Source organism: Juglans regia, chromosome 10 (assembly GCF_001411555.2).
Source record: "Juglans regia cultivar Chandler chromosome 10, Walnut 2.0, whole genome shotgun sequence".
NCBI lineage: Eukaryota > Viridiplantae > Streptophyta > Magnoliopsida > Fagales > Juglandaceae > Juglans > Juglans regia.
The window spans coordinates 32281706-32353794 of record NC_049910.1 but is presented as its reverse complement, the minus strand read 5'-3'; the positions used below and the strand labels follow the sequence as shown (position 1 = coordinate 32353794).

The following is a 72089-nucleotide window of genomic DNA, read 5'->3' as shown; positions in this document are numbered from 1 at the left end:
TTGTCCTAAAGGGAGTATAAACCAAGAAGTAGTGGTGGAGGCTGTTAAACAGCTCTACCAACAACCATGAATTGCGTAAGTTGGAATTGTTGAGGACTTGTTAACCTTTGGACGGTTAGAGAACTTCACCTTTTGGTGAAAACTACGCTCCCAAATTTTATTTTTCTCATGGAGACTAAGTGTAACAGGATTAAAGTGGAAAGGGTGAAAAAACTGCTAGGTTTTGACCATAGCTTTGTAGTGGATAGCAAGGGCCTTAGTGAAGGTGTTAGTTTCTTATGGAAGAATATGTATAATGCAAGTTTAGACACATATTCTAATTATCACATCTCGCCGCAAGTTATTGATAATACTAGTGGAAGAACTTGCCTTGTTACTGGTTTTTATGGTAATCCTTTGATTGCAAAAAGAAAGGACAATTGGAGACTTCTTAAGCTTTGAAACTTGAAGGTGACATGGCATGGTTATGTGTGAGACCTGTTACTCAGATGGAAGTATTTAGAGAGGCAGTAGAAGAATGTGGCCGTAGTAATATGGGGTTTCAAGGTATTAAATATACTTAGAATAATAGTAAAGAAGGGAGATCTTTTACAAAAGAAAGGCTGGATAGGGCCTTCGTGAATTCAGCCTGGTATACTTTATTTGAAACCACCTCAATTCAAAGTCAAGCAATCCAAAGCTCAGACCATTGCCTTCTTTTGATCTCAGTGCAAAGTAAGAATGATTAGGGGTGAGCATAGACTTAGTCGGAGTCAGATTCCCCTAAATTCGACTCCAATTTCGACTTTGTCAGAGTTCAAATCTGAACTTTGACTTCGATCCGACTTCGACTCCAACTTGTTGGAGTAGAGTCGGATTTGGACTTTCAGCTTTGGGTTTTTTTTTTTTTTAGCTTCATATTTAGCCCATCTAAAAAAGAATTTTTTGTGGGCTTTCAAATATCAATTTTTTGATAAAAAATAAAAATTTAAAACTAAATAATTCACAACTAATTTACTTTTATACTAATATCTAACTTATTTTTATACTTGACATATACTATAGTGTCTAATTACATGTTAGCATACTATAGTATTATATATTATTTTTAGTGTCTAATTACATGTTATTATACTATAGTATTACATGCGATTATATTATATTAGTGTCTAACTTATTTATAACTTATTTCTATACTAGACTTATTTGTAGTGTCTAATTACATGTTATTATATTTTAGTAAATTTTTATTATGTGTTATTAACTTATTATACTAGACTTATTAGTTATTTCTATACTAGTATCTAATTTATTTATATACAAGACTTATATTATAGTGTCTAATCATATGTTATTATACTAATGTCTAACTTATTTCTAACTCAATTATATACTAGACTTTTTAGTTTCTAGTTGCATATTATTATACTTTAGTAAATTAGTATTATATATTATTAACTTATTATACTAGGCTTATTTAAATACTAGCATCTAACTTATTTCTATACTTGATTATGTATGGTAGTAATACTATAATGTTTATATATACTAAAGTATCATTAGTTTATTTATATTATAGTATAAGTATATTATTTTATAATAATTAACTCATACTAGTATATTATTTAATTTAACTATATAAGTTCTAGTTATATAACTATATAATTATACTAGCATAATGATAAATATATAGATAAATACATATTTTTATAACATATATACAATATCGGAGTCAGAGGGCAAAGTCGGAGCATAAAGTCAGAGTCGGATTGGATCGGAGTTTAAGTCGGAGTCAGTCCAGCAACACCTTCAAATCCGACTAAAAAATTAAAAAAGAAATCCGACTCTGGCTCTGTTTTTTCAAAGTTGGAGCGGATTTGGATTCAGAGTCATATTTTTAGATTTTTATTCAGCCTTAAGAATGATGAAGGAAGCAGCAGTATAAATGTGTTTAGATATGAAACAAGCTAGGCACAAAGGGAGGACTCACTCTTTAATTACTGAAGAGTGTAAGAAATGTACTAATTCTTCCAATAAGCTTCTGTCTGCTACCATTGGTCTATAAAGACGCAAAAAGAGATTGATCAAGTGGAGTAAAGAGGCTACTGGTAAACTGAAGGGTCTTATAAAAGAGAAGTACAACCAGCTGCAGAAACTCCAGAATGCTTATAATGGAGATTTGAACAATAAAATCACAGTCTTGCAATAGGAAGTGGATAAGTACCTAGAAGAAGAAAACCTCAAATGAAAGCAAAGAGCTAAGCAAAGGTGGTTGAGTGAATGGGATAGGAATACAAAGTTCTATCATACGTGTGCAAATTATAGGAGAAAAACTAACACCATCAAAAGAATAGTTAATAAGGAGGGATTGGAAGCAACAACACAAGAGGAGATCAACTTTCAGTCTCAAATATTTCACAAAGATCTTTTTTCTACCTCCCCACCAAAAAGGATTGAAGAATGCCTTAGATACATGGATTGTAAGGTGACTGAAGATATGAACTTTCACCTACTGAGAAAGTTGACTGCTCAGGAAGTAGAGGAGGTCATTTTTCAAATGAACCCTCTTGGTTTCCCAGGTTCAGATGGATTCCCATCTACTTTTTATCATAACCATTGGAGCACAATTGGGAAAGAGGCATGTGCAATTGCCTCACATTTTCTTAATTCTCATGGTTGGCTAGATAGCATCAATGAAACCTACATTGCCTTGATTCCCAAGATAAAATCCCCTTCAAAGGTTTCTGAATTCAGACCAATTAGCCTTTGTAATATCACGTATAAAATTACCTCAAAACCTTGGGTAACAGGTTGAAAGGCAATCTCTTCGAGCTTATTTCTCCCACACAGAGTTCCTTTGTGTTGGATAAGTTGATTTCTGACAATATAATTATGGCTTTTAAAGCTATGCATTCCATGAACAATAACATATAAGGAAAATTAGGATTTATGGCCATGAAACTCGACATGAGAAAGGCCTATGATCGAATAAAGAGGAAATTTTTGAAGGCAATAATGAATAAATTAGGTTTTGCTAGAAGATAGATCAACTTAGTGATGAGATGTATTGAATCGGTGTCATACCCTATTCTCATCAATGGTGCCCCATAAAATTCTTTTAAACCAACAAGAGGAATTAGACATGGCAACCCTTTATCATCCTATCATTTCATCTTGTGTTCTGAAGTTTTGATTAATTTTCTTGTTAGTGCTGAAACCTTAGGATCCATAACAGGTTTCCCTCTAGTGAGGACAACTCTATATAAACCACATTTTGTTTGCATATGATAGTCTACGTTTTTGGAAGGCAAACTTTTTGGAGTGGAGTAGAATGGTTGACCTGTTGGACACTTATGAGATTGCATCTGGTCAAAGGCTCAACAAGGAAAAAACATCCATCCATTTGAGTAGAAATAACATCAAAGAAGTACAAGAAATCATCTTGAGCATAGCTAGAATCAGATCTACAAATTCTTATGAGAAGTATCTTGGCCTCCTTGCCTTAGTTGGAAAATTCAGGAACAAGTCTTTCGAAAGCATTTTGGATAGAGTTAACCACATGCTCAATAATTACAAAATGAAATTCCTTTCCCAGGTAGGGAAGGAAGTCCTACTCAAATCAGTCATTCAAGCTTTGTCCACATACAACATGGGAGTTTTCAAACTTCCAAGTTCTCTTCTTAGGCAAATCAATAAACTAATGCAAAGCTTTTGGTGGGGCCAGAAAGAAAATGAAAGGAAAATTCACTGGGTCAAATGGAATCAAATGGGGAAGGCAAAGACAACAGGAGGTTTGAGACTTAGGGATTTGGAAGATTTTAATCTTGCAATGTTAGCCAAGCAAGGTTGGAGACTGATCCAAAACCTTGATTCCTTAGCTTCTCAAGTGCTCAACTTGAAGTATTTTCCTCAAACCTTATTCTTCCAAGCAAAACTGGGGAGCATACCTTCCTTCATTTGGAGGAGTATTCTAGTAGTAAGACCTTTAATAGACGAGGGCACTTTGTCGAGGATTGATAATGGTGAACAAGTTTAGATATGGACGGTTAAATGGATACCTCAGCCAACTTCATACAAAATTCAAAGTCTGTCAGTATGTTGGATGAATCTGCAAGAGTCCATGCTCTAATTGACTCATATACTAAGCAATGGAATCTAGTCCTCATTGATGAGATTTTTTCAAGGGAAGAAGATCCTCATCAGTTGCTGTAATAGCCATGACAGATTAATTTGAAGAGGAATACGAAAGAGAAATTCTCGATTAGAAGTGCCTACCATATGCCGAAAGAGAAGCAAATCGTTTGATTAGTAGTAGAAATGGGAAGCTCCCCACAAGGATATCATCAAGATTAGCTGGGATTGGGTTGTGGACAAAAATAATGCAAGGTTAGAGTAGGAATTATTGTGAGAGATTGGAAGGGAAGAGTTCTAGCAACTATGAGAAAGAATTGAGAATGCATCCCTGGCCCTTTCCTACCAGAAATAGTTGGTGCTTTATAAGCTTCTCTCTTTGGTACAGATTTGGGACTAAGAAAGATTATACTAGAAGAAGATGCTCTTCAAGTAATCAAAGGTATAACACATCTAGAGGAGGCTTGATCTAGCACATGAATGCTTATTAATGATATAAAACAAAAATTACTTTGCTTTGAATCTTAGTCTGTTAATCATGTAAAAAGGGAGGCAAATGTGGTTGCACATACATTAGCAAAAAATTCCTTGAGTATCTTGATGAGATTGTTGACATGGAGGTTAGTACCTCATGTATTCTTCCCTTGTTATAAGGAGATTATCAATAAATTAATATTGATTTCAAAAAAAGAAAAAAGAGGTATGCATATAATTATTTTTATAATCCTTTATACAACCCTATTTTATAAGAGATATTTTTATAAAATAGCTTATAAAAGTAATATCATTTTAAGAAATACTCTTAATTTAAAATATGATTATATAAAATATTATAAAAGGTATATCATTAATGATCTTGTATTGAATGAAAAAAATTATCATACCTAGAATGTGCCTATCTTAATTGTTAGGCATAAATCCAAAATAGCAAGTTCTGCACAGATCTTTTGTAAAAATGTAGGTCTCACTAAAAAAATAGACAAGTTTTTTTACACTTTTTTGAGGTGTGGTTCATTTTTTTTTATATAAAATACTATACAAAACTTATATATTTAAAACTTGTACAAATAATTTTTCTTCTTAATCCACAAAATTAGACGTCCGTTACTTTCCTATGGAAAAATAAGAAACAAAACATTTTGGGGAGTTAGAAAAAACAAAAAAGGGTTGGCAATGTTGCCTTTGAGAACGGGGTGCACTATGTTCGTTTGGATATAAACATTCTCATCTCATCTCATCTCATTATTATAATTTTGTTTTTGGAAGAACAGGGGGGGGCAGCGTCACGTCTTGTTCGGCTGTATTGCTTGCCTTAATGGAGGGGCCCTAGTCCTAGCTATTTGTAGTGCACCGTGTGCATTTGCATAATGCGTCAAAGTTCGTTGCGTAGTGTTCTGTTAGATATAATTATGTTCGTTTGGATACAAACATTCTTAACTCATCTCATCTTATCTCGTTATTGTAATTTTTTTAAAATTTTTATACAAAATATAATAAACAATTCAATTTTTTCAAATTTCAAAATAATAATAATATTTTAACAATATTTTATTCAACTTATCTAAAACCAATAATATTTTATTCAACTTATCTAAAACCATCTCATGTCATCTCATTATCCAAATGAATGTTGAACAATGTCTCTACAATACTTATCGAGTGTTATTTTACAAAAAAAATATAATTTCTTTCTTTTAGTTTCATCTGTTTTGAATTTTAAATTTTATATAAACAACTCTAATTATAATGTAGTTATAAAAATAGTTATGTATACATGATTACTTATTGATTCTTTATTGTTGTCCAAAAAAATTAAACGAAAAATAAGAAATATTATAGAACCCATATCGTATATTTTTATTAAAAGAGTTGTGCTACATGTAATCACTTTTACATATTTTTTGCGCATTCTACTACTGTAATTGACCAAAAAAATTATTTTATATTAAAAAAATGTGAGGCAACTAATCATAGTAGTGGAGTGTACAGAGAATACGCAAAAATGACTGTACATCGAATTTTTGCCAACACAATATTGGTGGTCCCGAAGTATTGATTTGGTTTCATAGTTACCTAAAAATATATGTATAAGAAGTTATGCCAAGTAATATTCATCGTCTCTAGTTAGACGCTTCAAGGGAGCGAGACAGTGAGGGCGTATTTACTAGTGCCTGTAACTTCGGCGAGGATGTGATCTAAAACTAAAAGCATTCTAGCTCTGCCTCCCTAGTCCTAAACTTGTTGGAAGTTGTTTGTGCATTTTTCAATTAAGGGTGAATCCTTGGTGCATGACAACAGTCCAAACTCTTCTTTCCTTTTAGGTGAAGATCATATCTCACCCTACTATCAACTATGTATAAAAATGATAGTGACTTTCATCTATGCTGGGAGCTGGTTTTTGCACAATCTCTCCTCTAAAGATTATAAGATGATGAGGGAACTAAAACCTCTACCAAATACTTGAAAGCAGCATATTTCACTGCATCCGTACCGATCCTTTGATTTACAACTACAACTTCACACTCCTTTATGTAGACTGCATAAGAACATCGTTTTCTTTTGCTTGGAACCATTAATTATTGGTGATATTGCTCCTTAATTTCTCTGTTTTTTTTTTTTAAACCTTATATTTACTGTAACGGACACTTCCCAGAAAAACCCAAACCAAGCAAGAGAAACAAAGAACGCTAATCACGGACCGAAACTCTGAGGAAATGAAGTACTGCCTGCAAGGCTTTCCCGTGCGATTTCGTCGGCAGGATTCTTCTACCCTTTTTTTCAAATTTTTTTGTGGGTGTCCTTTGATTGATGGCAGGGACCCAGAGGAAAGCAAAGGCTGGTGGACAACCATAAGAAATTAAACCATAAGACCTCCATCCCAAAAAGGGACCCACGCATGCTTAATTCCCATGATTGTGGGGCCATGCATGTCATCTCTTACACCATTGCCAAAGGCTGGTCCATTGTATTCATATCTACTCAGCTGTTCTTCTGATCTGTTGCTCACCAGCTGCCAGCCTGCCAGGGTTTTCCCACTGACATGAATTTCCTGCAATTTTATGTTCATCTCACTTTCTTTGCCTTTTACTTTGCCTTTCTTGCATTTTTCTTTACCTACGCGCGCTCATGCTCTCTCTCTCCCTAATTAATCTTCCTTTGCCTTTTACTTCGCCTTTCTTGCGTTTTTCTTTACCTATGCGCGCTCATGCTCTCTCTCTCCCTAATTAATCTTCTTTTGCTTTGCAAGGAGAGTAAAAGACTGAAGAGTCTAGCTAGGTCAAGACCTGGTATATAGTTGGTACTGTCGTTGTGGCTCAACACGGGAAAACAATTTTTGATACTAACTGCAAAATTAACTTGTTAAAGTGGTTTTTTTTTTTTTAAAAAAAACTACCAGCCTCGAATCGCTCCAAATGCTTATAAAAGAGAGAAGTGCGGTGGTCAAATGTGTCTGAAATATCTTCGATGTCAAAATCAGAAGATATTAAGTATTGAAGAGAAAAAAACAAGAGTAGAGAGTGAATTCAGAGTGATTAACATTTTCTTTTGCTAGCTTCCTTTTATTTATACTCCAGTTCCCTTAGAGAGTTTTGACTCCTCTGACGCTATAATGATCACCCCTTACTTCGGACGACATGACGTCATATTTAATGCGATCGTCCCTATTAGGGACAAGAACTCGACATAGGTGTCGGCCACTCAACGTCGCATTGAATTTGGTTGATCCTGTCAGGGATAAGATCCCAACCGATCTTTCCCTCATTAGTGCGTTGCATTAGGGAGGACTCCATGTATGCTTTCCTTCCTGGGCCAGTATGGGCTTTCCCTTTATATCCCTAACCCGTTGACTTGTGGCCACAGGCTTTGGCCAAAAGGATTGGGCCTGACCCGTGCAAAAAAAAATCCCATTCAAGTTACCCTACAAACTTCAGCCACGTGAGTGAGGCAAAAATTTTATTTTCCTGCATGTTTCAGTTTCCCCATCATAAATTTGTTTGCTCGCTACATATTCCCAAGTCTCGATAGCAGGTGTAATGGTTATGTCCACACGTCCCATCAATTTCCCGTCGTGACTTCTGAGCTGTTGCCTTCCTTCTATTTAGGTTTTCCTTTGGTTCTTGGAATGACTTCTATCTTGCCTCCGGCTACCTCTTCATTCGCTCGACACCCTCCTCCCCAACCTTAGTCTTCCCCCTTTTCTTGCTTCCTAAATCTTTCATCGATGGCTTCCAAGAATGTTTCTCTTCGTGAGCTCCCCTCCTATGAAAGGTGTGGGTGGTCCTAAGGCGTCGACCCCGTGGGCCTTAATGTGTTGCGCAACACGTTCGGAATCCCCAATTTCATTGTACAGGAGGTTTCAAAGCCTAGTTACGGGGTCGTCGATCTTGAGGGTGACGCTAAAAAAGTTGCTTTGTATGCCGACAAGTTTTCACACGGTTTGAGACTTTCCTTTTTTCGCCCAGTTTGTGATGTGCTGAAATTTTTGGGCATGGCCCCAGCCCAAGTGCACCCTAATGCCTAGAGGATCTTGACGTCGTGTTGTGCAGTATGGCACATGGTCTTGGAGGCCACTAGGGAGCAGTATTCGGATTTGACTACCTGGGAGTTCGTTTTCACCCAAATGGTTTGGGCATTGGTCAGGAACATTTGCAGCTTTTGTACCCATCCTAATTTTTGACTCGCAGTTTTGAGGGGCACCATTCCAATGCCAAAACAGTGGCAGCGTATGTTTTTCTTTGTGTTGGGTGAAGGACGGGAGTTCTCGGCCAACGAAGTCGCTGCCCAAGGATGGGTGTTTCTCTTTGTCATTCACTCTTTACACGGTGAGCCATTGAACAAAAGAGGGGGCCATCTCTCGTCTAGATACATCTTTACTCGTTGATGCTTTCGGGTGATTGAGCTTTGATAGTCTTTAGGTAGTGAATTTGGCTTCTTGCCTCTTAGCTACTCCAACTTGTGCTCGCTCCCCCTTTTTGCCCTTTAGCTCTTGCCGTAACATTCCCTCACCATCACTTGCTCACCGTTTATCACCCTTAAGCCCTCCCTCCTACATTGGAAATTTTATCCTCAAATGGTTATCATCTTCAAGCTATTTAACGCTGGCCTTCTGACAATGGTGTTGTACGAGGAGTGGTCGTTGACCACGACGAAGTCTGACATGGTGGCTGTTGTGTGTCTTCTCGTTCCGATGGTCACAGACACGTTTATGGAACTAACGGTTGTACTGTCTCGCTATAAAATCCCCTCAACAACATTGGGGATGGGGTCTTGACTGATCCCCATTTTGATGAGGGTCTCCTAGAAGAGGATGTCGGCCAAGCTCCCGTTGTCTATAAATATCCTCCTAGTAGTGTAGTTGGCCATTAGCATCGTCACCACCAGGGCGTCGTCGTGCGGGGTAGATAACCCATTCATAGTCAGAGTCATCAAAGGAAATTGCTGGGATCTTTTGAGTTTAGGCTTGCTTGGGAGACCTCTCAACGCTGAATATTTCTTCATACCTTGCCCTTCGGGCTATGCTTTCTGGCCGGAGGTGGACGCACCCCTTTTGGCTTTGGTATGGACCTCAACAACGGCACATTATTCTGGTTCCGTCACGTGGGAATTTCTCCCATTCTCCTCACGTCCCTCATTCTCCTCAGGTTCTCACTTTGACAACCTTCTTGTCTCGGTTCTTACCTTTCTCCAACCGCTCTTCTAGGGAGCCAAACGCGGCGGGCGCCTAAACATTCGAGCACTTCTTCTCGGATACCAACCATTATCATCCTCCTCATGTGGCAATCTTTAGTCCAGTGGCCCTGCGCACTGTGATAGGTGTAGTACCTTCGAGCCCTTTGGTCGCGATCATTGTCTCCCCTTGGACACTCCTCCTCCCACGATTGCACGTGCATATTTGTGTGTGCTTTCAGGGGGATAGTGCTGCCGTCATTTCTCATCATGTATTGCCCCTTTTTTGCCTTGGGGCTCTCTTTCTTGGGTTCTTGTGCTGGCGCCCCACTTAGATCCACTCCCTGGTTGTTTTGTGCTTGTGCGTTTTGGGGCAGTCAAAGCCTAAGGGTGTCTTCGGCATTGATGAAGTCCTCGATTCGGTCCATGAAGTCTCATAGGGTAGCCAATGTCTTGTGCATTATCTCCGCCATGATGGGGCTTTGGGGTTAGATACCACCCATTGAGTGCCGCCAGCGTGATCTTCTCATCTTGATCTTCATTGGCCATTCACTCTTTATTGGACAGGTACAAATATACTTTCAAACTTTCTTTCTCCCACTATTTCACTGTGAGGAGGTAGGCGACCAATCACTTTCTCTTTCAGCTGGCCATGAACTGTGTTAGGAATTGTCAGCCCAACTTCTCAAAGCTGTGGATGATATCCGATCGTAAGCCTTCGAAATATGCCCAGGCAGAGCCTTTCAGTGTTAGGAGGAATGCCCGGCACTCGATTTTCTCGGGGAAGCCATGTAGCATCATGTAAGTTTTGAATGTTTCCAGATGTTCGGCGGGGTCTTTGGACCCGTCGTTCATCTCCATTTGAGGAGCATTGAACTTGGGTGTAAGTGGGACAACCATCACTTTGGTGCTGTAGGGGAGGTTCGTTTTGCTGAACAGTTGGTCCACAGAGGATGACCCCCTATTCTCTTCGCCAATGTTTTGTGCCCCCTCCATCTGGTCAGTTCAACTTGGTTTTGCGCCTTCTCCAAGCTTGACGTTTCTCTGCTTCGACGCCTCGTTCTCCTGTCGGAGGGCATCCACATCCGAGGTCATTTTTTTTATGAGTTCCTTGATTCCCGCCATCCTCTGCTCCATGTTCATTGATGCGGCTTCCTGCTCAAGGGTCGCTCGAGAGTGTGTCGTAGCTAGTATACAAAAGGCATGTTGATGCTGTTAGATCAAAATAAAAATCAATCCAATAGATGACGCCAATTGTTAAAGCTTGTTATGTAACTACCAGCCTCAAATCACTCCAAATGCCTATAAAGGAGAGAAGTGCGATGGTCGGGTGTGTCTGTGATACCTCCGATGCCAAAGTTAGAAGATATTAAGTGATGAAGAGAAGAAAACAAGAGTAGAGAGTGAGTTCATAATGATTAACTTTTTCTTTTGCTTGCTCCCTTTTATTTATACTTCAGTTCCCTTAGGGAGTTATGACATCTCTAACGTTGAAATGATCACCTCTTGCTTCAGACGACATGGCATCGTATTTAATACGGCTGTCCCTATTAGTGACAGGAACTCGATCCAGGTGTCAGCCATTCAATGTCACATTGAATGTCGTTGATTTTTTCGGGGACAAGATTCCATCCGGTCTTTTCTTCATTAAAGTTCTGCATCCGGAGGACGCCATGTATGCTTTCCTTCCTGGGCCAGTATGGACTTTCCCCTTTTACTCTCTAATCCGTTGACTCGTGGGCTGTAGGCTTTGGTCGAAAGGATCGGGTGTGGCCTGTCGAGAAACAAAAATCCCCTTCTATATCTCATTAATGGATAATCCCTACATGCTCCCCGTGGAAAATGGAAAAACAATTCCAATATTAGAAAGAGAAAATTTGCACATTACCCCTGAACTATATATATGTCATCTCTTTCAAACTATCAATTTTAGTTTTTTCCTCTCTTTGTTTTTGGCACCAAAATGATAATAAATAAACATTTTAATTTACTACAAATTAAGGGGCGTGTTTCTAATGTTTTAGTTTTCAAAGAAAAATGTAAAAGTAAAAGGAAAATGCTAGGGAGCCCGATTTGGGCTCGCGTTTCTAATTTCCCGTCTAACGTGGGAAGGCAAGTTGGCCTTTCCCACTTTACAATTTTTTTTTTACTTCTTCTTCTCACATGATTCTCTTCTCTCCTGCCCCACGTATCCCTCCCTCCCATTTTCCCTCACCCCCAGATCTCTCTCACTCGCGTCTCCCCTCCCATTCTCCCTCACCCAGATCATAGACCGCGTCTCCGTCTTCATCTCTGGTCACTGCCCAGTTCTTCTCCAAGATAAGATGCCGATTACTCTTCGATTTTTTTTTTAATTTTATTTCAGATGCTTTAGTTTTGTTTTTTGTTTTCTGGCTTTGGTTGTACCAACTCAAATCGAGTCCAGCACGTACTTTGACTACCCGCCCAGATGAACCAGAAGAGCTCTAAACCTACACAAATAATGAAGAAAACAAATAGTCTTGTGAAATGGTTGCACTTGAAGCATTGCGAATCCTTTTCATTGACTTGTTTTCTCGGTAGATAAATACAATGTGACAAGAGTGAAACCAACCTTTGGGCCAATAAGAGCTGGAAGTTCCATGGAGATGAATCGAGTAGCATATAGATACATCTCTAAAGACAGAGAGTAAAGCGAGCTGGTTGTCTCTGGAGTTTGGATTTGCAAATGGAGGATTTAGGGTAAATCAATGGTTTAAGTGATAGTGAGGGTTTTAGACGGGTTTGTAAGTAGGCGTTGAAGACAATGAAGAGACAATAATCAATGATGTAAGAAGCAGCATAGATAATGATTCCGAATATGAATGAATTATTACAATAATGCGAGTAGTGATGATGGAATTGTTGTACCAATTTGAGACCCATTGTTGGGTTTTAGGCCTTGTTTGGATTCTTCATTCCAATAGTTTCGGCTTTGTTTCAATTACTTTTATGAGTTTTGGCGTTGTTGGTAGTCAAAGTATGTGAGGAGAGGAAGAAAAAGAAAAAGAAAAAAAGTAAAGTGGAAAAGGCCAACTGGCCTTCTCACGTCAGACCAGAAATTAGAAACGGGAGTCCAAATCAAGCTTCCTAACATTTTCCAAAGCAAAAAACAAGTACCATTTTCAGATAATATTTTTACAAGCTGGTGTGGCAATTATTATTATTTTTTTTTCAAAAGCTGGTGTGGCAGTTTATGTTGTCATGTCAATCACTGTATTGTGGTAAGAAATTCTTTACATGGTGCGTTTGGATCTAAACTCATCTTAATTTATCATTATAAGATTTTTAAATTTTAACATAAAATATAATAAACAATTCAACTTTTTTAAATTCTAAAATAATAATAATATTAAAAAATAATATTTTAACAATATTTTATCAACTCAATTCAACTTAATTCAACATCAAACGTAACCTCAATCTATATATAGGTTTGGCCAAAAAAATGGGCTCCTCATATAATATATATTTGTTAATTAATATTGTTCACCATGCTGATTGAACAGTGCACTGACCAGCTGTGTAAAATCTGTGAGAAGTCTATATATATATATACATATATATATATATATATATATATATATATATGTTTGTGTTCGTTTAGTTATCATTTTGGTGTAAATATTAAAAGAAAACAAAGAGCCCAAATCTCAACAAATTACAAGAGAAAAAAACCTTCAATGGTGCCAGCCACCAAGGAGCTAGCATGACCGAATCCTCATGTTGTGGTGGGCACTAACCATTCTCATGATCCACATGAGGAGGTGGTGCAACCCCTGATCCACTTGTGTTCGCATGACCAACATGCATTGGGTGGTCAACTACGTAAGAAAAACGCTTATGGTTCAGTATTTACAATGATAAAGACAATTTGCTACGAGAATATCACGAATAAGCATTTTTCTTATGGTCTCTATGAACCATATTAATGGATGTATTCTCACTATCTAGCATCCGCCACTTATCTTTCAAATCGGACCACTCGTAAGCTCCAATGGCCCTGGTTCAAAGCATATTCTTGTGTGTGTGGTGCCATGCGCTGGATTCATGTTCTTATCACGAGATTGGTACGATTAGAGGCATAAAGACGATGCCCTGCTTTTTATGTTTTAAAGGGCCATGGATTCCCTACACTACACCTTGCTTTTTTATGTTTAAAAGGACCAAGGCTGCTGCTTCCCTGTGACGGCTTTGGCGTTTCTCTGCCTAACACCTTATACAGTTCTGCACGTGAGCATCCCTTCTAGCTTTTACGAGATGCTGATTTCGACATTCCACATAACTCCTCTCTCGTGAACTTTGCCAATATAAAACTATATAATGTATAGTACTGATCTCGATCTATGTGTTATAATGGTTTGGCTAAGTTTTAGGAATTTTTAGGAATTTTGAATCAATAATTACAGCTTTAACAATTGACCATGTCATTAGAAAAATGAAAAGGACTTCCGTCGGGTCTCGGTACAGTCGGCTGCTATGGACTTTAGATTCAATATCACGGTGGAATGTTATAATGTGTTAAAAACCTAACTATTTATTCAAAAACTTTAGGACTTTTGAAAACTTGGGATTCATCATTTTTCAACCAAAGTCAAGGCTGGCTTCGTCTTCTCTCAAGTAAAAACATTAAGGCTGCGTTTTGATGTTGAACTGAATTGAATTGAGTTGAGATGATAAAATATTATTAGAATATTATTTTTTAATATTATTATTATTTTAGGATTTGAAAAAATTGAATTATTTATTATATTTTATATTAAAATTTGAAAAAATTATAATAATGAGTTGAGATAGATTGAATAACCAAACGAACCCTAATTGAGATGACCTCCATTCCAGGTGTATCCTCCGAAAATGCAATTGGGGCCAATATAATATTCATGCTCCCAATGAGATGATTGAGATGAATTGAGTTGTGAATAATAATATTTTATAAGTTACACTGATATGAGTTTAACTTTTTTTATGAAAAATTGAAAAATAGTGGATTCCATCAATGATTAGTTTGAGATAGTTGAATTTGATTCAACAACCAAACACAACATAAGAGGATGCTTGAGGAATGAGATGAAATAATAATTTTGTGAATAATAATAAGATGATATGTGGATAGTAATGAGATAATTTGAGTTAAATATTTATTATGTTTCAGAAAAAGAGAGAGAAAAAGTTGAATAAGAAATATTATAAAAATTAAATATTGTTAAAATATAATTTTTTTTTGTGATTTTAAAACGTTGAATTATTTTTTGTTTTTTTCTTTAAAAGTTTGGAAAAATTGTAATGATTAGTTTGAAAAAATTATAATGATTAGTTTGAAAATATTTGTGTTTGAATGATGTTAGAGAAGTAAATGTTATGAGATGAGATGAGATAAAATAGAAATTGGTAGTAGTAAAATATTTTGAATTAAGATGTTTTGTGAGATTTTGGAGAAAAAAAAAAGAAAAAATTGAATAAAATATTATAAAGTTAAAATAGTGTTAGAATATAATTTTTAATATTATTTTTGTTTTGAGATTTGAAAATTTTAAATTATTTTTGTGTTTTGTTTAAAAGTTTAATAAAATTGTAATGGTTAAATGAAAATGTTGAAGATTTAAAATTAAAAAATATTTGTGTTTGTGGAGTTTAGATGTTGAGATGAAATGGTATGAGATGAAGACCCTGTTTGGATAGTAAAAGTATTTCATTTTATCTCATATCATCGTTACAATTTTTTCAAATTCAAAATATAATAAACAATTCAATATTTTCAAATTTTAAAATAATAATAATATTAAAAAATATCGGCCGCTCTTAATAATAAAGAGAGTAATGTTACATATAGTTATAGAGTGTGTAAACGTTATGTAATTGTTTTATAAAAGAGTGGATTGAGTTCATTATTAAAAAATTAATTTTTTTATATAAATATTGTATTTATTTATTTTTTTTAAAATTACATAATATTTACGTAATCTATGACTACAAATATTATTTCTCCGTAACGAGATATTGAACTTGGATACTAGCTAGAAAACTTCCGGCGGAATGCATGTATGGTACTGGTGAACAGTGAACACTAGCTAGTTCTGCACAGATCTACAATCGTTACTGGTGGTTAATTGGTTTCAGCATCGTAAGTATCCTCCTTGGCGCTACTTTAAACTATAGGAAGATATTCTAGAATCAGGCCTGATTCTTCTCTTGAATCAGGCCCTCCACTTTGATATTACCGGCCATATTTACTGGACAGGCCAGCAACTGTCTCGCCGATGGATTGACCAACCTTCTTGGTGCATTGGGTATTGATGGCCGTTTCTAGTCAATTTCTCAACTTCCAGTACTGTTGTATATTTTTGGTTTGTACGTATGTGACAAAAATGGTACTAGCCTCAATTCTGATATTAAATAGTTACTCTTAATTAGGTATGCTTGTTTTGTTACTTTGACTAATATTGTATTTAATCCATATGGGATACTGTTTTACAAAGGCCTTAGTTTTAGGATTTCTTATATATAAACCCCAAAGACCTTTCCACCTCTTTGAGTATGGTACTCTTGCACCATAAAAGATGTCAATTAATAAAATTTGAGGTATCGTATATATTTTTAAAAAACTAGAATGTAAGAGTTTTATTAAAATTCAATATCTCACACATCCATTTTCTATGGGTTTATATTAGTTCAATTATATTATTTAATGAGTTATAGTGGGAAACAAATACCTTTTGATTTTATGATAGTTAGAAGTCTATTTAAGCAGTGAGATAGTTAAAGGTTCTCACCTACAACATAATTGTGTCTCTAGCTATTGAGAGATACTCGGAACTAAAGTTGTTAGGGCGATCCTTCTATCATAATTAGGTCAAATTCTCCATCAAACTATAATGGAGAAATGTATGTTTTCTAACTGTTATTATTTATTATTTTGGATTATAGAAAATTGAAAAACTAAATATTAACGTTTCATGTTAAAATATTTAACGTGGCATCAGAGCTTTAGGTTGCAGATATTCTATAGTCTCAATAAAATATAATATTTACATACTTCTCCCACTTTACGTTGATATGTTATTTCCTAAGGAGAGAAACTTATGTGATTTTTTTGGTTCTCATGTGTTCATGAAATTTTTGTATTGAGACTCATGCAAATGGAATAATATTTTGGTTTCATGAATTGTGCTTTTCTTTTCGTTTATGATGTATTTTTCAAAGATGGAGAGAATAGTGAGACTAGCCACCGGTGGGGCTTAGAGAGGAATGTGAGGAAGCCGGTGTACCCTTGTCGGTAACTTAGCATGTGTGGCAACGTAAGGCGGTGGGCTGTGAAGCCTCGAATGGATGTTGCTCGATAATGTTTGTTGCCATTTGATTTATTGATACAAATAAAATAGAAGGGATCGGTGTTTAGCGTTGGGAGGAGGCCAAAAATCTCCTCACCGGCGTCTCTATGGCGACGATGCAGAGGGCAATAAAGCCGAGTGGCAGCAACTGTGTGAGTTAAAGAACAACAAAAATAGGGGGAGAAGGGAGGTGGATGTTGGAAGCAGGAGGAGGCTGGAGATGCCTCACCGGCAACGCCCACGATTGCGCCGTAACAGAGTTAAGAAACTTAGCTAGTGCGATAGCTATTTGAGGGTGAAGGAGAAAAAAAATGAAACCAGTATTGTACCAAACCAGTTTCGAACTAGAATGAACTCACCAGTTCGGTCCGGTTCACCTATATTTTTTTTCATCTATAATCACTGCTTCATCTACAATGAAGGCTGAGTTTGTGGCATGTTTTGAGGTCATAGTGCATTGTTTATGGCTGAGGAACTTTATCTTAGAATTTTGAGTTGTCGACTCTATTGCCAAACGGCCAAGAATTTATTGTAATAGTTCTTTAGAAGTATTTTTCTCCAATAATGAATGTAGTCTAATGGTGCCAAATACATTAAACTCAAATACCTAAGAATTAAGGAGTAAGTTTAGAAACTAACAGTGTCCATATAACACATTAATGTTATGCTTATGATAGCAGGCCTAGTGACAAAGGGCCTGGTAGGGAAGCAATTCAAAGAACATGTTGAAAGAATGAGTCTTATGTCTTTATCCATGATCTGAACATGTTAAAGTGCTCGTTAATGTATTAAATATTTTTTTTGGACATTTAATGATATTTATTATGGCTGTTTTCGTTTTCTTGTCTTTTCACTTTTTATATATATTGAATGATGTGGATGAATTATGACAAGATGCTATCTAAAATAGACATGAACTGGAATCCAAGGCATTAGTACAATATTAGCCTTAAATGTCCCTATTAAAGATCATGTTAAATGAAGTTACAAATGTTGTAGTTTATGGAAGGAGTTTTTTTGGTAATATAACAGAGGACCACCATGATTCAAATTGGTAATTGATTTGATATTGATGTTACGAAACTCATATAATGTATTTTGAGTTAGGAAAGTTTACTGGAAATGAACGTGCACAATATGGTTAATTTCTTGTAATAAACCCATGAACGAAAAATGCTATTTTATGGGCGTATGAGCCAAGTGAGAGAATGTAAGAGTTTTATTAAAACTCAATATCCAGCACACTCATATCTCTATGGTTTATATTTCAATTATATCACTTTATTAATGAGTTATAGTGTGATATGAATACCTTTAGATTTCATGATGAACAGAAGTCTATTTAAACAGTTAGGGGGTTAAGAATTTTCATCTACAACATAATTGTGTCTTTAGTCATTGGGAGATGCTTAGAAGTAAAGTTGCTAGGGTGATTATTATCTCATAATCTGGTCAAATTCCCTATCAAGCTGTAATGGAAAGAAATACGTTTTTTAATTATTATTATTTATAATTGTAGATTATAGAAATCAGAGATCCAAATATTAATATTTCATGTTAAAATATTTAAGAAAATACTTTAATCATAAATGAATTACACAAAAGTAAACCCATAAATTAATATGGTTTGAAATAATACGTCAGATTGTAAAATTATTTTTATTATAAAATTGAGATAACAGATTTTATAAAATTATATCAATTTATAGATTTATTTTATATAATTTCTTTATATTTATAATAATTTTTAAATATTTAACACAGAAAAGTAGATAGGTAGAAGCATTGCAAGACAAAAGGAGGCTGAGATCTAAACTTAGTTGGCGGTGTGTGGGCTGCCACTTGCATGTTGGGCAGTGGGAAATATCAATTGTCATGGGGGATGGATTGGGGCGACGTGGTAAAATTGTTGACTTTTTTTTTTATCTCTATATATTAATGGCTTGACAAAAGAGAGAAGAAGAGACAAAAGGAGAGAAGTGTGCTGTTAGCTTAAGGGGAGCGAGGGTCGGCTTGGTTTGGGGCTGGGCGGTTGCTGGTAGAGTTTTGGAGATGGGCTCAGCCAGGAGAGAAAGAGGTGCTATGACTTGTTAGTGGTTCCTCTCTTGGGCTAGCTTTAGATGGCCACAAGCGAGAGATGATGATGATGATGATGATGATGGGGAGGATTTAACTATTGAGGCCTTTTCAGAGCCAGTTACAAAGCAAACAGATATAAGGGCCTTGGGGGAGTGTTTTGGGGCCCTGGGGAATGCCTCTCCTATGAGCTGCTTAGCTTTTAATATCGTTAACTCATGATGACATTGTTTCAAACTCTTCAAAAATCTTAGCTGTCCGGGTTTTGAGAGGTATATTTTTGTTCTGATGTTTAGCTATCCAGTTGACGAGACCTCCAATTCAATTAGGAGTGGGGCTACTATGCCGCCCCACTCTTACCGCTGATCGTACCGTTTAACATTGTTTGTTTTTTCTTTTTTATTTTTTCTTTTACATTTTTTTAATACATTTATGAGAGGAGATCATGATCTAACTAAGCATATATGAATAAAAAGTTAAATATTCCCATGATCTTGTTTTTATATATAGACTCTTTTAATTTTCACTAGGCATTAATAGATTAACAAAATGTTCTAAAAATTAGTACTTGTTCAGTGGAGTTTTCAATATTAATCCAGAGCCAAAATCATTTCAAGCTTCGTGCACAAATATGAAGAGAACTATGGACACATATTGCACATGATCTATAATTAACTAATTAAATAAGGTTCAGTTATTATAAGATAGTGAGTATATTTTGTTAATTAGTTAAATAAGGATAACGAGCATTTACGACGGATTATTTATAACGAGAATTATTATTTGTGATGAAAGTATATTCATTTTTACAAAAAATAATTATTTTCGAAAGAAATAACTGTTTACAAATAAACAGATTTCTTATAGAGTGTATTAATAGTTTTAATGGCGTGACATAATATGATAGGATAAGAATAGTACTATATCAACAAGTCCTCATCAACACTTTTTATTAATACGAGAGAAAGGAAAGAAACTCTTGGACATGACGTACAAACGCTATTTCCTTTACAAAAACCGGCCATATTATATGCATGGCTGGTTGACATTCTAACCTCAACCTATATATATATATCTCATCTTAGACAACAGTAGTACTGGAGTCTTCTAGTGAGCAGTTACCGTTTGGCTTTGGCCGTTGAAGCGAAAACCGACAAGCTTCGGTTGCATCATCTATAGACAAGAAAACATACTCCTTCCCAATGATGTCTATGAATTTCGAAGCTATCATCTTCTCCATAACCTTAATCCTTGGGTTTATGATTGCCATCTGGAAAATATATATATGAACAAATTCATAATTAAACATATATTTTGGAGGTTTTGATGATCTTTCACCCCTCTCTCTCTCTCTCTCTCTCCTAAATTATTTCAGAGTTATATATATATATATAGAGAGAGAGAGAGGTTCATGTAGTCTTATACGTACCTTTATGTCATTTGCTAGCAAGGTTCTACGTACTTCAATTAACGTTTCAATGCCCGTAATGTCGATCGATGTAACTCCTATATATAAAAAGAGGTTTAAAACATTTAAAAGTGTCCAACTCAATAATATTATATATACTTATAGTGAGCCATGTATGTATATATAACTTGGGCAAATGTAAATTATCCTTACCTGTCAAATCTAATAAAACATGCTCAAGAATACTTCCTTCAAAGTTTGAAACAGCCTGCTCCTCTCGAATCCACCTCAAAATCCTACTCAAAATTACAGCATCAGCTTACAAATTGATCAATTATGAGATTTAATTTGCTTTTGCCTTTTTACTCCTTTTTCAAGATTCTAGTTTTCAATCTAGAATACGAAAGAGATAAACACATAAAATAAATCCATAATCAATTGAATTTTTCAGATAGTATTAAAAATTTAATATATAAAGAGTAATTGTTCACGAGTGGTCTTGTATAAAGTAGTGCTATAGATATATAGAGATATCAATATTACATATATATATACAATTAATACCTTTCTCTGATGTAGGTGGAATTGGCAAAGTAAATTGGGGAACCAAGTTGTAGAACTAGGATCCCCTTGAGATCGGCTGAATCTGGATACTGCTCCGTGTCACGATATATAGTTGAGTTTGGCACTTTCCCAAGCTTGCAAGATGCAGGCCTTGCCACATAAAGGAGTGCTCTAATTAGACTAAATCCAACCTGAAGAAACAAATTACGCACAAAACTCAAAAACTAAGACATCTTTGTTTGATTCTCAATTAATCATAAAAGGAAACTATGTATGGGAATTTCACTACTTAATTAATTCAGACGGCCATCCTATATATATTTTGTTATTTTCAATCAGATATAAGACATTTTAAATGGCTATTCGTTTAAGTTGTGTCATATAAAACCAACTAAAATATGTAACATCAACATGTGTAACTTGGGATATTGATAAAAATCAAGAACAGAGATTAGCACTACTGCTATTTTTTGAAGAGAAAAGAGTCGCAGTACTTACCGAAATCATGAGGCCCACTTCCATGCTTATGAAAGCAACACCGAAGAAGGCAGCCATGCAAATGATAAAATCGAACTTGTCGACCTTGTAGAGGTGATAAGCCTCTTCATATTTGATGAGGCCAAGCATGGCGGACATGATAATGGCAGATAAAGCAACCAGAGGAGTGTGACTAAACAGAGAAGCCAAGAAGAGGAGCGTCAGCGCCATGCTCACTGCCATTACTATGTTTGACATAGCCGTCTTACATCCGGAATTGAAATTGACAGCAGTTTTGGAAAATGGTCCTACACAAATTATTAAAACACCCATTTGTTTTGTAAAATCTCATTAAAAAACAAAAATATTGAACAAAAAAGTTATATATATGGAATGATTTGTACCAGTTGTCAAGTAGCATGAAGTGAAAGACCCGACAATGTTCATGAAGCCAAACGCTATCATCTCCTTGTTCCCATCAACTTGTTCATTTTGCATAATGGCAAAGCTCCTTCCAATCGCTATCCCTTCCTGCATGAATTTATTTTTGCTTTATAAATTCAGTACTACACCTCTTTGACTACGTAATATTTCATAAAAAAAAAGAAGGAAATAAAATTAAGGCCAATGAGACCAGATCAGTACTACTTATACTTACAGCCAGAGCTATAAGGCCTGTTACTAGCCCAGCTTTTATTACTGTTGCTAGATATTTAGAGTCAAAGTTTAATAAACCAATTGAAGACGGATTTATTCCTTTCTTCAAATGTCCAACCTGACATGAGAAAGATGACAACAGTGCTAAAAGATTAAATCGTGGATAAAAGAGTAAAACAGGAGTTGATCAGAAACAAAGAAGATTAATAAAAAAAAAAGGTAATACTGCATGCGCACATACAATTTGGATACCATGGTCGTCTGCGTGAGTGAAATAAGCAAACAAACAGCCTACTACCACCGTCACCATTGGAGCTATAGCTGAAACCCAGAATAGTTTTGGCTTCTTTTTTCTCTGGAAATTTATGCTCCAACAATGTTATTAATACAGAAAAATCTGTCTATGTGTGTGTATCATCGTGTCATCGTGTGTGTGTGTGTGAGAGAGAGAGAGAGAGAGAGAGAGAGAGAGAGAGATCAAAGCTTACCACGTATGTAGTTACTTGAAGGAAACAAAGGAAAGTTACCCCAACAACTATGCTCTCCCACCTCCACTGGAAAAGGAAGAAATTAAGTGACCGATCGTCATTTTCAAATATTTGAAGATCATCACTAATTAGCTTTTTTAGTGTTCTTGTTTTTTGTTTCAATTATTCCAAAAGAACAACCTGCGATATTATTTATATATAGTAGTACTGCATGTGGTGATCGCTATTTAGCTAGAGAAGTCCTGCCAGCCACTATATATATTATATATATAAAAGAATCTCATTACGTATCTAGATCTACTAGCTTTTTTATTCCAAAGTCGTTTGTTTACAATTTTTTTTTCTAATGTGGCGGCAATATCATGCATATATGTACGCACAGCCACACGAGGCTTAATTAATAAGACATTTTCACGTGATATTAATGGAAATATTCTTTAAAGAAAATGTTTTCTTACTCTGGAATTAAATACAATATAATATATAATAATAAACAAGATTAATTACTTTTTTCAGTTTCATCCGTTATACTATGTAGTCTAACGATAACATAGAAATATTTAAAACATAAGTATTTATCATACTATGACAAAGTTTTGCATTAATAATATATTCGATATGATATATGATATATTAAGCGAACTTGTAAAAAATGATTTTTTATTGTTTACTTTTGTGTTTTTGTACGTACAAACCTCTTTTCTGTTTTTGAAGATTGCATGAATTACAGATATCACATCCGTTTTAGTCGTAAAATGAAGCAATCCGAAAATCCCCTTTAACTGTTGCAGGCAGATGATTATCGCCGTCCCACCCATAAAACCAGTTATCGTTGAATGCGATAAGAAATCCACTAGAATTCCCAACCTGCAGAAATCATTATATGCATCTAATTATTTGATTAATTAACAGCCAACATAGTAATAAATACATGCCAGATAATAATAATAATTGTAATAGTGGATTTTCTATAAAAAGATTAATATATATCCTTCTCTATATATGTGCATGTATATATATCTTCTATGTTTTTTATTTATTTTTTGTTGAGAAGGATATTAATTTGTTCCTATATATATATATAGTCACTCATCTTATCCACATGAATGTTTTTACCTTAGAAAACCTAGAGCCGTCTGAAAGATACCAGTGATGAACGTTGATGTGAATATCAAACGGAGATACAATGCTGGATCATCGTTTGGCGATACTACGTCTGAAATGGTTGACTGTAGGAACAACGAGCATGCTGCCACGGTTCCCACTGCAAGATGCTTCGAGTTCCCGAAAACAGCGTATATGAGCGGCGGAACAAAGCTAGAATCTACAACAAAATAGCGCAAAATCTTTCAGTTTCTCCGAGTAGAAATTGTACTATATATATATATATATATATATATATGGGTCTATCTTACAGAGGCCGATGATGGGAGGAAGGGATGCAAGTCTTGCATAGCTGATTCCCTGAGGGATTGCGAGGCTTGTAATGGTGATTCCGGCGAGAAGATCGTATCGGAATAAATGGAAGTTGTATTTTGGAAGCCATTCGAAGATTGGGATGAAGTATTGTAGGGCTTTTTTAAGACGGCGAGATGGTTTTTCATTTCTAAATTGCTGGAATGGATCGTCGGGGAAGAAAGTTTCTTTCAGATCTGATTTCAAAGTGGTGACAAAGTCTCTTGGGGGAGCAAAGCTCACGACCAGGCGTTGGGGCTCGATAGAAGCACTACCCATGATGGCCACACGGATCTCAGAGAGAGAGAGAGAGAGAACTAAGTGGGTGTAGGGAGGCTAAAGGATGGAGTTATAGCATGCATTTATAGGCAAAGATTAGAACAGAGGTTTGGATTCGATAAGATAATTTGTAAATAGTAAAATAAAAATTAAATTATTTATTATATTTAATGTAAAGATTTGAAATTTTTTTTTTAAATTTAAAAAAATTAAATTATTTATTATATTTTATATAAAAATTTAAAAAAATTATAATAATAAAATGAGATGGGTTGAGTTGAGTTTTAAATCTAAACTTCTACTAATAATGGAAAATGATATGATGGTGACGAAGAATGGATAAGGAGAATTTGACAAGCTAGTCTACGTACGTATATACTAGTGATCACCTACTACGCAGATAAAATTTGCCCTTTGTTCATTTGACTACTACCGTCTCGGAAGGGGAAAAGTTGTAATTAGAAAAGAAAAATGCTAATCTTTTACAAATTTAATAAGTACTCTTGTTTTGACTTTTGACTTTTTAATTTTTTTTTATAAAATTTAGTTTTTCATTAATTATATATGTAATATTAGATTGTGAGTTTATTTTTATGGAAAGTTTTAGTAATTGTAATTAATACTTCTTTTCTAATCTCAATTGTTACATTAAATTTGATAATCAAATTTTAAAAAGAGATAAACATCAATCATGTAGGCTCTACAACCTATTCATGTAGAAATTATGGATGATACGGACCCCACGCGAATACTTACGCGCCGTTTGGATAGTGAAAATAATGTTGCATCTCATCTCATCTCATCATTATAAATTTTTTAAATTTTTATACAAAAATATAATAAATAATGTAACTTTTTATAATATTAAAAAATAATATTTTAAAAATATATTATTCAACTTTCATCTTTTAGCTCAATTTATTATCCAAACGGCATTTTAATGTTGTGGCTATCATTCAGCTTTATATTGGATCATTGAACTTTATTATTGGGAATTGAAGAGGATCACAATTATGTATTAAGAAATAATGATCCCTTAACAATTATGAGCCTTTGAGTTTACTTGCTAATTATTGGACTCAATTAATGATGGCCACCTCGATTTACAAATGTAAATACCATAGAAACGAAAAATACAAACAAGAGTAAAATGTTGATTAATTGTTTCATTGAATAATGGGAGGAAAGAAAGGCTGCTCTTTGATTTGTTTTGATATTATTTTTGGGTTACCGTTTTAGGTAACGAGGGGAGAAAATAGCAAAGCAAGAAGACTATATAGTTGAGAAGAAAGCTATAAATGGTCGAGGTTTGATCTCTAGAAGGTTTAGTGTTGCTTATACGAGAGATATATGCTTAAAGAATAAATATAGATAGAAGTTACTATTAGGAGCATCCACTTTGTACACATGATGTGGTATCATCTAAATCACACATCTCTCCAAGTGAGTGTTGGGAACAATTAATTAGAAACAGCCACGCAGTGAGTGCAAAGTATGCACTGCTATAGTGGCTTCTCTCTAGCATTACAGCTTAAGTTTTATGATCCTCCATATAAATTTCTTTGAATTTATTGCTAGTAATTAGAAAACTAGGGTCTTTGGTTTTATCTATATATTCAACAAATATGATTAAATGGTATAATATTATATATATAGTAAAATTATAAACAAATTTTTAAATAAATTATTAATATCTAATTAGGGATTTACATATATAAGAAATATTATATATAGCTAGGCTATGAAATATATATATCTCTTTATATATATATATATATAAAAAGTGGCTATCAAACAAAAATTTTTATTTTAATAATTTTTATTATATTTTCGTTAAAAATTAACGCCGTTCATCCTACTAAAAATGCCTGCAGCCAATAATATTATATTAATGATGACAATAAGCTTGTTTTGTTTTGATACCCGGGCCCCATGCATTAATTGAGATTTTAGAGATCATAGGTAGTCATGTAAATATTACTACCGATCTATTATTATTATTATTATTATTATTATTATTATTATTATTATAATATGCCCAACAAGCCCTTAAGATTAATTTTTAATACGGATCTGCATAAACATTTCTATATACTTAATTAATAATTACCAAATTATGAAGAAAAACAAATAAGAAAAGAACTATATATCATGTATATATTATCAATATTTATACATTGTATGTACAATATTTGATTTGTTTATTATTTTGTTAAAATTTAGATTTTTTTAATCTTTATTTTTTTATTTTTCTTTAACTTTGTATTTTCTTTTTCTAGACAAAGAAGCTATTGACTTTTTTTATTTATTTTTATTTAAATCATTATGTCAAATATACCCCGGGACTAATGCACCGGAGCCGTTCCCTAGTGTATATATATATATTGCATAATCAATGGGAAATGAAATTAAGGTTAGAAACATATATGAATTTGGGTAGGTACGTACGCAACTTCCAAGTTCCAAACTGAAGAAATATTTCGCCGGCCCCACAAAAATATATAAATTACCTCCATCAGTTGGGCATATTGCATGAAGATCAGGGTGCGTGAGAGCTAGCATTACGCATTGTTGATGAGACATAATTATAATATTAGACCTAATGAACAACGAGTTAAACAACAAATCTGAAGTCTAAACTTTTCTTCCACAAACCAAACAAAAGGAGTGTTCAAATCAAAGTAGTTTAGTGTCTACATACACTACCATATGAACCTCCCTGGGTTAGCATTCAGGAGGGAGAGGCATTACCTATTTCGAATGTGATATACATACATATATATATATACACGCGCATATACACACACTTCAAATTTGAAACGTAATTACTTGGCGTATATATATAGAATTTATAATGCACCAATTTTCAGTCATTTCAACAGGATCAATCATTGCATGCTTGCAACCTAAATTGACCTAAATTGTGGGGGAGAAAACGCACCAATGAAAAATGATCAAAAAAAGGGAAAAGTAAAAAGTTATGTGCTCATGGATGATAGACTATATATCTAGAGGGATCATCTAGGAAATATAAGGATGATACATCACTGGGCTAATAATAATTAATACTAGGAAACCATAAAGGGATATATTATTGAAGCATTGGTCAAAGAAAAATTCTATTTACAAGTTGCCAGGAATAACACACTTAACAAAGCACTTACATGTCATAATTTGATTTGAAAAAAAAATTTTAAAATTTGAATAAAACATAGTTATGTGGATGATATGTTCTACACATCGACTTGCAAATAAAATAACTCTTAGACAATTTGGTCATGGGTGGAGAAGATGAAGAGCATTGAGAGGAGGAGAAATAAAAGAAAATAAGAATATGAGGAGAAGGGAGAAGAGGAGGAGAATGGAGAACAGCCTGTGTGAGGGAAGTAGAAGAAGAGAAGAGAAAGGACTGAGAAGAGAGGTGGACGGTTGGAGGAGAAAGTGAGAGGAGAGAGAAAGAACATTAGGGTTTTGGTTTTATATATGATTTATATATATTTTTTAAAAAGCATATATATACACACACACATGGGTGAGCGGATTCCCGTCGAACCTCCACTCGCATGTTGATTTTTGCCTTAATCACTCGCCTGCACCTGCAATCGAGACATTGCCCGCCCGTCCTGCTAGATTGGGTGGGCAGGCTGGATTGTAGGGGCCCATTGCCCAACCCTAGATCAAATAGTGAGAAATCTATTTAGGATCAAGAGAGCTAAATTATATAAGAGTTTGAATTTTAACAAAGAGATTTTAATATATAATAGGCCGTACTACTTATTCATGCTTGTTTTATTATTGTAGCACTTCGGGTAAAATCTCCATCTCGCATGTACTACCATTCGAATAACCTTAGATTTATTTGATAAGGATCCTCTAGAATGTTAATAATATTTTCCTATGTAATCATTAATGGGATCTTGACTAAAAACCTCCAAACACCATGTTAAATAACTCAAAACGGGTTTTCCTATGACACATGCAAATAGCTGAAGTGTTTTTTGTTATTCAAGTCCTTTCTTTTCTAAGCCACACATTCTCTAAATTTCGTTCACTTGTTCCTACATACACAAAGACCCCTTTTTCCAAAATACAATGGCATGCCTCAAATAATAGAATGTAAAGTCAAGCCCATTAATATATATAACTCCACCTACATACTTTTTAATCATTGCTGACTACTTAGATCCCGTTTTTTGAAATAATACACAATTGAAATTATTGAATATAAAGTCAAGTCCCATGGCAATAAAATCCACCTACCTCTGAAATTATTGAAATTATTGAATTAATATATTAATTCATGGTACTCCATAAAATGGGTGTACACGTGGTCTCCATTAACCCTGAAAAATAACAGAGATTTAGTACTGTGATGATCATTCGATTTGGAAGATCTCGCAGCCACCATCGATCCCATCCACCTTCCAAATTAATATTTGCCTTAGAACAAGAGTTTCGTACGTAGAATTAATGGGGGGTAGAAAATGCCCTATACATATATGCTAGCTAGTTACAATATATATTATTAATTGTATTATATGATTAAAATATGTGAACAAGTACGTGAAAAGATGACTTAATTTGACATTTGGTTTTGATGATCTAAACATTAATGGAGAAAGTCAATAATTAGATCCCTTCAAATATGCAAGAGAATGAATGGAAATGCGGTAGTACTCCTCTTACAAGCGAATTGGATGGTGATGAAATTGAAGAACGTACTTACGGTCGTCATAGACACAAGATTAACATTAAATAATATTGAAGGAGTATATATCACATGATGCTATTTTCTTTTAAATTAAATCTTACCAAAGTTAAGTGAGTTAACAATAAAAGATCAGAACATCTATTGAACAATGGAAGGTTTCAAGACTGCATTTGTGATACTCCCATATGATAATGATAAATGTAGGTAGTGAATGAGATCCTACATTATTTAAGAAGGAAAAATTCTTGCTCTTTATAATAAGGTTTCAATGAGGCTCTAATTGTAACATTAACTAGTCCTTCTGGAATATATACCATCTGGTTTAGGCCTTCTATATATTGAGACGTTATAAATAGTATCAAAGCCTATCACAACAAAAAAATGTGGGACTTGAGTCGTGTCACCTACAACAGACAAGCTCGACGAGGACGTTGAGAATTTAAGGAGGGAAGATTGTGATATCTGATAAGGATAATGGTAGGTGGTCGTGAATGAGATCCCACATTACTTGAGAAGGAAAAGTTCTTACTCTTTATAAAGTTCTAATGAGACTCCAATTATATAATTGACTAGTTCTTTTGAAATATAGGTAATGTGATTTGGACCTTCTATTAGGACGACATTTTCCCCTAGGCCTACTACTACTCGTATCGGTTTTCAACTTCGACTAAGCTGGATCCCATATATACACACACACAAGTCTATCCTCGATCGAGAATTTGTAATGTTTAGCAAAAGTATGAGCTAAAGGTCTTTCAATATTCAACGTAGTACTCGCGACGTAGGGAATTAGGAAGATCAATTGCTTTGAATAATTCATAATTTAGAGTGGTATGACTCGTCTCGACTTAATCTTTTGCGTTTCCTTGTATATACCGCGCTGGCACACCCAAAAAAGGAAGAAAAGAGGGAATTTGGAAGAAAAGAATCTGAAGTTGGCAGATTATAGTTATAAGAAGAATTCAAAGCTGCATGATTGGTGCCTGCCCTTCAAGTCTTACATCTTTATTATTTTTTAGATGAGGATGCCTCCAAAACTTCGACTACATGCAAAGCCCGTACGTGTCATATGACCTAAGAAAGTTATTAACACAATTTTCGCCACTCTGTTATCATCCCATTAATAGGTTTAATATTGACTTTACACACACACACACATATATATATATATATATATATATATATATTTGTGCGCTTTTGTTTGGACAAATCAATTTTCCTTCAAGTAAAGTTGGAGAAAATTTCCTTCAACTCATTTAAAAAAGTGATATATATGTGCCTCTTGATCATGTTATAAGAATTACAATTTTTTTTTTTAATAAGAGCATACCTGACGAGCATTTAACTTAGAATTTTTAAAATGTATGTGTTACATATTTAATGAACCCTTGTCAATTTTATATATAGATGGTTTGGAAGAAGTTTAATTTTTCCAATCCAGTTTCAAGAAAATCCATATATGTGTGTACAAGTAGTGGATTGTATGTCCAGCTTAGAAGTTTTGGGTCAAAACTTGCCGACGGAGTAACAGTTAAAAGCGTTTGAATTTGGACATGTTGCATGGGCCACCAACGATATCTTATGTCATTGCTGCATTGAGCCTAATCGATATCTTTTAATAGGAGGTAGATTACCGACAACCGAGCAGATCGAAGATGGTATTATTCCATCAAAGACCATGCGAAAGATGATAATTAGACGATGATCATGAATGCAGACAGGTATCTAATATCGCATGAAGCATGGAATACCTCTTTTGGATGAAATTTCTTTTGTCTCAAAATATCTTTTTGGTCTCAAACATTGTTGTAGTGGATCACTTCTTCTCAAAATATATGTTGTAAGGGGATTTTTTCCGGGCCCATAAAATGTCCTAGGCCTAGCCATTGGCCGGCTCACTAGAAGATCAAATAGTAGAGAAGAGTGAGGGACAAGAAATAATGGAGGTGTAAGCGGAGAATAAGGGAAACGCAATGACAGGAGAGAAAAATGGATGATTTAACATAAAGCAAAAAAATATAAGGTGTAAGGTGTTAGGAGAGAAAAAGTACAGAAGTGACTTAAAGCAAGTGTGAGACAGGTAATAAAAGGCAAGAGAAACCTACAGATTTGGGATCTCTTCGACTCTTGGGTTTTAGATCATCCTTCACACACTCTTTTCAGGGACAACTTCGACTTCTTCATACTTGGGGGCTTCTTCTTCAGCCAGAGAGCTCCAAGGAGAACTTCTTCTCCATAAATTAGCTCTACAACTTTCATTGTACAGTTAAACATGAGAGGCCACGAAAGACTGTAAACAAGTTTATTATAGTAAAATCTCTCCTCCCCAAACCCCCGTGGACATAGGCCTAGTGCCAAACCACGTAAAATCTGTACTTTCATCTCTTTATTTTCTACATCTAAATATTGTTCACCACCAAGGATGTACGAACTGACATCGTATAGCCGCACCGGACCATTGCTGGGGGCTCACATGTAGCATAGATCAAGGCCCAGCTCTAAAGTCCCGAGTTGCCGGGGCCCGGCCAAAGGGAGTGCAAAACACGATGTTAACAGTGATGCCGTCTGTGGGATCATAATAGATCTTGCGTGTACTTCGTATGCCCACGGAAAGCCGTTCCAGGCGACTCGGAAGAGACACAGAGGAAGCCATAGAGGCAAGGCTGAAAATAAGACTGGAAATCATGGAGGAATGGGTGACGAAGCTGACCAACGAAGTGCAAACACTTCGCAAAGAAAACGAGGAGCTCATATTGAAGGAGTAGATCAAAATTCTCTAAATAAGTGTTCTCAACCTTTTGAATTTTCATAAAAAAAGAAAAAAAATACTGCTACAAAAAAAAAAAGAAAAAAAAAGAGGGGCAAATCTTCTCACCCAAGCAATTAAGTGCACTGCGCTTGAGTGCTTTCCATGCATTAAAAGTATATTGCATTTTTTATATATTTAGCATGAAAGACTGACTTCTCAAAAGAAAGAAGAAGCGTGAAAGGCTGCGAATCGAACTTCCCGGCCACTTAGGCTGTAAATGCAATTGTTTTGGATACTTTTAAATATACAGTACACTTGGAATACACATGCAGACATACATAAGTGCTGAGTGCATAAGTGCATGGTATGGGAGTAAACAGTGCACAGTGGACGGATGCTACGTCTCGTGCATGGCACTGTAGTAAGGGTCGGGCATGCCCTGTGCCCCTGGCCATCCCTCATCCACCTGCAACGGGGACCTACTAGGGCACTGGCAGTGGCGGCCTCTATAGTCTGCCGGTTGGCTGGTGGTCGCCGACCACCACGGTGGGCTCAGGATGGCCCATGGTTGTACACCAAAACTCACTGTGTGCTCATGGAAGCCCACCACAAGCAACAAGGACTCACCGGAGACCACCTCACAGACCATCTACGCCATATGTCGCTTCAGAAAAGGTCCACGACCACCATTGCCCAAAGATGGAGATCACCGCATGAACGCGAGTCTGGGATTGCCCATGGCTGAGATTACCTTGGCCCAGTCGCATTGTGGCTCGGTGGGGGTGCCAGCGGCCACCATGTGGGCAACACACCAAGGTAAGACTCCACGACCTCCCTGCATTGCTGCCGAAAAAGCTCCACAGCCTCCACTCGTCGGCCATGCATTGGAGCCACTGAACTACATGGCCTTAACTCCTCGGCCGGGGGTACCTCGAAAGTGTTTTTCTTGGCCAGTGTCTTCCTCGCCTAGTTACCGTGCAACTAGGTCTACTTGCCAGAGGTTCAGCCATGCTGCACATCTCAATTACAACTTGGCCACATGCATAGCAGGCACGCGACACACCACCTCACTTAGTGGATGCTCTTGCTTGAAAAAAGAAAAAAAAATGGAAGCGGAAATAAAATGAGGAGCAAGGAAGAGGAGAAATGACAAAACAACTGTGGACAACTTCGGTCAAGCAGCGGACAAGTAGCAATAGAGAGAGAGAGAGAGAGAAAGAGAGAGAGAGAGAGAGAGAGGAAAGAAGAGGAAGAAGGGAAAAATCAAACAACAACGGGCAAAAAATTAGTCATAGCAGCTAAACGCTCCGGTTTGTCTCCTTTTAAACTTGAGTGAATTCTATTTTACTAACGCAATTATTTTATGTGGTGCGAAATACCAGTTGTACGACTCGACACGATATCTTCAATTAGCATAACTTGCAACGAAAAAATCAACCAAGTCAACTCTACTAAATGGGAACTCCATCAACAACTTACCTCCCCGCGAGGCAAAAAGTGAAAGGTAGGCCTAAAAAGTTGTCTTGTCCCTCTTGCAGAGGATTGTGGGTTAGTCTTTGACCACCCAAAGACAAATTTTACCTTCATCGTAAGCGTCAATAGGTGAGAGAGGGTTCAGTAATCGACTGCCTGAACAACTTACCTCCACACGAAGGATGATATGCGAGTAGGAGGCTCAGCCTCCTCTTCCGGGAGAGCGGGACTAGCCGTGAGGTGGCCCGAATAACTTACCCGGACCTCCATTGCGATGAAGTGTGGGATCAACATCAGCCTGTCCCAAACCTATCATTTCCTGTGATGTCAACGGGCGGGAGCGGGTTCAGTAACAGATTGACCGAACAACTTACCTCCCACGAAGGATGATAGGCGAGCAGGCGGTTCAGCCTCCTCGTCTGGGAGAGTGGGACTAGCCTTGAGGCGGTCCGAATAACTTACTGCGACCCCCCTCACGGTGAAGGAGCTGTCAGCCAACTATTATTTGAACTTACATCCCCGCGTGGTACTATAGGGAAATGTAGGCTTTAAGGTTGCATTGTCCCTCTCGTGACAGAGTGCGGGTTAGTCTTCAGCTACCTTACCTAAGGAAAATGATTACCTTCCTCTTTAGTGTCAACTGGTGGGAGCAGATTCAATAACAGATTGCCCAAACGACTTACCTCATTGCGGGATACTATAGAGAAAAGTAAGCCTTAAGATTGCCTTATCCCTCCCACAGTGGAGAGAGGGATCAGTCTCACGGCTACCCGAATAACTTACCTCAGCCCCCGAAGAAGTGTGGGATCAACGCTAGCCTAGCCCAAACTTACCATTTCCTGCGGTGTCAAAGGGTGGGAGCTAGTCTAGTAACAGACTGCCCTAATGACATACCTCCCTGCGGGATACTATAAGAAAATGTAGGGCTAAAAGTTGCCTTACCCCTTTCAGAGTGGAGAGTTGGACCAGCACCACGGCTACCCGATTACTTACCCCAACCCCCACCACAGTGAAGGAGCAAACCAGCCACATTTTTGTCTGAATTAACTCCCTGGGGACAAAGAGGCAGAATGCCATAATGCATTCCTCTCCTCGATGGAGAGCGGGCCGAGTCTATAGATCGCCTGAATAATGAAGCGAAAGACACGAACATCATCAACGAAATCTATGTCAACGAGATTTCCATCAGCAACTGACCTACTCATGAGGCGAAAGGGAAATGTTGGACTTAAAGGTTGCCTTATCCCTTTTGCGGAGGAGTGTGGGTCGGCCCTTGACTACCCGAAGATAAAATCTCCACCAACAGACTTTGCTTCAACAAAAGAATCTCCAACAACAAAATCACCACCAAAGGAAACTCCACCAGCTCCAATATACCTCCCCGCGAGGCAAAATGGATGAGTCAAGCCAGAGGAATCTCTATCCCTCTCGCGGAGGAGTACAGGTCGGTCTTCGGCTACCCGACATATTTATCAATGGAACATCATCTCCAGAAATAGAACGCCAAATGGATAACGTCTCAAACCCACCACATCCTGGAAAAATAACTCAGGTTTGCGAATTCACTAACAGGTTTGACTTGTGCAGCATCTCCTACTTACCTTCCCGTGAGGCTCAACAGGCGGGACCAGCCGTAAGGCTACTCGGCCTGCCTCACGGGGAAATGCAGGTTCATTCTTTAGACTGCCGAACATTACTTTCAAGATGGCATAGCACGACCGAACATCTCCTACTTACCTTCTCGTGAGGGTCAACGGGTAGGACCAGCAGTAAGGCGGCCCAGCCTACCTTATGGTGAAGTGAGGGTTCAGTCTTTCGACTGCTCGGCATTGCTTTCGAGACGACATAGCAAGATCAGACATCTCTTACTTACATTCCCATGAGGATCAACAGGCAGGTCTAGCCTTGTGGTGGCCTGGTCAACCTCACGGCGAAGTGCGGGTTCAGTTTTTCGACTGCCCGACATTACTTATTGAGGTAACATTTCCATTGGCAAACACGGGGTGTTCGCACTCGTGCCATAACCACAATTCGCATCAGAAAAGAAAATTTCACCAACGTCATCGAAAATGAAGACGCTATAAGAAAGTACGCCTTTTGACAAGACTTAGGGTGAGTTTAGTCTTACAAACTGCTCGCCCCATTTTTACCATTTTTATAAAAGTCAACAGGAGGGAAAGGTCAAGGACAGCCCGACCTCTCAGGCGTCTGAATTGGCAGGCAGGTCACTTGACTACTTGGCCAACTTTCGTATGTGCTCCATGCGGTTCAACCTACCTCCCTGCAAGGTAAAAGGGACCAGTCACACCGAAAGCTGCTCCATCCCTCTACCGAAGGAGTGCAGGTTGGGTTTTGACCACTCGACATATTTATTTGCAGGATCTCCATCTACAAAATATTTATCGACAGAATCTCCATATAGAAAATATTTATTGGCGGAATCTCCATCTACAAAATATTTATCAGCAGAATCTCTATCTACTAAATATTTATCGGCGAAATCTCCATCAACAAAATATTTATCGGAGAAATCTTCATCTACAAAATATTTATTGGCATCAACAAAATATTTACTGGTGGAATCTCCATCTACAAAATATTTATAGGCGGAATCTCCATCAAATGAATCTTCGCAAACATAAACTAACACTTTTACAATACATGAATGAGCAATTGAAAAGAAAAGTTAAGGAAAAGCGGTGGGACAAAGCGAAAGAAAATAAAAGGAAGGAGCAAACGGAACAAAACGTTAAGGAAAAGTGGTGGGACAAAATAAAAGGAAAGGAAAAGAAGAGAAAAAGGCTCGGCGGGGTACAAAATAGAAGCCAGAGAGCTCTAGGAAGAACTTCTTCTTCATAAATTAGCTCTACGGATTTTATTGTACAGTGAGACATGAGATACTGTAAACAAGTTTATTATAATGAAATCTCCCCTCTCCAAACCTCCTGGACTTGGGCCTAGTGCTGAATCACGTAAAATATGTGCGTTCATCTCTTTATTTTCTGCATTTTAATACTGTTCACCACCAAAGATGTACGAATCGACACCATACAGCTGCACCGGACCATTGCCTGGGGCTCACACGCAACGTCGATCAAGGCCTAGCTCTGAATACATGAGTTGTCGGGGCTTGGCCCAAGGGCGTGCGAAATACGACATTAAGATATGTATTAGCTGATAATATAAGTATAACACTTTTATAATTAAATATATAATATGTAATTTAATTACTTTTGTCTATATATTGAATATACTTCATAGTTATATTTTATAATTTTTACAATAATTAGTCAATAAGATTTAATAATTTCATATACTAGTATGTAGGAACCATATATGAAGTAAATATATGTTATCATATTATGTATATGTATTAATAATTTCTGCAGGCATATAATATATTTTTATTATGGATAAATATCAACTAGTTAAATATTAATTATTTATAAATTTTTAAAATCTTATAATTCAATAGAGATTTTACTTGTTAGTTATACAAATTGAATATTATATTTTTTTATTTTTTATCTATCTAATTTATTAGTTATTAAATATTATTCAAAAAATTAAAAAAATAAACAATTCAAGTCGAGTCTAGATGGAGCAGGTCGAGCTCGAGCTCGTTTTTAGGACAAGTTCGAGCTCGAACTTGAGTTGGGAATTTAGGTTATCGGGACCGGGGCGTTATAGTTGGTATTAGAACCATGTTTGAGGTTATGCAGACTATAGTATGTGAGATTTTGGGTTATAGATAGACTTTAAGAAATCATTTTTAGAGTTGATGTGATAGTGGAGCGGACTATAAAGAATAATATTGCTGGTATTGGAGGTTTTAGAATTTGCAAACTTTAGGATTGATTTTGATCTGTAGGATTATATAGGTTTATGAGCTGAATTCTTGTTGATTGAGAGTTGTTTTGTTTCCAGAGGCTTTATATAAAGATTTGATAGGGTTAAAGGTTTAGACTTTGGAGATAGATCATTACTACTATTGCGCGTACTTTTCTCTCTATTATAGGTGCCTTTATAATTCTGAAGTATTATATATATGTTTGTTTTACGAGTACCACTATTTATTTATGTTTTTGAAATGATTATTAAAGGTCCAAGTTTTTCAGGATGCCACCTTGTCATCGAGAAAGAAGTATATCGAATCTGAACACAACCGATAACGAAAAGGAAGCAAATCTGACTGCTTCTGAAGTATTTCGAGCAGTAGCGCATCAATTAATAGATGATCTCGTGTAGAATCTCTCATGTCGCTAACGCAACAATAATGAAGGAGGCTGTACCGTGGAACAATTCAACCAGATGCACCACTTTGATTTGATGGGAGAGGGGAGAGGCGAGCCAACCCTGGCGGATGATTGAGTTCATGATAATGAGGAGATACTACGGGTCTTGACCTGCACAAATGAACAGAAGGTGGCGTACACCACATTCAAGCTGACCCGGGAGGCGAAAAGATGGTGGATTTCTGAAAGAACTCTCAGGGAAGCTGAAGGGAAAGAAATAGTCAGTTGGTTGCATTTCAAGCAAATTTTTCTGAAGTACTTCTTCCCAAGCTTGGTCAAAGATAACAAGGTTATGGAATTCACCACTTTGGTGCAGGGAGCTATGAAGGTACATTAGTATGCAGTTGAATTTACCGAGTTGTCACATTTTGCTGCGTACCTGATCCCTGATGACGAGAAGAAGGCGCGTAAGTTTGAACAGGGGCTGAATGAAAAATTTTATGAACGAGTGGTGGGCTTTCAGATTCGAAACTTTTCAGAGTTGGTGAATAAGATCATAGTTTTTGAACGAAGCCTTCAAAGAAGCGTTGCACTGCATGATTAGAGGAAGATGACTACTCCATCTAGCATTCTGGCATGGAGAGGCCGAGGATAGGAATGATGTGATCACTAGTATGACTTCTTTGATTTGTTTTAAGATATTAATTTGTTGGTTGTTGTTAAGACTTTGGATATTTTAGTTCATGGATAATGATGAACGTGATCACAGGTACCCTTTCTTTATTTTCTAATAAAGCTACTGTGTTATTACACTCAGGAGCGACACATTCATTTGTTTCCATGGTTTACTCTAGATTTTGCACTTTAGAAACCGAAAAGTTGAAGAACAAGTTAGTGGTCTCGACCCCAACTGGAAATTCGGTAGTCTGTGATGAGATTCTACCGGGGTGTCCTATATCTATTGATGTAGGCGACGAGAATCACCAAGAAAAGACAGGAGGATGAATGAACCTCGTGACCGCAAACCAAGAGCAAACATAAATCGGGGAAGCCCACCCTTAGGTGAGATACACACGATCACCGGTGGATATGCTGGAGGTGGTCCAACCTCCTCAGGAAGAAAAGCACACGCAAGGTGGGCGAGGTATGAAGAAGTCTATAACATAGAGAGACCTGTCAAGCAACTTCGAGTACAGATATCTCTTATGATATCTTTTAGCGATGAAGATTGCAGAGGGGTTGTATATCCACACGATGATGCATTGGTAGTAACGATGCTGGTGGCTAATTTCACTACGAGGAGAATACTGATTGATAATGGGAGTTCAACTGATATTCTATTCTTGGATGCCTTCAACAAAATGGGGATTAGAGCGGATCAGTTTCGACTAGCACCCATGTTGAAGGGGTTCACTGGAGACGCAATACAACCTATGGGATCCGCTACATTGTCGGTATTTGTAGGTACATACCCCTATATCGTCACTATTATGACTGAGTTCTTAGTAGTGAAAACTCATTCAATGTATAATGCAATTATTGGGCGACCTACATTGAATGCAATAAAGGCCATTACCTCGACATATCATCTAAAAATGAAATTCCCGACAATGGCTGGATTAGGTGAAATACACAACGAACAAATCCTAGCCAGAGAGTGTTACGTGCAGGAACTCAGGCAATGACAAGGAGATGTGAGTATTGTAGAAGACAGAGAGGAGGCGGGTGTGATCCTTCCACCTTCACCCTAACTAATGATGACTGAACTGGAGACTAGAGATGAAGATGCTTTGAAGCAAGGAGAAGCAGATGAACCTCTAAAGTTGGTCACTTTTGAACAAGGTCACCCAAAAAGTCATGTGAACATAGGAACCAAGCTAACAAGAATGGAAAGGAAACAATTGACTGACTTCCTCCTCGACCATAAAGATGTATTTGCATGAAGTCACAAAGATATACCCGGGATAGGCGAGGAAAGCATCGAATGCAAATTGAGCATGAACCCAAAGGTGCGCCTAGTAAAACAAAAGAAGAGAAACTTTAGTACAGAGAAGTATGAAGCAATTGCGGAAGATGTGGATAGGTTATTGGCAGCTGGGTTCATCAGAGAAGCACAATACCCAGAATGACTGTCAAACATGGTATTGGTGAAAATGTCCAATGATAGTAGACACAACAGCAGGGCATAAAATATTAAGTTTTATGGACGCCTATTCTGGTTACAACCAAATCAGAATGAATAAAGCTAACCAAGAGAAGACCGCTTTCATAATGGACCGAGGACTATATTGTTATAAGGTGATGCCCTTCGGCTTGAAGAATGTTAGGACAACTTATTAGCGGTTAGTAAACAAGATATTTAAGAACTAGATTGGGAGAAACATAAAGGTGTTCGTTGATGATCTGCTAGTAAAAAGCATGGAGTTTCGATTCATCAATTGGCGGTATTGGATGTTCCAAAAGTTCTTTTTACTAAGATAAATTCTATGCTGGCTTCTTTTTTTTGGGGTGGAAAGAATGGCAGGGGGAAGAAGAAATGGTGTTCCTAGTCTAATTGTTGTAAGCCTATTTATGAGGGAGGATTGGGAATTAGAGATCTTGTTGAAGTGGAAAAATCTCTGCATATGAAGTTTGTGTGGTGCATGTTAACAGTTGATAACTTGTGGACTAAATTCTTTAAGGCCAGGTATTTGAAAAATGGCCAACATTTATGGGAGGTAAATCCAAATAAGGGCTCTCGGTTTTGGAGGTCTATTATGCGTGTTGTGCCTAAAGTGCTAGATCATGTTCGATGTCGGATTAAGGAAGGAAAATCCTCTTTTTGGTTTGATCGTTGGCTAGCCTCGGGTCTGCTATGTGCATAGGTTCAGAGTGTGCCAAATAATAAGCTGTAGGTTCAGGAGTGTTGGGATAGAGATGGGTGGAATGTTAACATGTTACTGGAGTTGTTGGGAGAAGAAAAGGCTAATGTAGTGATGAGCTTAGGTTTATCTTGTAGGAAGGGGATTGATATTCCCATGTGGGAGCCGTCGATAGATGGTAAATTTAATACGGCAAGTGCTTGGGATGTTGTTCGCGATCATAGAAAGGAGGACTTGAGGTTAAAATGGTTTTGGCATTCTCTGCTCCTGAAGCGTGTTTCTATTTGCATGTGGAAAGCTTGGTTTGCTTGTCATCCGGTTGATATGCGCATACAATCAGTGGGAATTCAGTTAGCGTCGAGGTGTAATTGCTATCAAAATATAAAAGTTGAATCTTTAGACCATGTTCTTTGCTCGAGTTCAATTGCTCAGGAGGTTTGGAAAAAAGCAGGGGTGGCTTTGGGAATTAACTGTATGGCTACGTCTACATGGAAAGCCCGAATTATTTTATGGCTGAATTGTGCACATCGTGCATCACAATATGGGATGTTGGTTGGTCTGCTTCCGAGCTTGATCACCTGGAAGTTATGGGGGCGTAGATGTAAGGCTTGTATGGAGTCTATTTATGAATCGGCGAATGGAGTATGGATGGAAGTGAAATACTGGCTGCGAACAATCTCAGAAAATATGAATGGAGGGGCTCCTCCATCCCGAATGGACATTCAAGTTCTTCGTGCTTTGGATATTCCGACTAGATTTTGTATTAAACGTTCACCGTATATAGTTAGATGGCGTAAACCTGGGATAGGTTGGGTTAAACTCAGTGTGGATGGTAGTTGTTGGGGAAATCTTGGAAATTGTGGGGGTGGCGGTGTTATAAGGGATGATAAAGGAGCATTTAAGGCGGCATTTTCGTCAATGTTCGGACATGGCACAAATAATATGGCAGAACTGAGAGCTCTCATTGCTGGGATAGAGCTATGTAAGGAACTTGGATTTTATCAAGTGGAGATTGAATGTGATTCTTCTTTAGTGGTCCATTGGTTGTCAAGGGGAGTGTGTTCAGCGTGGTACCTCTGGGACTACTGGGATGAGCTAGTAGCAGTTCTAAGGGGAATTAACTTCTCGATTTCACATGTTTTTATGGAGGCAAATCATGTTGCAGATTTGTTTGCTAGACAGGGTGAAACTGGTATGGTTCGAAGGTATGGAGTTCATGATGCACTTCCACAGCAAGTGAGGGGTATGCTTAGGCTGGACGCATCAGGTCTCCCCTCTCTTCGTCTTTGAAGTTTTCAGTTTTAAGGATTTTTTTATTGCGAATTAGCTAGCTGGGGTCATTGTTTATTGGTTTGGTTGTTAATAGGCTTGTGTAGAATTTTATTTGGTTGTTACATTGGTATTCCTCTGCCTAAAGTGAGGGTTTTTTGAATAAAACTGAGACGGAGCTGCTATGTGTGTGGCTACCGGCTCTTGAAAAAAAAAAAAAAAGATGACCTCAAAGAAGCCTTCCAAGTTTTGTGGGAATATCAGATGAAGGTCAATCCAACCAAATGTGCCTTCGGAGTGCAGTTAGGGAAATACCTCGGATTTTTGGTGTCAGAAAGAGGAATCGAAACAAATCCTGAAAAAGTTAGAGCAATAATAGAGATGAAATAGCCCAAGAATCTAAACGAAGTACAGAAACTGGCAGGAATGATAACAGCCCTTAATAAGTTCGTATCCCTATCAACAGATAAATGTCTTCCTTTCTTTCAGGTGCTTAAGGAAGCACAAAATTGGAATGCCAAGTGCGAAGAGGCGTTTGCACAGCTGAAAAAATATTTGACTAACCTGCCATTACTCAGTCACACGAAGCAAGGAGAGCCACTGTCATTGTACCTAGCAGTGACCCCAGATACAGTATCAGAAGCATTGATACAACAAGAAGGGAAGGAGCAGAAGCCGGTGTACTATGTAAGTAGGTCCCTGAGAAGAGCTGAAACCAGGTATCCAAAAGTTGAATTAGTCGCCTTCGCCGTGGTGGTAGTGGCAAAGTGACTACGGCCTTATTTCCAAGTCCATTCGATAAAGGTAATTACCTCATCACCTTTACAGAAGGTATTGTAGAAGCCGGACACTTGTGGACGATTGGTCAAGTGGTCTATCGAGCTAAGCGAGTACAACATTAGTTACGTGCCTAAAAACGCTGTTAAAGGTCAGATCCTAGTCGACTTTGTGGCCGAGTCTTCAAATTTTCAAGAGGAAATCCTTAAGTCCCCCGAAAAGAAGCCATGACAAGTGTATGTGGATGGGTCATCCTACCGAATAGGGGGAGAAGTTGGTGTGTACGTGGTGACGAGCGAAGAGAAAGAGTTGTACCACGTCGTACGATTAGATTTCAAAGTTACAAACGACGAGGCCAAATACGAAGTGGTGCTCGCCGGCTTAGCAATAACAAAGGTGTTAAGAGGAGAGGAGATTGAAATGAAAGCCGATTCATGGGTAGTTTTCAGGCAAATCACCGAGGAATATTTGGCAAGGGGTGTCAAGCTGATGAAATATCCACAACCACTACCGACTGGATAATTATCCAACTATGGCATGGATCCAAACAGTTATCATTCAAATTTATTAAAGATGGGAACCCTCATCTCTTGGTTTGAATTTGAATAACAGATATATCCATTATCATTTAACAACAGAGCAGTTAAAATGCTCTATATAAGAGAAGAATCGAGGTATGTAACGATTATCTGATTTATTGGTATTAAAGAGTGATCCTAGTCACTGACTTAGGCAATAGAGGCATTCCCTCGAACCCCCAAGCCGTTTTATCCTTTGGTTGTAGATGATCGTGAGGCGGTGGAGATGAAACACGTCCATAATAGGCCACAAATCAGGCTATGCAAGGGGGCTGGGGGTTTAGTTAAACCAGATCAACCAGCATCAGGATCCAAGTCGGCACAAGTCAATCACCTGGCCCAGGAAAATGAGAGGAATAAAAACAATGCAATATATTCCCACAACCAGTTTGAGGAACTAAAGAGGGATGTGCGATTCTTATTAGCTTGGCAGCAATCTTTTGATGATTGACTGAAACAGCATCACAGCGAGAGTAGTCTCAGAGAGACCTTCGGGGAGATGCTTAGGTGGTTGAGCCTTCCACCAAATGTATTTTTTGATATTTTTGTACTAATTTTGATGATAAATACTAGTTACTGCTATTGCTGGATTGCAAAACTATTTTGTTAAGCAGTCCTGTAAGGACTTGTGCCAATATTTTGAAGGAGCCAGTGTTGCTGACTTGTGAGAAGCAGCTAATTATAGGGTGCTTGATTAAAGAGGTTGGTTGGTGGAACCCATTCAAAGGCCGGAATATAGCTTTGTAAGTATGTCTAGACGAAGCTCAAAAGTAGATTGTCTAGTTAGTATAGTCTATTGTCATGCTAAAAATAGGCCATTTTGACAAGATTAGTTACTGCCTCTATTTGTACATGATATCATTTGCGCACATATATATATATATATATATATATGTAACTAATGCATTATTGGCCATGCATTTTTAGATGTCAATCAGTTTAATTACCTCAATATTAGATGTAAGTCTATTGGCAGAAAAGAAATGATTCTTGCAGTTATGAGTGTGCAAGTGCCGTGCTGTCACTTTGAAAAAAATGAATAAATATGAGACCTTTATAAAAAGAAATTAATTTTTTATGAGTGGATTCCACTCTTTTTCAAAGCGACTGCATGCCGTTTGCGCATTCCACAACTGTATGTAGCATTACTCATTGGCAGAAACAGTCACTTTAAGTTAGTTTTCCTATTCTTGGAGAGAATTGCCATATAGGATTGTAGGTTGTAGCATTAGGGTACTGTACTGTCTGGTATGTATACTTAATAAATCAGACTCAATTTAAAAATGACATGTTCAAAAAAGTCATCTTGGTATTTTGGTTTCATGATTTTACACATAACATTTAGGTGTACATTATGTTGGCTGATATGTTACTAATAATTTGCAGTTGTAATGATTGATTGGAGTTAGTAGTAGATCATATCATTCAAGGATGTGGCATACAGGGAGTCACGATAGCTGACTGCACTTTTACAAAATCTGTCCATTAAGTGAGGAGCTTCCTCCACCAAAATATGGCAGGAATGAAGAAAGTTGATTATAGCCATTAAGGTCATGACTACTTCTGGTGGGCTGAGTACTGGTACTGGTACTGGTAGGCATTTTCTAGTCTACAAGAATGTGTAATTGTGATAATTTGTGGCAATATCTATTTCTAGTCTACAAGAAAACTGCTTATTTGTGACGAGTTATTTCCTGTAAAAATGATTATTTCTTACTAAAATTAGTTTATTTTTGTCGCAAATTATTATTTTTATCGTAAATAATGCATCACAAATACTCATTTTTCTTATAGTATATGCTGATGAGTTGTCAAAATTTTACGGGCATTAGAGTTCATCATCTTCGAACGGCTTAGGATACAATTGTGATAATTCTGAAAATCTGGATGCCAATCTACACGCATGCTTTGCTCACAGGTTACTTCATGTTCGTAATGTGAAATATTTATGTGACTAGCAGATCTGGCTTTGTTTAGTAGTTAGCTATCTGTTTTGGATTATGTCACCGTGTATGTCATGTAAATTTATGTAAATGTTTTATTTAAGATACTATGTTACAAGTATCTGTGAATATTAATGGCAGATTTCTTGGAAAATGAAAGATCCAAGATTAATTAATGTGAACTGGTTTTGGGTTAAAAGAAGAGAGTTGATGTGATTACATTTCAATGCAATTTTACATACCCACTTATAATAATAGTGAAGCAAGTTTCCTATTTTCTTCAGAATATAAATATTGATTGTTTTTTTTAAATTATAACTATAGCAAATTCCAGAATCAACAATCATTATATTGGATTCGTTATGACCACAAATTCATAAAGAAAATATATAAGCTAAAATAAATTGAAATCATTTTATTGCATACACATAGCAATAAAATTGGATAATTGGAAAATGAAATTCTTGTCACAGGATGGAAAGGAAGGGAATACTCATAATAATGGTCCATTCCATACCAACATGACACCGTGAGTGTATTTTTATTACACAAGGTACTATGTAAAAGATTAAAGGGCATGACCAAAGGCCTATGACCTGATTGTCATAACCCAGCCTCAGTATTCAAAATAGAGGTATGGAGTTCGAAACTCCCCTCCCCAAATAAAAAATAAATAAATTAAATAGCCTGATGACTTAATTTTGATGGGGTTCTCGTAACCAATGCAATAAAATACATTGAAAAGTTTATGTTTAATGAGCTATAGGAACTGGCAGGGAGATCTTGGCTTTGGAGATTTTGCTAGTTTTAATAGCTCTTCTCGCTATACACATGGAAACTGTTAACAAATCTAGAATCCTCATCACTACGATTTTTCAATCTAAATATTTTCCTAATGCGGATTTTCTACAGTTTAACCAAGGCTATAAACCTTCTTTTACATGGAGGTGCTTGAGGTCAACATTCGAATTACAAAAGAAGGTCGTATCTGGTGCATTGGAAATGGGCAAAAGGTCAAGATATGGAAGGATAAATGGGTATCAAAAGAGAGCTCATGCAGACTACAATCTCCATTTAAAGTACTTCAGGAAGATGTAGTAGTAGCAGATTATGTAGATAAGGAGAATGAATGTTGGACCACTCAAATGATCAAGGATGTTTTCGATGAGGAAGAGGCAAGGATCACTTATACTTGTTGAGGAATAATCCCACATTGCTGTGGATAAGGTCTTGGACATGTTTATAACGAATGATCAATCCTCACTTGTAGAACATGTTTTAATGAGATGAGTTAGGCCCATGAATTTCTTCATAGTATCAGAGTCTGCCACAGGACGAATGGGGGCTCACACCACTTATCCCATGACAAGAATTAGGAAAAATACTGGCCTGCACGTGACAGAGGGTGTTGAACAATAATCTCACATTGCTTGTGGATAAGGTCTTGCGCATGTTTATGACAAATAAGTAATTATCTATTGTTAAATCGGTTTTATGAGATGAGTTAGACCTTTGAATATCTTCAATACTTTGCCTATAAGTATTGAAAATTGTGAAGATAAGCTTGCATGGAAATGTGCACCTCCAAGGAAATTCACAGTGCAAACCACCTACAACAACATATAAAGACAAAGCATCATGGCGAGTCCTCTACTGGTAGACTTCATGGAATCTTGTGAAATAAGATTAGGTCCCTCAACAGACCGAATGTAGTTCAAGAGTTTCTCTGACGAGCTTGCACAGATTCTCTCCTAACCTGCAAATTAAATCTGTGCAAAAGCTAGATCAACTGGACACATGATGTGGACTTGTCCTTCAACCAAGGATGTTGGGATGTTTGTAGGAATGACAATTTAGAAAACTTCATTCTATGCAGATGATTTTTGAGCCACTTTTGAATAATTGCTGCCAAAGGTTACTCAAGCTACACTTGAACTTTGTTAGGGTAATATGGCATAGAAGAAATAAATTGATTATCGTAGGTACTTTTTTTTTCATCCTCAAATATATTCTAACCATGCTCGATTAGTTTATGAAGACTATCAAAGGGCGCATGGACATCAAACTGGAAATCATAGAACAGATCAAGTGATCATGGCAAGATGCGAACCTCCTATGCATGATTGGGTTAAGGTAAATTGGAATGTAACTATTCGAAAAGAATATGAGTTATTTGAGACTGTTAAGGAGAAGTCCTTGCAACTTGTTATATTTTTAGACCTTTCACTAACAAGTACTCAAAGAACCAGACTAAGACTAACGTAACTGGTTGTAATAAGCAATTAATATTGAACAATAGACAACCAAAACACCAAGAAAATATATGATTAACGTGATCGGTTTAGTTTTCTATTTTAAACACATTAGAAACCCAAAATCAGAATATATACTCATGCAAAGTGATATTCTTCTTCCTCTAGACTGTTCCTGCAAATTAATCTGAGTTCTAATAGCTCCCCATATTAATCAAATTTAGGCAATGCCTAAACTTGGTAGCTGGTAAGAATTTTGTCATCATATCAGAAGGGTTTTCCTCAGTTGGAACCTTTTTTACTTTAACCTCTCCTGATGCTATTACATCCCTCACAAAATGAAGTTGAATGTTTATGTATTTAGACCTTTTGTGGTATATTGAATTTTTGGCAAGAAGTATAATGCTTTGGTTTGTGATAACCCCTTTAAATATGCCTAACTCATGTGAAAAATCATTTAACCACATAGCCTCATTTATTGCTTCTATCATAGTAATATATTCAGCTTCAGTTGTTGATAAAACAACTACAGATTGTAAATTCGCTTTCCAACTAATAGCCCTTCCAAATGTTCTAAATACGTACCTAGGCAATGACTTTCTGGTATCCAAATTAGCAGCATAGTCAGAATCCACAAATCCCTCTAGCTCACTACCCTGTTGCACATCCCCTCCAAACCTCAAACCTAGACACTGTGTTCCAATTAAGTATTGTAATACCCACTTCATAGCACGCCAATGTGGTTTCCCAAGGTTACTCATAAACCTACTTACCATGCTAACAACATAGGTTAAATCAGGTCTAGAGCACACTATAGCATACATGATGCTTCCCACCATGCTTGCATAGGATATACCTTGCATAAATCTAATATCTTCCTCGGTTTTAGGGGCTTGATTTATGGGCAGTTTTGAATACTGTCCTATTGGTGTGCTAACAGGTTTTAAATTAGACATACCAAACCTATTGAGAATCTCGGTGATATAATTTTTCTGAGATAGATAGAAAAGTCTTCTTTTCCTATCTCTAACTATTTATATACCTAATATCATATTAGCTAGCCCAAGTTCCTTCATCTCAAATTCTGTTTTCAATATACACTTGACTTCCTCAATTAGATCGGCATCCCTATATGCTATAAGCATGTCATCAACATACAAGAGTGGGTAGATAATGTGGTCTTTGGAATACCTAAAATACACACAACTATCATAATGATTCCTTTTAAATCCATTGTCCAGCGTATGAGAGTCAAATCTTTTGTACCATTGTCTTGGGGACTGTTTAAGTCCATACAATGATTTTTTAAGTAAAAAGACATGATCAATGTTGGACTCATTTACATAACCCTCAGGGGTTGCATGTAAATAGTCTCATATAGTTCATCATGCAAGAAAGCTGTTTTTACATCTAATTGCTCGAAGTGTAAATCTTTATAAGCAGTATAGGATAAAATTAACCTTATTGAACTGTGTTTAACAACAGGTGAAAAAATTTCATTAAAATCTATCACTTCCCTTTGCTACCAGCCTAGCCTTATACCTAGGACCCTCAACTCCTGGTATGCCTTTTTTCCTTTTGTAGATCCATTTAGACCCTACCAGTTTAGCCTTTTCAGGCTTAACAACCATTTCCCAAGTATAATTTTTTTTTTCAAAGAATCAATTTCCTCATCCATGGCCTATACCCATTTATGAGAGTCAATACTTTCCATGGCTTCCTTGTAGGATCTAGGATCCATTTCTACAACTTTATCTACTACGATCAAAATAAAACCAGTCAGCTCAGCTTGACCATACCTCTTGGAGGGTTTTATAACCCTCATTTTTCTATCCCTAACCAAGTTGTATGATCTAACTCCACCTTGGTCCTCATCACCTAAATTGGATATTTGAGTCTCAGCATCCTGGCCTTCTAATACAAATTATTGTCAAGTTGCTTCACCTTAAGATGTATCTTCTCAGGAATAATATCCTGAGTGGGTTCAAGTATTTTAGTTTTAACCTGAATCATTTTATGTTCATTAAAGACCACATCTCTACTAATGATACATTTTTGTATCCCTGACTCATCAATCCATAACTTGTACCCTTTTACTCCCTTAGGGTACCCTACAAAGCTACATTTCATAGCCCTTGGTTCTAGTTTGTCAGTTCGGGTGTGAGAATACGCAACACACCCAAACACCCTCAAGTAGTCATAGTTAAAAAGGTTTCCAGTCCACATTTCTTGAGGAGTCTTAAACCCTATGACTGAAGAACGACTTCTATTAATTAAATGAACTTCAGTCCAAAAAGACTTAGGAAGTCCCGAGTTTGACAGTAAGCATCTAACCATCTCCAATATGGTTCTATTCATCCTCTTGGCTAGACCATTCTGTTAAGGGGTTTCCCTTACTGTTTTATGCCTAACCATACCCTCCTTATGATATTACTGATTGAATTCACTTGAGAGATACTCAAGCCCATTATCAGTTTTTAATTTCTTACCCTCCTTCCTACTTGAGTTTCTACCAATTTCTTCAATTCTTTGAATTTCTCAAAAGTGCCACTTTTATTTTTAAGAATGTACATTGACACTTTTCTGGAATAGTTATCAATTATAGAGAGGAAATAACTTCCCCCTCCATGTGTGTTGACCCTAGCTGGACCCCAAAGGTCTGAGTGCACATAGTCCATGATTTGTTTTGTAGTGTGAGTGGCTGTTTTAAAGCGTGCCCTTTTTACTTTCCCAAGGATGCAATCCTCACAAAAAAGTAAAATTTTTAGCTTTTTCTCACCTAGCAACCCCTGTTTATAGAGTTCTAAAAGTCCCTTGTGACTCAAGTGACTTAACTTTTTGTGCCATAGAACAACCATATCCTCACCCTTCTTTTGGATAGAATAAACCTCACCTATAACATTTTTTCCAATGAGGGTATACAAGCCATTTTTAATGACTCATTTCATCACGATAAGTGAACCCTTAGCAACTCTCAAAGATCCAGATTCAGATTTAAAAGTATACCCGGATTGGTCTAACACACCTAGGGAGATTAGGTTCCTTTTTAATTCAAGTATGTATCTTACCTCAGTTAAGAGTCTTTCAATACCATTATGAAGCCTTAGTCTCATCGACGCTATACCCTGGATTTTACAAGACTTATTGTTGCCAAGCATCATAAACTCCTCATCTAAACTAGTGAAAGTTTCAAACCATGTTTTATTATGACACGTGAAAAGAACATCCCAAATCAAGGATCCATTATTTTCCTGAATCAAGCTCAGACACATTTAGAACCCTGACATTCTCATACCCATCACTCAAAATCGAGGCATCCCCCTCCTTCTTAGACCTATTTTCTGTGTTAGATCTCTTATTAGGGCGATCTCTTTTGAAATGTCCCTCTTTGTGACACAAGAAGTATTTTAATTGCTTCTCTTTAGACTTAGACCTACCCCTCACATTGTTTTTACTGTTCTTTCCCTTTTGACATCCTTTTTCAGTTCTCCCCTTCACAGTTAAGCCCTCCCTAGCTTCAGATTTTATTTCAGACATGACTTGTAATTCCCTGGAGTGTAATACGATCTGAACCTCATCTAAGGTCAGTGTTTCCCTCCCATACATCATGATCTGTTTCAAACTAGTATAAGAATTATCTAGAGAACTTAACAATAAAATTGCTTGATCTTCATCATTAATTTTAATATCAATATTAGTCAAATCTAAAATAATTTTATTAAATGCATCGAGATGGTCAGAAATCGATATGCCTGCGAACATCTTGAATATGTAGAGCTTTGTTTTCTTGTATAGTCGGTTGACCTGAGATTTTGTCATGTAGAGGCTCTCTAATTTCAGCCAGATTCTAGCAGCGGTGTCTTTGTTGGCTACCTTCCTCAGAACTTTGTCTCCGAGAGAAAGAATGAGTGCGCTATGAGCCTTCCTTAAGATTTCTTTCTTATCATTCTCTTCAATAGATTCCATTTTCTTTTCTCCAAGAAGAGCTTCTTGGAGACCCTGTTGAGTGAGAATGACTTTCATCTTGATCCTTCATAGCTCAAAGTCATTTTTTCCATCAAACTTTTCGATATCGAACCTCGTACTCCCCATCGAATCAAAGCTCTTGATACCACTTGTTATATTTTTAGACCTCTTACAAACAAGTACTCGAAGAACCAAATTAACGTAACTGGTTGTAATATGCAATTAATATTGAACAACAGACAACTAAAATACCAAGAAGATATATGATTAACGTGATTGGTTTAGTTTTCTATTTTAAATACATTAGAAACTCGAAATTACAATATATACTCATGCAAGATCAAAATAAAAGGAAGAATAATAAAATAAATACGAAATCCACACAAGAAATTACGTAGTTCGACCTTAATAGTCTACATCCACAACAGGAACAGTCTAGGAGTCTTTATTATTGAAGAATGCATCAAAACTTGAGTTTATAATCACTTACAATCGTTGATCATCGCACAAAATATGGATTGGCTTTCTCGTATTATTCTCTAACAAAACCACACCATAAAACACACTTGATCATCTTCTCAAGTTCCAATTTAATCTTGGTAAGACTAAGGTTTGAAAACCCCTTCTGTTTCTCTTCCAGGATCGTGGTTTCAATTTGGTAAAGTGACTTGCGCTCTATGATTCATGAAGGTACACTTGCCTCATATATAAATACATATTTACAAATTTGCCATTAATCAAATATTATAAAAGTGTCATTACTGAAATACAAATAAAATGAAAATAGCAATGTCGGGCTCTATAAACGACATTTTCCTATACACTCATTCACTTTTTATAAAATTTGACACATCTTCAACACAACCAGAAGGACACCTTTGATTTATTGTACCTATCCTATATAGTAGCAAAGGAAGGCTATGGAGGTATGCCATTTTATATTAGAAGGAGATGCTATCAAGTGGTGACAACATTACGTACTAGGATTGGACACTAGCTTCTTTGGAAGCCCGGTTGAAGATGCCAAGAAGCTTTTGAAACATGGTGTGGTATGTAGATGTGTAAATTTAAACCGAGAATTTGGAAAATCGGACTGGACCCGACCAGTTGGTCAGGTTTTGAATCGGTCTTGTCCGGAACTAGTTCCTATATTATGAAAACCGGCCGGAGCCTGTCCAGTTTTAGTTCCGTAGTTTTCGGAACAGGACCGGTTGAAAAATATATATATTTAAAAATTAATTTTATATATTATACAAAATATTTTTATATATAATAATATATTAAATTTTTATATATGATATATAATTATATATCATATATAAAATAATTTCATATTATAATTTATAAATTATAAAATAAAATGTTAATCTTAAATATGAACATTTGTAATTTGTTTGATTATACGTTATTAATATAATTATATATAAGATAATGTTATTATAATTTATAAAATAAAAGTTTAATCTTAAAAATGAAAATTTAATTGATCATATGCTTTAAACATAATATATATATTAAATTATTAATACTATTTTATCATAAGAAGTAACATTTTATTATATATTTTTTACATTTTAAAAAAATCGAAAAACCAGACCGAAAACTTGAAAAATAGGATGTACCGGTTTAGGAGGATAACTGAGACGTAATCAGTTTTGAAAAATGAAAAACCGGTACATATCAGTTCGGTTCTAGATTTTGTCCAAATCCGAACCGGACCGAACCGGTTACACCCCTAGTGGTATGGCAAATAAGGCATGTTAAGTTCTCGTCTAGATGATGAGTTGAGGAAAGATAAGATGAGATGAAAAATCTATAAAATAATAATAAAATAATTTGTAAATAATAGTGAAATAGTTTGAATTAACATGTTTTATGTAGTTTTAGAAAATAAGAGAGAAAAAAATGAAAATAAAAACTTTAAAGTTAAATATTATTATAATATAATTTTTGTTTTGAGATTTAAAAAAATTGAATTATTGTTTGTATTTTGTTTGAAAGTTTAGAAAAGTTATAATGATTAAATGAAAAAGTTAAAAATCCAAAAATTTAAAATTAAAAAGGTTTTATATTTGAGTGATGTTTGGATATTGAGATAAAATAAAATAAAATAAAATGGGATGAGATGGATTGAGAACATCTCAACATCCAAATGGGGTTGGAGGGAAGCCAATAGTAACTCAACATTTGACCCAAGCTGAAATTTAAAAAAAAAAAAAGAAAAAAGAAAAAGCGATCACAAAAGTTATGGAAATCATTGGCTTTGTTGAACAATGTATTTTTTTCTTTTATAGTAGCTGAATGCCAACATCTATCTACTTAATGAAGTATGTTGTTTTATTTAAAAATTAAAAAAAAAAGGAAGAAAAATTTTATATGTGTGTGTGTTTTTTTTTTAATAACAATTTTAGATGTGCTTTTTCTTAAATGAAAAAGAAAAACAAAAGAAAAAAAAAATTTAGTTGGGCTTAAGCTTGATTCCTAATCCGCCCTTAACCCAATCCAGGCCCTTCACCCAAACCCAAAGACCTAGTGGCAAATACAAACCCCACTCGCAGCTTCGACGCGTGGATACGACAACCAACGGCAACGGCCACTATACATCACGCAAGCCGGCGCATTTTAGCTATGCCGATTTTTTCCACCAACCCCATCCCGTCCTACCCCTCTCCCAATCTCAAACCCACAGACCCCTGGCCTTTTCTCTCAAATTTTCGCAGCTAACAGAACATTTAGGGTTCGGCCTCCGCGAGAAAAACTTCGTCTTAGAATCGAAACCCGAACCTTTCAAACGATCGGGTGTTCGTTTCGCTCTACGTTTTTAATTTTTCCTTCTTTTTTTTGGTGCCAAAAAATGGGTGACATGGAAAACGATGCGAGGTACTCGAGCAAATCCTATGCTCTAAACCCCTATAATCCTTCTCATCGCCCAAGAAATTTGATCCCCAGTTCCAATTACACTCACCCAATAAGAAATAACTACGAAGTCGAGGACGACGACGAATTCGACGTTGACAATGACCGGCAGGAAGACGAGGAAGAGGAAGAAGACGAAAACCCAAATGGGTACTGTCGCAATCTCGAAGCAGATGGAGATTTTAATAGGCACCCGAAGAAGAGGAAGTTAAGGAATTCCATTTCGGGCTACGAATCCGTGGCCAGAAGTGCGAAAGATTCGTACTCGGCGTGGATTCCAGAGGCAGAGTGGAATGAGCACGCGGTGTTCGTTTTGTTGGAGGTGTGGGGAGACAGGTTTCTTCAACTGGGGAGGAAGAGCTTGAGGTCCGAGGATTGGAACGACGTCGCCGAGAAGGTCTCCGAGGTTTCGAAGACGGAGAGAACCGAGGTGCAATGCAGGGCTATGATGGACAAGCTGAAGAGAAAGTACAAGAAAGAGAAGGCCAAAGTTGACGAAATGGGATCGAATTCTAGCAAATGGGTCTACTTTAAGAAGATGGATATGTTAATGGCTTCGTCGCCCAGGCAAGACTTCGGGCTGGCTTGTGGGGTCGATTCGGGTGAGTATGTGTTTATGAATACTTGGGTTTATTTGGACAGGTCGAATGGATTTGATGAGATGAGGGATAGTCCTGGGGAGTCGGAGAATGAGGAGGAAGATGGGATTGAGTCGGATGAGCCCCCACGGAGGACGAGAGCGAGAGGCCGTGGAGAAGGGTCATCGTCGTACAGGGTGGTGGCGGATTCGATACAGAAGTTTGGGGATATATATGAGAAAATTGAGAGTGGTAAGAGGCAGCATATGATGGAGTTGGAGAAGATGAGGTTGGAGTTCCAGAGGGAGTTGGAGTTGCAGAAGAAGCAGATTCTAGAGAGGGCCCAGACGGAGATTGCGAAAATGCAGGAAGAGGATGATGATGAGGATTCTGATTCTTCTGAAGAGAATCTCAGTGAGTGATGTCGGTGGTTATTTCCTCAAACTTAGTTTGTATGTTGAATTGTTCTAATTAATGAGTCTTTATTGTATTTCAATATGTTATCTTGCTACTAGAGATGATGGAATTGGAAAAATCATTGTAATTGGTTCCTTTTCTACGCCAACTATTGATGATCACCATGTTGGTACGGGAATGGTTTGGTTTATTGGTAAGTTTGTTCCAATCTCTTGTTTGGGAAACGTTTTATTTGCTTCGTTGACAGTAATTTTGAAGTGTTATAGGTAGAACATGAAGTTTGTAAGAAGTTCAGAATCCAGGTGCAAATATTAATAATGCAAGAAGCCGAACCCTCGTTATTTCTCACTAATATGGTGTCTGGTTTAATGCAGTAAATTAAGTACTACTTGGATATTCTGCTTGGATGAAAGGTTATGGGTGTCAGTTTATTGGAGGACTGCAAATTAGGACAGGCACAACGGCGTTGAGGTCTGATGGCTCGTTCGGGGATTGACATGAGATGAGAATTTTGTATATAGTAAGATAGTTTGTGAATAGCAGTGAGATAGTTTGAGTTGAGTATTTTTTGAGTTTTGGGAAATGAAAGAGAAAAAGTTGAATAAATCCCTTATGTCGACCTAGATAGGTCTTATCTCTTGTATATCACTTGTGTACTTGGGTTATTGCCTATCTCTATTTATATTATATCGATTACTTATCAAAAAAAAAAAAGTTGAATAAAAAATATTATAAAATTAAAATATTGTTAGTATATAGTTTTATAATATTATTTTTGTTTGAAAATTTGAAAATATTGAACTGTTTTTTATTTTTTGTTTGAAAGTTTGGGAAAGTTGTAATGATTAGTTTGAAAATATTTGTATTTAAATTATGTTTGGGAATGAGATGAGATGAGATGAGAATTTTAGGATGAGATATATTTCCAAACAAGCCGTAAAACTTATAGAGACAGCTTGTACCCTAGTTCCAGGATTTTTTAGTGAAACTTGCCATTGACAGTCTTAAATATCTGAACACTTTGTTTATTTCTATTTCATTAAATATCTGTCCTTTTCCTGACTAGCATCACTTTGAGGTAATCGTTTGGAGAAGTTATCATATTTTGCTAACAAGAATAAGACCCTTGCTTTAGTGAGTATGTGACGATGTTAATTCTGTTTCTCCATAAGTTGTTTCTCTATAAGATTTGACTGGAGCTAGAAAAAACATACTTATGTACTGATCTGTGGAGGTCAATACCTGTTGTTAATGTTGGTGCTTTGTCGTGTTTTGAGTTGATTAATACCTGGGAGTGAGGCCTGACGATTTTCAACTAGTTGCACTTAGCTCATCATACTCTGCTTTTGGGCAACTATAAGACATTTCACTTGTGACACGACATGATCAATATGTGCCATACAGGATGATTAATATGTGCGCATCAGCTCTGCATTTGATCTGAACCTATGCATATTGTCCTTCCATTATTTGTCAGATTTAAATATTCTGCTGCTTCTTCTATTGATTGTGTTTTGATTAGAATACAAACCAGATATGAATCTGATAGACAGATTTCTTACTGCCAAAGATGGAAACGTTATTATGTATATAGACTAGATTTTGGTAAATACTCTGCTAGGTCGAATCAGTTTGCTTAGAGATATGATTGCATTCAGGAATAGGAGGTATCTAGTAAATACTTTTTGAAATTTCTGAGTTGGATGGCATCTGATCTGCTTCAAGGGTTTTTGGGAAAGGAGGATGTGTTAACATCATGAGGACTTCGTACCCAGAAAAAGGTAGTGAACGGACCGACATTTTTTTGGAAGTTTCAGCTTTTATGCAAAGTCTTAACATGATATTTTGAGGTTTTTGTATGGAGTATATCCCACTCTTTTAATTTAATGCGCAACAACTCGTGCTAATTCTTTTTTGTTCCTAGTGATCTTAATTTGTCACAACTTTTGCCCCATCTGAGCCTGTCTGTGGTTGGAATTAATTTCTTGGCGAGAGGATTCCATGTAAATGCTTTCCCATTTGACAGCTTCTTCCCAAAAGTAGTTTGTGAATGTTATTCTCATAATCGATCTTGTATTTCATTTAGCTTTTAACGAGATGTATTCAATGATTTTCTCACTAGACAAGTCTGACTCAACTTAAAATTGAAGCCCAGGGTTTTGGGTGGGCGATATTGTCCGGAAAAGGAATGCAGCACATAGGAGACATTCACTAGAGATGATTCTGTTTCTCGAACAAATAACCCTCGTTGGGAGGTACATTTTCTGGCTTATAGATAAAATGTTTGTCATTTCCTTAACAAACATAGAATCAACCACCGTACAAACAAAGAACTCTTGCTGGCTATGAGATGTTGAAATGTTAATGTTTACACGCAAAATAAAATACAGCATTCATGATAGTGTCAAAAACAAGCACCGATGCATACATGGAAACCAACAGGGGTCCTTCCCAAAAGCCGATTCCGTTGCACAACCTAAAGTCAAACAAACGCTCAACTAATCTAAGACCCATATTGCTCCACAAAGCCATAACTAGCGCTGTTTGTCGCTTCCCTTTTATGAGACTATTGGCTTTCGACAATGATTCGAACCCATAACACTCACTCTCCATTACTGATAAAATTCTTGCTAGGTTCCCCACAACCATAACATTTGCAAATGCTATACAAAAGGGTACTCCTAGACACCCCAGGACACCCCAGAGTCCTAACATTTCCGAACGTATGCCACATGCAAATAGTATCTTTGGTACTATTGACAAGCATGCCGCCATAACTCCAAAGAGGCCGAATACAATGACAAACTCGCAAAAACTTGTGTGAAGAAGCTTGATCCAAGCCAACCCACTTCTCAAAAATAGCCTTCTTCCATCAAGGTTTATTCCCTTGTAACTGTCCGACACTGCTTGAACAGTGGCAGCTTTTCCAAGAATAGAGAAGGTGAGGGATGAAGGAGTACAGATGATGATGTGAACAATGCTTTTGGAGAGTGGTATGGGCAGGGGATTTCCAAGTAAATTACATGTAAACTCAATTGTAGAGGTTGGTATATGGGGAAAATGGTGAATGAGGAAGTGGGAGATGAACAGAGAGATGGGGAGAGGAGAGAAAAGAAAGACGGAGATTGAATGGAAATGTGTTGGATGAAGAAGTACAAGTCTGACAGATTCCTTGAAAATATGTGCTGTATACATCGGATTGTTTGACTGTAGGGCTTGGGCTGTTCTTGGCATGCTGTCCAGAAGAGCATATAATGGAAATGATTTAGAGGGTATTAAGAATATGTAGCTAAGGATATCTTTTATACACGAGGAGGTGTCATGGTTGACATAATGACAATAGCTTTGGTTGCTTGCACCTTAATATTTCATGATTGAAGAGGGTTTGTTTTGAGGGTTTTAATAGTTTAGTCAAGAGGTCCATGAAGGTGGTGTTCTTTGGCAATTTGGGTTATATTTTAAAGCAAGCAATCATGGGGTGGTGGGCATTTGTGTAATATGCCATATATTTTTAGAAGAGATATAATAAGGAATGTACAGAACTAGAGAATCCTGGCCTTGGGGTGGAGGGAGGGATCCTGGGTTTTTCTCCTCTAGCTACGGATATGGTACCAACAATAAGGTGTGTGATCAATTTGGGAAGGGCTACAACTATGTTGCAAGTTTCATTCTGGTGCTGTTGAAGTAGAGTCTGATTTCTTGGTGGCTGTAAACTGGTTGTCTAGGAAGGGTGATATTAGGGCCAGTTTTTAGTTTGCTGTCAAAGATTGATTACATGTAGAGTTGAGTCACATATATAATGTAAGTTTTCTTGCTAAACAAGAAAAGGTGAAGGCAAAGGTTTCATGATGAATTACTTGGCATCACAGAGAGGGAGGGGGGAATGATGTCAACTTGGAGTTTAAGGTTTGTCTAATATGAGTAAGAATTGTATTATGTACATGTGCATATGAGCAGTTCAAGCAACAAATAAAACCAATTTAATACTCAATGTGCACGTGGGATAAGATTGATGACATTTTTTTTTCTTTCTCAGACAGTCTGATGGAAAAAAATGGAAAAGGAAAAAAAAAAAAAAAAACATGAAACACAAGCCAAAATTGTTGTAGGAGGAAAAGAGAGAACAATAGCCTGTCTTCTCTGTAGCTGCCCATAAACTTGACCTAACAATCCTGTCTTTTTTCATTTTCCCTAACACATTTCTTCAGGAAACAGTTCCTCCTTGAGTGAAGGAGCTATCCATTGTATCTAAATATAGGTAATCTCTAAGAAATTCTCACCTTCCCTCTGTACTAATATCTCCTTTTCCTTCACCTTTCAAGAGCTCCATTGCAATCTTTAGAGTCCCTTCCATACTTTCTCCTTTCCCTCCCTGACTTCTCCCTTCTAACTAATTTGACGTTTTTTCATGCAAATCGTTGACCACGGCAAAAGGGACACAGGGTTAAAACAGTTAATACAGTTGGTTGAAGTGAAATCAAATTCCTCAGCCAGTGTGAAGCTCTTTTGAAGGCCCTATAGAATCGCATGGTTTCATATTACTTCTAGCCGAGCTAAGCTGGTCTCTCTAAGTGCTTCCCCTGAATTAAGAAATAAATTCATGGCAAAGTTTGCAGAGCCAAGACCCTCCTGAATTGTCCTCTGAAGAGGAGTTGCTTGTATTGCTAGCAACACATACTGTTCCCAGTTCCTAAGCACTGAATCGGCCATTAGATCCAGTATCTTCAAATTCTTCTCCATTGGACTGTTCTTGAGTGCAACAAAACAAAATACATTCTTTATATTGGCATAATTTGTCCGTGAAACTTGAGTTATGTGACAACAAGACGATCAAAGTCTCAGCTCCCTGATCATAAGTTTCTGGACTTGAAAATGAGCTCCTTTGGGAGCTTGTTTTATCAGTTAGTGGCAAGGTACATATGAAACTGGACAACTGATGGCATATAATCATGAAAATTGAACCAAAATCCCAGTAACCTTTGGATATTAGCAGAAGCAAAGGGCTCTACCAAATACAGTTTGACTATATTGTTTATTCTGAAGTATTATCATTATTGTTATGATGATGCTATGTAGCAAACATCATAAATTCAAAGCCAGGGAGTATTAAAAAGGGGAGTTACAACCGACTTAACTTTAAGAAAAATGTCAAGGGCTTCTAATCCAAGAGAACTTCCGAACCCACTCATCTTATACCCTCCGAAAGGACAGTCATTGTCGAGAGCAGCATAGCAATTGATCCAAATATTGCCTGCACGGATTGATCTTGATACAGTGTTAGCCACATTGATGTCCTTGGTCACGATTCCCGCTGCTAGTCCATATCTAGTACTATTTGCCCTCTTAATCGCCTCTTCAACTGTTCTGTATTCATGACAAAAACTCTATCTCAACCATCGAACGTTTTTCCTTTTTTCTTGGAATGTAAATGACTTGTATTAGATAAACACACTAGTATTAATTGTACTAACTTGAACTTTGCCAGCCCCAAAACAGGCCCAAATATTTCATCCTTTGCAATAAGCATTTCTTCCTGATCATCAACCCCCCAAGAACAACAAATTAGACGATGAGAATAAAACAACATAGGAAAACTGAGACAAATTACGATACTGACGTGCGTGCATGTTGTGAAATGAACAATATATATACCTTAATTTCACTGAAAATCGTAGGTTCAATGTAATATCCCTTCCCATCTAAGGGCTTACCCCCTGTTAATAGGGTGGCTCCTTCTCTCTTGCCATGCTCAATGTATGAAAGAATCTTGTCAAACTGCTTCTTGTCGATCTACATATAAAACAATTAAGGGTTTGGTATAAACTAGGTTCAAAAAAATTTCTCAGATCGAACAATTAATATGATTATGTGAAAAATACATGAATTAATGATAGATTAATTCTATTTAAATTCTGTGAATTTATAAGAAAGGTTTATGCAAGAAATATGAGAAATAATATTTGCAGTCTTAGAATGTACTAGTCTCCCGTGCATCCTCTTTGAAAAAAGTGTTAGTCTGGAACTCGCATGAAAAAAATATTTTTTAATAATGGATCCCACTTTTTCTAAAAGAGAGTGCGCGAGACTTACATACTCTTAGACGGTGTCCATCATTACTCAATAAATATATTATTCTGGTCTATTCCAGTTTTATTAGGATACAGTCTTCATTACTGTCAATGAAAGCCTCAAGTCATACATACCTGGGGTCCCTGCTGAACTTTAGGATCAAAAGGATCCCCAACCACCCAAGCTTTTGCCTTTTCTACTAATTTATTCACAAGCTTGTCATATATTCCTTCTTGAACATAAACACGAGAACTTGCCACACACACTTCTCCCTGCAAATAAAAAAATAAAAATAAACGAAGTAATGGTTAGGTGCATATGACCAAAAAAGGAGATCAGATACTCAAATGACAGTAGGTAGAACGTGGATGATATGTGTGGACTCATTGATGGAGTTGGTAGACAACCCTAATGATATACTACAATTAAATATCTAGTGGAGAACAGAGGAGCATGATTCTTATATGTAGTAATGGAAAAAGGAACAATATTACAGTGAAGCTTACTGGATTACACGTAAGTATAATATTATAACATGGTATTAATTAGTAGAGTGCGTTAAATTCAAGGGAAGAATCTAGCAAATTAACCTATAGAAGAAATGATATGTTTATTAAGATAACAGAACAAAGAAAACAGCTTCACCTTGTTGAATAGGGTGCCGAAGATAGCAAGCTGAGCTGCCATATCTACATCCGCATCATCAAAGATTATAAGGGGTGACTTGCCTCCTAATTCAAGTGAAACCACTTTCAAGTTGCTTGTTGCTGCTGCTTGCATTACTTTGCGTCCCACTTCTGTGGAGCCGGTGAAACTGACCTGAAAAACAAGAATATATATATAGAAGATTCTAAGAGGAAATGCAAAGCAATGAAGTGTGTCAAGTGGCCACCATGAGAGCCATGACTAAATCAATAAAAACAGATATTCAACTGAATTAGGAATTACAGCATCAACGTCGACATGAGATGTAATGGCTGCCCCAGCCGTAGCTCCATATCCATTTATAACATTGAGCACTCCATCAGGGATACCAGCCTTGAACAAGAAAGAAAATAAGGGTAAAATAAAAGTATCACAAGAGACACCCATACAAACTAGGGTGACTATGAGGCAGAAAAGGTCATACAAACTTACCAGCTTAGCAAGATGAGCATAATAGAGAGCAGAAAGAGGAGTTTGTTCAGCAGGTTTGACAACCATGGTGCACCCTGCAGCTAAAGCAGGGCTAACTTTCCACATGAACATGCCGGTAGGGAAGTTCCAGGGTATGATGAGTCCCGCAACACCAATAGGCTCGCGCAAGGTATATGCATGAAATTCACGAGACATTTTTAGTACTTCTCCATGAATTTTATCAGCTGCACCTGCATAATATCGAAGGACCTTTGCTGCGAAAGGAATGTCTACTGCCTTGCCCATACTGAACAATTTCCCGGCATCTATCGTATCCAGGACAGCTAATTCTTCTACATTTTCCTCAATTAAGTCCGGAAATTTCATCATTATCCTTGCTCTTGCCTTGCATCATTAAGTACCCGGTTACTATTTTCGTCACCCGTATGGCAAATTATGGTATCAGAGGCAACAAATTGGTTTTAGAGAGTACACATACAGAGCCTGGCAAGCGAGGCCATGGGCCATGGTCGAAAGCCTGTCGTGCAGCCTTCACTGCCAAATCAACATCTTCCTTATCTCCTTCTGCAACCTTTGCTATCATCTCTCCTGTTCTCGGATCTATTGTCTCGAATGTTTTCCCTATTATGATTTGATTTTGTCATAAAAAAAAATATATATCAACAAAAGAGAAATGCTTCTGCATATGAGCGATTACCATAATTAATGTTGAAAAAGAACTTTCGTGCATTACCTCAACCAGCCGAGAAAATGGAAGGCTTTTGCATCCATTACTAGAATGAAATAAAATCACACAAAACAAGCATATTACCTATTCGTTTCCCAACTATACAGGTAGAAAGAGAGAGAGGGAGAGAGTTTAGTTCAGTCTTCTCAGAAATAAGTTTAGTAAGGGGTTTGCCAAGAGAAGGAAGGGGATGCTGATGTACTATAGTCACTCGAATCTATTCAAAATCATCATAGATTTCCTTTAGCATCACTAATAAATGCTAAGTGCAGGTTCCCTTCTTTCTTTTTCTTTCAATAGAATATCTGTGGAAGTTTGTCCAATAAAGCATCGATCGGTACTGTATGAAGAGTTTGCTAGATGTATACGATCCTCCCCTGTATTTTTCCGTTCTACCTCCCACACATGCCTTGCACTCTCTAAAAGATGTTTCTATATCGGAAGTCATTATCCTAATCTTGTAAAAGTGATCGTCGTTTTCAATTCCCTCCTCTTCTTCTTGTCATATTTTGTCTTGGGAGTGAAAGAACAATTGCGTATTTGCATAGTCAAGAGAACAAGTTTCCAATTTTCGTATCTTCTCTTTGGTACGAAGTAACAGAACTTGCTTGTCATAGAGTCAAAGCTCTTCAATCATGAAGTACAACTCAGACAAGACTTACAAAAATGGTGGTGAAAAATATGATCTAAAAGAAGTAAAAATATGAAGTAGTAAACCCTGTAGAGAGAGATCAGTTAAGAACCTGAAACGGCATCGACAAATTCCCCATTGATGAACAGCTTGGTGAACTTTATCGTTGGGATTTTGACAAAAGAGACCGAGCTGTCGTTGCTATTACTCTCCATAATCTCTTTCTTTCTCTCTCTGGCGGCTGGTGGTTTTCGGTATTCTTAGTTATATGCAACACGTACACTTTCCCTTTATAAAGCTGTAGAGTAGAGAATTTAACAGAGAGATGATGAAAACGTAGTTTGATATTATTTTGCAAACTTGCAAACTTTTGGTCCATTGAATTTGCATCAAAACGTCGAGATGGAGTTAAATTATTTAAGTTCGTTACAAGATTTTCCCTACAAATTAAATTCATTGCCGTTTGCACTTTAAAGTTCTAGGCTTCGAACATCATCAATGATCGTCAATGTCAATTAATTATATCATTGAATCATTCATTAATCAATTGGAATTAATGATAGAGATATTATACGAAGTGACATCGGAGAATTTTGCCAATCTTTAATTATTCCGGACCTTATCTCACTGGTGCATGTACAAACTCATGAAAGCATCTAAAAGGGTACCCCACGAAGTTTTTTCTTTCAAGGTACAACAAAATGCATAAAAGTCAAGTTATTCCTTTTTTATCATATGAATATATACTAATTTGGTTGCGTTTAATCAGTGGAAGATCTATTCTCTCCTCGGCCCAAAATTCTTTTTCTCATGTTTTTATTTGAAACTGTTTAGAATTTGGGCGCTAGCTACATCAATGAATCATAATGGATGGATCTTTTTAATAAATGAAAGAGAAGATCAATTGCGATAAATAATTAAATCTATCTAGTTAGTTCCTTCAGTCATTAACCGGACTCATTTATAGACCTTTCCCCACATAAGCTCAAATTAAATTTATGACATCTTTGAAAACTTTTAGAGATAAATTTTTGTTAGGTTTTGTGAAAATGGTGGGAACCCAAATAAAAATTCTTCGTAGAGAGAAGATTCTTTAAAGAATAATTATATTTGAAAGAATTTACATTACACACCATCCACTTAATATAATTTGATTTTAAATATAAAATTTAAAGGAAACTGATGCAAGGCCTCATGAATTTGTCCCCTCAAAGTTACCACTCGGGTATTTTTTTAACTTAATAGTTAAGGAAGTAACTATTAGTGAAGTTATGTATTTTTTTAAATGTTTAAAGATGTTTAAAAATATTTAAAAGAAAAAAAAATTGAAATGCACTAGGGGCACACCTTGTGGTACATGCTGGGTGGTCCCCTAGCATTGTCCAGTTTTGAAACTTGACTCTTATAAATCAAATCATGTCATGTGTGCTAAGATATAAAATAAATAATAAAATGTATCTCTTCCCATCAACTTAAGTTTTTAAAACAAGTGATTATTTTACATGGTATCAGAGTGTAGGTTTTGAGTTCGAGTCCTGACTCTACACTCTACCCCATTTAATTAAATATTTCATATTTTGGGTCACTTGTTGAGGGAGAGTCTGACCTACACATGAGAAAAATGTTAAAATATAAAATAACTAATAAAATTTACATCTTTTTATCAGTTTTAACTTTCGAAACAAGTGATCATTTCACAATGTGGATGATGTTTGGTGTATGTCCACGTTGAGCTTAAAAGGTAAGGAGCTGGTTAATTGAAATAATATTTGAAAAAATTATATCTTGTTGAGTTTTCTTTTAATAAGTAATTGATTTTTATGTTTTTTTTAATCACAAAATGCAAAATACATAATCATATAAGATATATTTTGAGAGATGGAAATTCATGTTGGTGAGTAAAGGATATGTGCTGATTCAAGAAGATATTTTTTTCATCCATAAAAAATAATATTATTCATCATTTCTGCACCATATATTAATATATGATTTATTATTTTTATCTTTTTATTTAAATACATATATATTGATAAAATGATAAATTATATATTGATGTATGGTATAGAGAATGATAAGTTGAATTTTTATTAAAAAAAAATTGAAACTTTATCTGAAAACTTGTAGGTATCGTTTGGATAGCAGAAAGAGATGAGAAAGTTTTAGATGAAAGTTAAAAAATATATTATTAGAATATTATTTTTTAATATTATTATTATTTTAAAAATAAAATTTTTTTAATTATTTATTATATTTTATATGTAAATTATAAAAAATTATAATAATAAAATAAGATAAAATATTTTCATTTTCAAAACGGAAACTTTATTTGAGATACATGCGTATATGTTCCTAGCTCTTATCATCTTTAGGTTGCGTTTAGATGTTGAACTGAGTTGAGTTGAGTTGATAAAATATTATTAGAATATTATTTTAAAATTTTAAAAAATTTGATGGACTTAAAAACCCAAATGAATCCTTAGTCGCATCACTCTAGAGATTCATTCAACTACGTCTCTTCTGGTTTCCTTTCTTAATTTCTTTCTTTCTTTCTTTTTCTTTCTTTTTTTTTTTTCAAATCATGATGGTTTGACCTAGGGCTATGCAAAAAAGCCGTTGAACCGATTAGCCTGTCCGACCCGACCCATTTCGTCCGATAAAAGACGGTTTTGCTTTAATGTCGGGTTGAACCCGATAAATAACGGGCATACCGACTCTTAACAATTCTTAAAACGTTTCAAGTGTTCAGACTGATCAAACCCTAGCAGCCAACTTCTCTTTCTTGCTCTAAAGACTATTGTGCAGAAAGGAAACCTACCTTGCCCTTCGTTTGTTTACGTAGCTTTCATATTTGTTTACCTACCCTCCCCAACTCAGGCGACCGTTGCCTCTTCTTCAAAAGGCTTCAAAATAAAAGCACCATTGTCTGGCTCTCACTCTGTCTCACAGGCTATGAACGTTGCAAGTGTAGCCATGACCCACACCAGGAATCTTGTGAAGCTCAACCTCTCTCTCTTCCGCAGGGAATTCAACAACCTGTTAATTGTTCGCTCTGTGAAACTGAATTTTTTTGAGGGTTATTTTATTTTATTTTTTGTTCTTTCGGGTAGAAATGGACGCTTACCTATTGTCTTGCGATTTCTTTGGGATTCGGCCAGTAGTTGACTCCGTTTAGACTTCATTACCAGGTGGTTTTTTTCCTATCGACCTTGATTCTAATGATTTTAGAAAACTCCTGGTCTTATTTTGACGGGTTTTGCTTTGTTTTTATTTTTTTAATTAGGTTTGGTAGTTCCATGGTATTTAGAGGCAATTTGAGCTTAAGAGGTCCTAGCATGGTGTTTTTGATGGATTAAGAAATAAGGGGCGGCTTTGTTGGGGTTTTGTTTTCTGGGCTTCGTAGTTATTGGAATCCATTGCTATGGGAAAGTAAGGTTATTGTTTTAATTGAATTTGAAGCTTGGCAGTTGATTTAAAAAGAATTTTGCAATACAGTTTTGGTTTTAGGTATTTGAGAAACTTTAGTTTTTCATTTTGCTTCTAGGGGATTTCTGGAATCTGGGGTTTGAGGGCCTAATGAAAGTTGTGACTGAGGAATTGGGAAAGTAAGAGGATGATTCTAGAGGTTCGAATTCGCTGTTGTGTGAATATTATGAATCATAGACCCGACCCGACCCGCATATTACGGGTCAGGTTTTTTTAAATTAGATTGCGGTTGGGTCGGGTCCAAAACTAGTACGGGTTGGACGGGTTGCAAGAGACTTGAGTGGCCGAGCTTTTGAAAATTATGTAAGTTTGATTGGCCGAGGAAATTAGAAAATTGCATTTGTTGAGTATGTATGCACTTGGACGACGAGAGTCATGACGTTGTATACTTTTTTATTTTTATTTTTTTATTGGAAAACAAATATCATTAATGGCAAACATCACAATAAAGTCTTGGACATGATCCCACTACATTTCTAAACTTTCTACAGTCCAAGCATGCTTCACTAATTTATCAAGCCATATCGGGCAAACCTGTGTGCTGCCTCATTGCCTAGTCTTTTGACATGTTGAATTTGGCATTTCCTAAACAGCTGCATAAGTTTTTTATTTCTCTCAGTAGATTCCCTAATATTTATGAAGAATCTCTTGCATCTTGTAGTTCCTTAACCATCAATAGACAATTACTTCTAAGTATCAGTTTATGAATACCCATATTAGCACAGAGTTGATGACTTCTGAGTATTGCTAGAATTTCAATGGCTTATGGATCATTAACTTCGTTTTTCGGTTTGCTAGCAATGTCTCCTTTATCATCTCTGAGGATTATCCCAATACCTGCATTATGCTGATAAAAAAACACTCCTCCATTCATGTTCAGTTTTAGGCCGTACCCTTGCGAAGGTGGTTTCGACCATCAGTAAGTCTTCGTCTTTATGCTTGGAATAGTTTTGATTTCTTTGTGTATCTTTTGCATAGATAGAGCATGTTCAATCACTTGTCTTGGTTCAATACAAGTTTTATAATGCACCATCTTGTTTCTTTGAAACCAAAAACCCCAAGCTATTAAGAAAAATACAATTAGATCTTCCATACTGCCGGCCTTCTCCTTCAGTGCAATATCCACTACATTCATATCTCTGTCAATTTCTGTCAATAAAGGCACATAACTAGTCCGGTAATATTCTCTTATGGTAGAACAATAAAACAATGCTTGTGGGAGATCTTATAATCTTTCGTGGAAGAACCATCTCTTTTCAACATTCACATTTTTCCTCTTGAGATTATACTGAGTAGGCAACCCTTCTTTACATGATCTCAATGCAAATACCTTGACTTTGTGAGGAATTTTCATTTTCCATAAAGCCTTCCAGAGGGCTTGTTGTCCGGTGGCATTAAAACTCTTCTAGATTACTTTTTTTTCTTATCTCTGAAGAATCTGTATGCACTTCTAACATTTAGTCTTCTACTTTTTTCATGTGTCCATGTCCACTTGCCGTGCTTCTTTCCAGGATAAATTATGATCTTTAAAATTTTTGCTGCAACTAGGAGTGTAAAATTTTCGTACTGGACCGGAAAAACTGACTGGACCAAATCGGACCAAAATTTGTTTGGTCGGTTTCGTTCTTCCGTTTGTGAGATTGAATGGGTTTCGGTCTGATCCCTGGGTTTATGATTTTTGGACTGGACCAGACTGAAACCAAGCAAACAATATATATATTTTTAAAATATTTTTTTTTATATATAATATATTATTTTATATAATAATTGTATAAGTTAATTATGTAATTTTTATCTAATTTATTATCATTGACTATATAAAATGTTAAATAATATATGCTATCAATTAATAATATATCATAAATCATATGACAATTTATGTCATTATATGTGGATACATCATATATTCATACATACTCTATTACTTTTTAGTTGGGCCAAAAAATATAAAACTGGCCTATTTGGTGTTGGGTCGAACCGAATGGACTGACCAGACCGATACTTAACCGTTTGGTCCGGTTCATAAGGAAATTTGATCCGGTCTCGGTGGGAAAAGGGTGGACCGAAGTGGTTTGGTCCGATCCTAAAAACACCCAATATTGGACTGATCAGATCAGACCGAATTCACCCCTAGCTGCAACATTTGGATTGAATAGAGCTTTAACCTTCTCAACATTCTACCACTTTGTATTGTTATCAATAAGACTATCCACAATTGCCTCTTTATTCTCTTCATTTACGTTATTGATCTCCATCTGTGAGCTTGGTGGCTCGGGATCTAATTATCTGTCTAGATATTAATAGACTTGCCATCTCCTACCCTCCACCTGCATATATGGATTAGCCACTTTTTTGCTTCCCAAATTTCTCTCCATGCATGTGAGAGGTTATTCCCCAGAACAAAATCAAAGAAGTTCACTTTTGGAAAATACTTTGCTTTATAAATTCTACACGGCATAGTGCATTCCTCTTGCAAAGTTCTCCCCCTGTTTAGTCAAGTGAGCCATTTTAAAAGTCATCATATCTTTAAATCCTAAGCCACCCCTAAATTAGGATTTAGGCATTTTATCATAACTAATTCAGTGTATCTTTCTCTCATTATTTTCTTGACCCCACTGGAATCTTGCCATCATAGCTTTCAATTCAGAACATAGACTACAGGCAGTAAGAAACAACTCATAGAATAGGTGTCGATTGAGAGGGCTACAACTCTTTTATAAGCACTTCCTTTCTACCTTAAGATATCATTTGTTCCTTCCAACTCTACAATTTTTGCCTGACTTTGTGCATAATTTCTGAAAAGGCTTGGGTTTTTTATCTGCCTACTACAAGAGGTAAGCCTAAATACTTCTTATATTGTTGAACACTGTTAACACCCCACAAAAGCATGATTTCTACTTTGGCTGGCACATTCCTACTAAAAACCTTGGAGGTTTTTTCTCTGATTTTTTTCTAGCTTGAAGCCATCTCATATTTATTCAACATCAGTTGTAGATTTATGTTTTCTTCAATATTTGCTTTACAAAAAAATAACACTATTATTTGAAAAAAGCAGATGATATATTTGAGGGGCCCCTCTACAAATTTTAATACCCGAAACTGTATGATTACCCTATACTTTTTTTAGTAAATATATAAGTCCCTCAATGCATAAAAGAAACAAATAAGGGGAGAGGGGATGACCCTACCTTAAACCTTTGCTTGGAACAATAGGCCCTTTTGGTTCTCCATTAATCAACACAAATAAAGAAACTATGTTCACACATTGCATAATCAAACTAACTGGTTTATTATAAACCCAACTTATGCATAATAACCTCCAAAAAATCTCACTCTACACGATCACAGGCTTTACTCATGTCCAATTTCAATGATATATAGCCTTTCTTCTTGTAATGAATAAGCTATAAGTATATTATTAGTTATGAGTCTCCCATGAACAAAAACACTTTTATAATCAGAGATAATAAAAGGAAGTACTTTTTTAAGTCTATTGGCAATCACTTTTGAAATTAGCTTATAAGTCACATTACATAGACTAATTGTGCCACTTTCACAGGGGATTTCTTCTTTGGGATCAATGTAATAAAGGTATGGTTCAGAGACTTTGGAAACCCACCTATGTTTAAAGCTTGCAAGGCTGTTGCAGTGATTGACTTGCCAACAACATGCTAGAACTTTTGGAAAAATATTGGGGCCATACCATCAAGCCCAAGGGCCTTTTTGGGGTTCATCTTCTTCAGTGCTTCAGTCACCTCTACCTCAATATATACATTTGATCACTCATTCATAGAATTGCATACTTTCCCTGACAGATTTTCCAAGAAGTCCATAGGACCCCCTCTGTTAAGAAGCTAAAAAAAGTTCTTGAAATTAATCCAGGACAATCTTTACTCTATTTTCCCCTTCCTACCATTCCCTAGTTTCACCTTGTAACTTCTGTATTCTATTCTTTCTTCTCCGTTGTGAGGTTTTGTGTGAAAAGGTTTTGAATTCTGATCTCCTTCCTTCAGCCACAAAGCCTTTGAGCCCTATCTCCATATAATCTCCTTTTGAACCACATTTCTAGCAGAAACACTTTCATCTATTTCTATACATTTGGGATCTCACTCCTGCAATTATTAAGTCTCTGCCTTGCTTTATGAAGTTGGTGTTGAACTTTCCAAAGCTGTTGCGATTCCAATATTCCAATTTCTGACTACACCCTAAGATCGTCTCCATCACTTCTCCCATACTAGTTCTAACATATCCATTTCACAAAGACTCTTCAATAATTTTTTCATAGCCTTCCTCCCTTATCCATATATTTTCAAATCTGAACAATTTCTTCCCTCTTTTTTGTGTATAGCCTCCATCTGATTCCAACCAAATAGATAAATGATCTGAGTAGGTTGCAACTCCATGAGTGACAGCTGCTCTAGGAAAAATTTGGCACCAATGTGAGTTTGCCAAGAATCTATCGAATCTCTCACTGATACTAGAATTTCCTTATCTTCTATTGTACCATGTAAACCTTGGACCTCTATACCCCCGATATCTTAATGCACAGTCATCCAAAGTCATTCATCTGCTTATCAGGTCTACCCCTTCCTCCCTTCTCACTTTTCAATCTGGTCAAATATGCCATTAAAAACACCAAACACCAAACAAGCCCACTCACCCATTTTACACAGAGATTGAATTAAATCCTAAGTTTTACATCTACGAGTAGTATCAAGATGTCCATACACACCTGTAATATACCATTCCAACATATTAGATCCATCTTCCTTAAAAAAAGCATTTAT

The 72089-nt window shown here is 36.4% G+C and overlaps 3 protein-coding genes across 5 annotated transcripts; 1 reads left to right on the top strand and 2 right to left on the bottom strand.

Annotated features, from left to right (window-relative positions):
- Positions 1 to 20123: 20123 nt before the first annotated feature.
- LOC109004651 (probable sulfate transporter 3.5) lies at positions 20124 to 24561 on the bottom strand. The gene is made up of 12 exons (XM_018983281.2): positions 24212 to 24561; positions 23913 to 24120; positions 23492 to 23663; positions 22797 to 22862; positions 22550 to 22663; positions 22310 to 22426; positions 22056 to 22182; positions 21673 to 21959; positions 21175 to 21365; positions 20824 to 20906; positions 20632 to 20708; positions 20124 to 20472 (listed from the first exon to the last, which is right to left on the bottom strand). Exons 1-12 carry the CDS (start codon positions 24528 to 24530, stop codon positions 20284 to 20286), a joined length of 1950 nt encoding a protein of 649 aa, XP_018838826.1. The 5' UTR covers positions 24531 to 24561; the 3' UTR covers positions 20124 to 20283.
- A 29407-nt stretch (positions 24562 to 53968) lies between these two features.
- Positions 53969 to 55828, top strand: LOC109004653 (trihelix transcription factor ASIL2). Of its 2 annotated transcripts, none has more exons than XM_018983285.2 (2): positions 53969 to 55252; positions 55630 to 55828. In XM_018983285.2, the coding sequence occupies exons 1-2, from the start codon at positions 54199 to 54201 to the stop codon at positions 55635 to 55637; spliced, it is 1062 nt and encodes a 353-aa protein (XP_018838830.1). In that variant the 5' UTR covers positions 53969 to 54198; the 3' UTR covers positions 55638 to 55828. The 2 variants fall into 2 exon arrangements, with proteins under 2 accessions (XP_018838830.1, XP_018838829.1); XM_018983284.2 differs by lacking the exon at positions 55630 to 55828 and adding an exon at positions 55354 to 55468.
- A 4418-nt stretch (positions 55829 to 60246) lies between these two features.
- Positions 60247 to 64158, bottom strand: LOC109004652 (aldehyde dehydrogenase family 2 member C4-like). Of its 2 annotated transcripts, none has more exons than XM_018983282.2 (9): positions 63932 to 64158; positions 62940 to 63082; positions 62462 to 62845; positions 62273 to 62362; positions 61970 to 62143; positions 61459 to 61596; positions 60908 to 61045; positions 60727 to 60788; positions 60247 to 60619 (listed from the first exon to the last, which is right to left on the bottom strand). In XM_018983282.2, the coding sequence occupies exons 1-9, from the start codon at positions 64032 to 64034 to the stop codon at positions 60346 to 60348; spliced, it is 1506 nt and encodes a 501-aa protein (XP_018838827.2). In that variant the 5' UTR covers positions 64035 to 64158; the 3' UTR covers positions 60247 to 60345. The 2 variants fall into 2 exon arrangements, with proteins under 2 accessions (XP_018838827.2, XP_018838828.2); XM_018983283.2 differs by lacking the exon at positions 63932 to 64158 and adding an exon at positions 63195 to 63778.
- Between the last annotated feature and the right edge of the window lie 7931 nt (positions 64159 to 72089).

What these genes read in the sequence shown, in the direction of transcription:
- LOC109004651 (XM_018983281.2), bottom strand. Translation starts at nt 24,530, where the DNA reads ATGGGTAGTGCTTCTATCGAGCCCCAACGCCTGGTCGTGAGCTTTGCT. An exon ending in CAGGCCTTATAGCTCTGGCT is followed by an intron (nt 22,183 to 22,309) that starts GTAAGTATAAGT and finishes AAATTCATGCAG; the next exon opens with GAAGGGATAGCGATTGGAAG. An exon ending in TTCATGCTACTTGACAACTG is followed by an intron (nt 21,960 to 22,055) that starts GTACAAATCATT and finishes TAATTTGTGTAG; the next exon opens with GACCATTTTCCAAAACTGCT.
- LOC109004653 (XM_018983284.2), top strand. Translation starts at nt 54,199, where the DNA reads ATGGGTGACATGGAAAACGATGCGAGGTACTCGAGCAAATCCTATGCT. An exon ending in TTCTTCTGAAGAGAATCTCA is followed by an intron (nt 55,253 to 55,353) that starts GTGAGTGATGTC and finishes TCTTGCTACTAG; the next exon opens with AGATGATGGAATTGGAAAAA.
- LOC109004652 (XM_018983282.2), bottom strand. Translation starts at nt 64,034, where the DNA reads ATGGAGAGTAATAGCAACGACAGCTCGGTCTCTTTTGTCAAAATCCCA. An exon ending in TCGGCACCCTATTCAACAAG is followed by an intron (nt 61,597 to 61,969) that starts GTGAAGCTGTTT and finishes TTTTATTTGCAG; the next exon opens with GGAGAAGTGTGTGTGGCAAG. An exon ending in TTGGGGCTGGCAAAGTTCAA is followed by an intron (nt 60,620 to 60,726) that starts GTTAGTACAATT and finishes TCATGAATACAG; the next exon opens with AACAGTTGAAGAGGCGATTA.